This window comes from Ranitomeya variabilis, chromosome 4 (genome assembly GCF_051348905.1).
Source record: "Ranitomeya variabilis isolate aRanVar5 chromosome 4, aRanVar5.hap1, whole genome shotgun sequence".
NCBI classification, from domain to species: domain Eukaryota; kingdom Metazoa; phylum Chordata; class Amphibia; order Anura; family Dendrobatidae; genus Ranitomeya; species Ranitomeya variabilis.
In genome coordinates this window covers 455,249,403-455,321,491 of record NC_135235.1, presented here as the reverse complement: position 1 = coordinate 455,321,491, position 72,089 = coordinate 455,249,403, and the positions used below count along the sequence as shown (strand labels likewise).

Below are 72,089 nucleotides of genomic sequence, written 5' to 3'. Positions count from 1 at the left end.
GCAAAGTGTGACATGGCGTTACGATTTGCGACGCAGCCCAGCATCGTACGATGTGAAAGAAAGAGCAGAACTTTCTTTCGTCGTAAATGTCTCGCTGTGGCGGTCGAAATCGTAGTATGTGACGGCGGTCATACGAGCTCGTAATGCGACTACGTGGGTTGGGCTTCCGCATACCTGTCTCCTGATTGGGCGTGACGTTTTAGCACGCCCATGCTGGTAATACGTCACGCTCGGAGTCGTAGGACTATGGCGGTGTGAAGGGTAGCGTACGATTGCGACGCGTGACGTTCACATCGCAACTACGTCAGAAAAAGCGTTAACATCGTAGAGTGTGACCGCTGGCTACGAGCTCGTACTGCGATGTCGAATATGACGCAAATGCGTCGTAATCGTAGCAGAATCGACCAGTGTGAAGGGGCCCTTACTCTTGCAAAAATAAAAAAATTCTGGGCTAAAAAAATATTTTTGAGGAAAGGAAACACATTTTTTATTTTCACGGCTCTGCGTTATAAACTTCTGTGAAGCACTTGGGGGTTCAAAGTGCTCACTACACATCTAGATAAGTTCCCTTGGGGGTCTAGTTTCCAAAATGGAGTCAATTGTGGGGAGTTCCTACTGTTTAGTCACATCAGGGGCTCTGCAAACGCAACCTGACGCCCGCAGAGCATTCCATCAAAGTCTGCATTTCAAAACGTCACTACTTCCCTTCCGAACCCCGACGTGTGCCAAAACAGTGGTTTACCCCCACATATGGGGTATCATCGTACTCAGGAGAAACTGGAAAACAACTTTTGGGGTCCAATTTCTCCTATTACCCTTGGGAAAATAAAAAATTGTGGGCTAAAAAATCATTTTTGAGAAAAGAAAAATTATTTTTTATTTTCATGGCTCTGCGTTATAAACTTCTGTGAAGCACTTGGGGGTTCAAAGTGCTCACCACACATCTAGATTAGTTCCTTGGGAGGTCTAGTTTCCAAAATGGGGCCACTTGTGCGGGAGCTCCAATGTTTAGGCACACAGGGGCTCTCCAAACGCGACATGGTGTCCGCTAATGATTGGAGCTAATTTTCCATTCAAAAAGCCAAATGGCGTGCCTTCCCTTCCGAGCCCTGCCGTGCGCCCAAACAGTGGTTTACCCCCACATATGGGGTATCATCGTACTCAGGACAAACTGGACAACAACATTTGGGGTCCAATTTCTCCTATTACCCTTGGGAAAATAAAAAATTCTGGGCTAAAAATCATTTTTGAGGAAAGAAAAATTATTTTTTTATTTTCACGGCTCTGCGTTATAAACTTCTGTGAAGCACCTGGGGGTTATAAGTGTTTACTATGCATCTAGATAAGTTCCTTGGGGGGTCTAGTTTCCAAAATGGGGTCACTTGTAGGGGAGCTCCAATGTTTAGGCACACAGGGGCTCTCCAAACGCGACATGGTGTCCGCTAACGATGGAGATAATTTTTCATTCAAAAAGTCAAATGGCGCTCCTTCCCTTCCGAGCCTTACCATGTGCCCAAACAGTGGTTTACCCCCACATGTGAGGTATTGGTGTACTCAGGAGAAATTGCCCAACAAAATTTAGGATCCATTTTATCCTGTTGCCCATGTGAAAATGAAAAAATTGAGGCTAAAATAATTTTTTCGTGAAAAAAAAGTACTTTTTCATTTTTACGGATCAATTTGTGAAGCACCTGGGGGTTTAAAGTGCTCACTATGCTTCTAGATAAGTTCCTTGGGGGGTCTAGTTTCCAAAATGGGGTCACTTGTGGGGGAGCTCCAATGTTTAGGCACACGGGGGCTCTCCAAACGCGACATGGTGTCCGCTAAAGATTGGAGCCAATTTTTCATTGAAAAAGTCAAATGGCGCTCCTTCCCTTCCGAGCCCTGCCGTGCGCTTAAACAGTGGTTTACCCCCACATATGAGGTATCAGCGTACTCAGGACAAATTGGACAACAATGTCCGTGGTCCAGTTTCTCCTTTTACCCTTGGGAAAATAAAAAAAATTTCGCTAAAATATCATTTTTGTGACTAAAAAGTTAAATGTTCATTTTTTACTTCCATGTTGCTTCTGCTGCTGTGAAACACCTGAAGGGTTAATAAACTTCTTGAATGTGGTTTTGAGCACCTTGAGGGGTGCAGTTTTTAGAATGGTGTCACTTTTGGGTATTTTCAGCCATATAGAACCCTCAAACTGACTTCAAATGTGAGGTGATCCCTAAAAAAAATGGTTTTGTAAATTTTGTTGTAAAAATGAGAAATCACTGGTCAAATTTTAACCCTTATAACTTCCTAGCAAAAAAAAAATTTGTTTCCAAAATTGTGCTGATGTAAAGTAGACATGTGGGAAATGTTATTTATTAACTATTTTGTGTCACATAACTCTCTGGTTTAACAGAATAAAAATTCAAAATGTGAAAATTGCGAAATTTTCAAAATTTTTGCCAAATTTCCGTTTTTTTCACAAATAAACTCAGAAATTATCGACCTAAATTTACCACTATCATGAAGCCCAATATGTCACGAAAAAACAATCTCAGAATCGCTAGGATCCGTTGAAGCGTTCCTGAGCTATTACCTCATAAAGGGACACTGGTCAGAATTGCAAAAAACGGCAAGGTCATGAAGGGCTTAATAAACATGATTCAGTAAAAAAAAAAAAAAGAGTTTTCTGCCCTTTGTGTAAGTGGCACACTAACCTGTATGACAGGTGGCTCGAGCCCTTTCACAGGGTCTCTATCACGACCCAGGCCCTATATGCCACTGTGTCTTCAGGTGTTAGGGTGGGCAAGTGACCTGTAGTTTCAGTTGTCCTGCCAGTTTCTGCTGGAAGTCTTAGAGTCCCTCACAACCTCGGTTTTCCAGCCACCGGTGTCTGCGCTCTTTCAAGAGCTAAATTGCAGCTATTCTCCTCTGGTCTTTAACTTCACCTTTGCCTCTTTTCCCTTTCAGTCTCTTTATCAGTTGCTGTTCTGTCTTTCCTTCCTCACACGTCGCTCTCCTCTCACCAACTACCAACTCTTCCTAACTGCCTAGCAACTGACTCCTCCTCCTGACTAGAGAAAGCAGCTCCCCTGAAGTCGGGGATAGAGCTCTCCCTTCTGGCCTGAAGACAGAATGGTGTTGAATGTGCTGATTACCTGTTAAATGGATCCTTCCCTGCTTCCAAGCATGACATCACTCTCCCCGTGAGGAAAGCAATGCCACTGTAACAACCAGTTACCTGGGGTGTTACACCAGCCCCCAGATGTGAGCTTTAGCAAGGCTGGTTGTCAAAAATGGGGGGAACCAGACGACGGTTTTTAAAATTATTTATTTAAATAATAAAAGAAAACTGCGTGGGAACCCCTCTATTCTTGATAACCAGCCTTGCTGAAGCTGGGGGCTGCAACCCTGTGAGTTTTGCCTGGCTGGTTATAGAAAATACAGGGAAACCCACACCGTTTTTTTCATTTATTTATAGCGCAGGCGGCGGCTGATGAATACCCCCATCAGCCGCTCCTGCTGTCACTGTTATTAGCAGCAGCAGGGATAGGCTGATGGGAGTAATAGTCCCATCAGCCACCGCCTGCTCTTTTATAACTTAAAGGTAACTCATCATTCTCCCCTGTTCGTGCTGATCGCCGGCAGAGTAGGGGAGAATGGGGAGAGCAATGTTCAGCACCCGGCGCCGGAGAACAGTGCTTACTGTAACGCTTCATCCCTAGCGCCCGTCTGTGTGGTACTGATGCGGCACATGCATGCCACACATGTGCCACACGTATTACACACACGGACACTGACATCTCCTGTACTGGAAATATCAGGACATGTGAAAGAGACCTTATAGCGAGTTTTTATGTTTGGCTGCTGTCACACACTAAAAGACGCTTTTTATTGCAAAAAAATTGTTTTTGCATCGCCACATTTTGAGAGCTATAATTTTTCCATATTTTGGCCCACAGAGTTATGTGAGGTCTTGTTTTTTTGCAGGACGAGTTGAGGACGAGTTGACGTTTTTATTGGTGTCAGTTTTGGGCACATGACATTTTTTGATTGCTTTCTATTCTGATTTTTGGGAGGCAGAATGAACAAAAACCAGCAGTTCATGAATTTCTTTTGGGAGGCGGCGTTTATACCGTTCCGTGTGTGGTAAAATTGATAAGGCAGTTTTATTCTTTGGGTCAGTACGATTACAGCGATACCTCATTTATAATTTTTTTAATGTTTTTACGCTTTTATACAATAAAAACTATTATATATAATAATTATTTTTGCATCACTTTATTCTGAGAGCTATAACTTTTATTTTTCCACTGATGGAGCTGTGTGGCAGCTTGTTTTTTTGCGGGACAAATTATGTTTTCAGCGGTACCATGTTTATTTATATCCATCTTTTTGTTTGCGTGTTATTCCACTTTTTGTTCAGCGGTATGATGATAAAGCGTTGTTTTTTGCCTTTTTTTATTTTTTCTGGTATTCATTAAAGGGGTTAACTAGTGGGACAGTTTTACAGGTCGGGCCGTTGCCAACGCAGCAAAACCAAATATGTGTACTTTTATTTAGATTTTTTTCATTCAAATATTTATTTAGTGATATAATATATATTGATTTTTAATAATTATTTTTGATTTTTGTAAAAATATTTTTACAATGATTTTAATTTTTTTTTTTACATTTTTTCCCACTATGGGACAATCATTTTTGCCGGCTGATCGCTTCTATAGCACGCAGACGAAGCAGAATCTGCATGCCATAGAAGCTGTCTGCGCTGCCCTGGCATGACCAACAGGTTTCCTTGCTCTGGTAACCCGGATGTCGTCATCCGCACACCATGGCAATGATCGGGACCCCACGGCGAAGCTGCGGGGTTTCCGATCCAAAGGCAGAGGGGCTGTCAGCCCTGCGTCGGCCTCCAGAATGCTGCGATGGTGTTTGATCTCAGTATTTTGGGGGTTGAAGTGCCGGGAGTGGTCTGTGACTGCTCCTGGCACCTAGTGCCGGGTGTCAGCTGTCAAAATCAGCTGACACCCGGCGGTGATCGTCCACCCCCGTGATCGCAGCCCATCACTTAGACGTAATATTCCATCCAAGGTCAAATTGGCCCAGGTCACATGGACGGAATATTACATCTGATTTCAGAAAGGGGTTAAAGGGAACCTGTCACCCCGTTTTTTCCGTATGAGATAAAAATACCGTTAAATAGGGCCCGAGCTGTGCGTTACAATAGTGTATTTTATGGACCCTGATTCCCCACCTATGCTGCCGAAATACGTTACCAAAGTCGCCGTTTTCGCCTGTCAATCAGGCTGGTCTGGTCGGATGGGCGTGGTGACATCGCTGTTTCTTCCCCCAGATCTTGCTTATTTTTCCGTTGGTGGTGTAGTGGTTTGCGCATGCCCAAGTGCCGAATCCACTGCACAGGTGAGAAAAAAGAGCGCGATCTGCGCTATTCCCCTGGTGATCGGTGGGGGCGGCCATCTTCCTGTGGCCGCGCGTGCACAGATGGAGCGCTCTGCTGCCCGGGGCTTCAGGAAAATGGCCGTGGGATGCCACGCGTGCGCAGATGGAGATCGCGGCGGCCATTTTCCTGAAGCCGAGATGTGAACACGGCTCTATTAAAGACCAAAGGCAGGCAGAGGTGTTCGGGGAATCAGAAAGGGTTGTGAAGACAGTGTACAGACCAGCCCCAGTACTTAGAAATCCAATTAGCAGAAAACTTCAAGTGATGATTCAAAAAGAACCACAAAGGTATCAATATAATTGGTATTACTGCACCATTACAGCCATGCCTTTACTTTTCATTACAATACAAAATTGTGCTGACAGGTTCTCTTTAAATACAGCAACAATAGAAAACAATATTCAAAACCTTATTTTAGTTGCCTTGATTTTCTATTACCGAGCCTTATTTGCTACATATAAGTAATGTAAGATATGAACATTGGAAATTAGGCAATTGTTCCACATTTATTCATCTTCAGTCAAGAACAAATATTAGTACAACTCTAACTTATACAGTTTTCTACCATTCTTCATTTATCCCATGAGCGCAGATTGTAGGATATCGGTTCCGTTAGCAGCAGGTTAACTTCTGGCTTGTGCTCAAAACACAACAGCACATTATCGGCATTCTGTGTAAAGGGGGCTGGCTGTTTGTCTCATTTCAATAGGTACATCGGCATCTGTCTGTCAAGTCCTTACATAGATTTAGAAGAAAGCCAGTTTAGCTACTAAAATAGTCAGCCTCACTGACAATATGCCAGCATATTAGACAATGGACCAGTCTGGAACAAAAGAATGCATTTAAATGCAGTACCCATTACATAAGGAACGGAGCTGCGCTTTGCAGCTGCGTTCAAAATTTACATTTGGTGACCAATGGAATAAATAACAGATAATGGGGATGTCAGACCTCCACAGACCTGATATTGAGTACCTATCCTTTGGATATTTCATAAATATGTGATCATGATGCAACCCATTTAACGTCTTCTGGTCCTCGTCTGGGCGGTCCATGTTCTAGTCTGTAGTGATGATCTGAGACGTAACGCAACAACATAACAGAGCAGCTGCACAACATCATGTAGCTGCAGAGAGCCGACCCTAAGACACAGCCAGACTCCCCCTAAAAGAGGCAGAGCCTGTTTATCACAGTCTCTACCTTCCTAATTTCTGTAGACACTGTGCTCATGTGATAACTGGGTGTGGGGAGTGGCAGGAGCTGCTGGATCCTAGGGTACTCCGTAAGATCTGCTATCCACCCAAAAGGCTGAATTTCCACTGTAAATAGGGATAATATAGCAAGCTACAGTGAAAATCAATAAAAAAACAAAAAAAACACAAAACAAATTATATATAATTTACATTTTAAAAAGCAGGTGTTGAATCAACTGAAAGGGAACAAAGTTTAAACTGTATTTCAGTGGTCATTAAATAAAGCAGACTTGTGTTTACATTATAATCCCACCAATATAGAGAGCAAAAAAAACAAACATAAAAATACAATTAAGGTCCCAAATACCACAAAACGATGCAAAAATGATTATACAAACGAGGATTATTTATTTTTTTCATCTCTAAAAACTGCATGTATGAAAAATAACAAAAATGTGCCTGATCAGGAATTGGGGGGATGGCCTGCTAGTGAACTGGATAAGGATATTTAAACTGGACAACCACTGTTAGGGTACTGTCACACAGTGCCATTTTGATCGCTACGACGGTACGATTCGTGACGTTCTAGCGATATCCATACGATATCGCAGTGTCTGACACGCAGCAGCGATCAGGGACCCTGCTGAGAATCGTACGTCGTAGCAGATCGTATGGAACTTTCTTTCGTCGCTTGATCACCCGCTGACATCGCTGGATCGTTGTGTGTGACAGCGATCCAGCGATGTGTTCGCTGGTAACCAGGGTAAACATCGGGTAACTAAGCGCAGGGCCGCGCTTAGTAACCCGATGTTTACCGTGGTTACCAGCGTAAACGTAAAAAAAACAAACAGTACATATTCACATTCCGGTGTCTGTCCTCCGGCGTCTCAGCTTCTCTGCACTGTGAGCGCCGGCCAACCGGAAAGCGAGCACAGCGGTGACGCGGTGACGTCACCGCTGTGCTTTCCGGCTATGGCGCTTACACAGTGGAGAGAAGCAGAACGCCGGGGGACAGACACCGGAATGTAAGTATGTACTGTTTGGTTTTTTTTACGTTTACGCTGGTAACCACGGTAAACATCGGGTTACTAAGCGCGGCCCTGCGCTTAGTAACCCGATGTTTACCCTGGTTACCCGGGGACTTCGGCATCGCTCCAGCGCCGTGATTGCAACGTGTGACCGCAGTCTACGACGCTGGAGCCATAATCATACGATGCTACGACGTCACGAATCGTGCCGTCGTAGCGATGTAAATGGTATTGTGTGACGGTACCCTTAGGCTATGTGCACACGGTGCAGATTTGCCTGTGGAATTTTCTGTGCAGAATCTGCATCTCTTGGCAGAAAAAGCAGGTAAAAATCCGCACTTTTTTTCATGCGGATTGTGTATTTTTGTAGGCTAAATAAAGATCTATTATTTAACAAAAAAATAAATTGTGATGTAATTTCTTGTCCAACCTCTTCATTTACATACTCCATTGAAGAATAATGTTTACACACAGATGATAGATCTATAGATATAGTTAAATGAAGACACACACAAAATCTGCGTTAGGCTGGGGTCACACTCGCGAGAAACTTGAACGAGTCTCGCACTGCAGTACCCGGCACTCGGACAGAAGCGTTCAGCTACATAGAAATACATGCAGCCGCACGCTCTGGTCCCGAGTGCCGGCGATAGTGCTCGGTATTGAGGTGCGAGACTCGTGTGAGTTTCTCGCAAGTGTGACCCTGGCATTAAACGCAATATCGGTTTGATTAAAAAAATAAATAAATGGCGTGGGCTGCCGTGCAATTTTCTGGGAAAGCCAGCGACTGGTGGCTGATGTTTATAGCCTAGATAAGGGTTAATCCCAGCCTATGAATATCAGCCCTCAGCTGTATAATTAGCCTTTACTGGCTATTAAAATAGAGGGACCCCTCAAAAAAAGAACCCGACGTGGGGTCCCCCTATAATTAATAGCCAGAAAAGGCTATGCAGACAGCAGCGGGCTGATATTCATAACCTAGGAAGGGGCCATGGATATTGCCATTGGTATACGGAGTAATAGGGGTTTAATGTCACCTTTGTATTGTAAGGTGACATCAAGCCGGCTTAGTAATGGAGAGGTGTCAATAAGACACCTATCCATTACTAATCTTATAGTTGGTAAAGGGTTAAACACAACCAGAATAAAGTCTTTTAATGAAATAAAACACAACACATTTTTCCCATCTGTATTGTTCTGTCAATCCATGTGACGCCCTCGATCTCCTGTAAAAAAATAAACCAACACAAATACTCCCTGGTCCAATGTAGTCCATTCAATAACGAGTGTCCCAGGACGATCTCCCCTATAGTGCAGTCACATTGGGAGATGTGACTTATCTATAGGCCTCCAGTGACACACTGACAGTAGACAATGGCTCCTGCAGTGTTATCACTGAAGAGGTTACCTGAGTTCATGCTGTCACTTTACGGCAACACTGCGTGTGAATTTTCCGACGCAGCGTTGCCGGTGACAGTGACCTCTGATAGCAGAGTGATACACTGTGGAAGGATACCTTCAGTCATTATATCACCGGAGCCCATGGAGAGCGGTCACATATCCCGATGTGACAGCTCTCCACGGGAGATCGTCGTGGGACACTCGTTATTAAATGGATTATGGCAGGACAGGGAGAATACTGTTGGTTCATTTTATTTTTTACAACTGATCGAGGGAGTCGGGGATTAGCTGTGTGGTGAGTATATACTGTATGTTGTATTTACTGCATGTTTTTTTTTTTTTTTTAAACATTTGCCGGATGATGGGATTACTGCTGTCCCATCGTTGACTGTCACTGTAGCAGACATAGCCGGATGGGACTAGTCCCATCGGACTATGCCTGCCTACACACAAACGGCACGCGCACACACACAGCCTCGCACAGACATCTTCTCTGCAGTCTCCGCCCACACACTTTTCCTCCTCCCGATCTGCAGCGTTTCTCGCACCCAACTCCGCAGCAAAACCGCATTTCTTTTTAAACCTGCGGTTTTGACTGTATCAATGGAAGTCAATGGGTGCAGAAATGCTGCTAATCCGCACGTTTTTTCTCCCCACAACATGTGCACAACAATTCTAGATTTCCCATTGACTAACATTGCTTGTGCACCACACTGCAGATTTGATGCAATTCCGCGCGTCCAAAAACGCTGCGGAAACTAATCAAAATCCGCAACGTGTACACATAGCCTATGAAAAATATTTGTAAAAGCTGTACTTCATACATGAACGATTCTAAACCTGCAGTGATGGGGCAGTGTCTGTGTGCAGAAGGTAGGTAAGCTAAATCTACGTCATATCCTTGACCACCGGTATATTTATAGATATTGTGTAGTTCACATGTTTAGGAGGATAGCGCATCACGGATTATTCAGCTTCACGACTGATTCTTTTCCCGATACTTGTAGTCTTTAATGTGATTCTTTTACAAAGAGCCATAGCGCACCTACAAGATGTGGGGAATTCTTAGATTTTATTCACAATGCATCTCTAAGTATCCTAGATTTATTTTCTCTGAATCTTGCAACCAGTTCATCACCGAATCTGGTTACCAGCCACAGAGTTAGTATTCAAAAGCATGTGTCCAAGATAATACCTCCCAGACCTTAGTAACATCATTATAGAAATGGGGCAGTTACTGCAATTTCAGACAGTTCTCACAGTTCAGTGTCATCTCTGCTTCTCAAAACGCACTGTAGCACTGGGCATGTAGGAATTACAGACTGAGAACAGTATTATCAATCTAAATCAGACATTCATGAGAAAATGTATGTAAAAAAGTTTTAGGAAGGTGGGGCAAAAAATGCTACAAAGCAAAATTACTTTCCAAAATATAAGTGTTAATATTTTTATTTGACAAAATGGAAAGTAAATAAACAAAATAGAAATCTAAAATCACATTAATATTCGTGTGACCGCCCTTCGTATTCAAAACAGCATCAATTCCTGTAGGTACACTTGCCCACAGTTTTTGAAGGCACTCAACAGGGAGGTTTTGTTCCTAACATCTTGGATCTTACCCCTTTACCACCTATGACATATAGGAATGTCATATGTTTCCTCCCCGTTTGATGCGGGCTCCGGCGATGAGCCCGCAACCTTTCCGGCACATGTCAGCTGATTTCATCAAGCTCTGACAGCGGCATTTACCATGATCACGCGTGTCATTACCTCCGCCCATCGGCGACCATGTCACATGACCGCGGTTCACCGATGGGTTGGCATGACAGCTTGGGGTTTGCAGGAGACCCCTGTGGTTGTCATTGCCAGATAGCTATAAGCCTATTAGCTACACATACAGCTGAAGCCCTGCTATGTATAGCACAGGCGACCTGATGATTGCAGCTTCTAGTCTGTCATGGAGACTATTGAAGCCAATAAAATTAAAATGAAGCTAAAAAAAAAAAAAAGTTTAAAAAAAATATAAACAATATAAAAAGCTCAAATCATCCCCCTTTTGTCAGATTCAAAATAAAACAATTAAAAAATACATATATTTGGTATCGCCGAGTGCAGAATTGACCTTTCTATCAATATATAAAAAGTTAATCCGATCAGTAAATGGAATAATGAGGAAAAAAAAAAATCAAAACGCCAGAATTATGGTTTTTAGTCACTGCAACATTCCATTAAAATGCAATCAAAACATCTTATTTATTTTTATTTATTTTACAAATTTGGGATTTTTTTCACCACAAAAAAAAAAGAAGAAAGAAGAACCTAGACATGTTTGGCATCTACGAAATCTTAATGACCTGCAAAATCATAATGGCAAGTCAGTTTTAACATTTAGTTAACATGGTTAAAACATTTCTTTTGGGAATTGCACTTTTTTTTTTAGCAATTTCAACGCACTTTGAATTTTTTTTACCATTTTCAAGCACACTGCATACAAAAAACAAAAGGTGTCGTTCAAAAGTACAACTTGTCCCGCAAAAAACAAGCCTTCAAATGACCAGACTGACGGAAAAATAAAAAAGTTATGGTTTTAGGAAGAAGGGGAGCAATAAAAAAAAAACCTCAAAAAAGGAAAAATCCAAGGTGTTGAAGAGGTTAATGTGGGAGCCATATCACTACCAGGACTCTTGTTCTTCTTTCATGTCAGGGGTCAGACATAATGGCAAAACTGAATACAGCAAGAAGAGAAAAGGTAGTTATACTGCATCAGCAAGGTCTCTCCCAGGAAAAGATTTCAAAGCAGACTGCAGTTTCAGGATGTGCTGTTCAAGCACTAAGAAATGGGCAAGGGGTGGGGAGCGATACAATAATGAGTGTCTGCGAGCTAAACAGACGTCTCCCTGACTGAAATGCAAATATCTTCCAGTATTTCATAGCATTGAGTACACCATGAATCTGGACCAAATTCCAAACTACATTTGCTGAAATGAGCCCCCCCCCCAAACTTGCAAGGCACCTCCACTATGCTTCACCGTTGCCTGCAGATACTCTTATACCGATCCCTAGCTTTTCTGCCACGTTCTGTTAAAGCCAAATATTTTATATTTTGTCTCTAACAAGTTTCTTCAAAAAGCTGTGTACACATATACCTAGAAAACTGATGTTTTAATCGTGTTTTTTATAGACTAAGAGTGATCACACCAAATATGGATTTGATTTCTCTTTTGTTCATTCACTGCATTTTGTTAATTTCTAAAAATTATTACTTCTATTTTTCAAAACATTCTTACTTTGTAGCATTTTTTCCACACCAGTCAAACTCTCCTACTGTACTGTGCATATAATGTACGGTATATACTCGTGTATGAGCTGACCCAAGTGTAAGCCGAGGCACCCGATTTTGACATGAAAAACTGGAAACGCTTATTGACTCAGTATAAGCCAGGTTATAATCTTCAGAAAAGGAATGGCACTAGGACCACATGAATCACAGCACGCAAACTTTCAATCACATCTCTCCATGCGGGTGCAGTCGGCGTGGAACAACTGGGTTTATGGTGCTCAGCTATGTATTTAAGAATTGCAGTGCATCATTCCAAAAGTTAATTGTAAGAAAATAGCGGCACTCATCAGTTGGCTGATCCACAATGTTTAATCCATGTGCAGGTTAATACAAACACATCTTGGAAAGTGCAGAGGGTGCGGGGAGTGCAGAGGGACGACGGCCGTTTCGTGCGATTAGCGCTTCTACGGGTCCAGGACCCGTAGAAGCGCTAATCGCACAAAACGGCCGTCGTCCCTCTGCACTCCCCGCACCCTCTGCACTTTCCAAGATGTGTTTGTATTAACCTGCACATGGATTAAACATTGTGGATCAGCCAACTGGTGAGTGCCGCTATTTTCTTACAATTAACTTTTGGAATAATAAGCCAGGTTATGCATTGTCCCCTCATCCCTATCCTGGTATCCATGGTTCCTCATCTCCATCCTTGTATGCATGGTTCCTTATCCTTTTCCCTGTATGCATATTTCCTCATCCCCATCCTTGTCTGCATGGCTCCTCATCCCCATCCTTGTCTGCATGGCTCCTCATCCCCATTCTTGTATGTGTGACTCCTTATCCCTATCCCTGTATGCATGGCTCCTCATCCCCATCCTTGTATGCATGGTTCCTCATTCCCTATCCTTGTATGCATGGCTCCTTATACCCACTCTTGTATGCATGACTCCTTAACCCCACTCTTGTATGCAGGGCTCCTTATCCCCATCCTTGTATGCATGGCTCCTTATCCCCATCCTTGTATGCATGGCTCCTTATCCCCATCCTTGTATGCATGGCTCCTTATCCCCATCCTTGTATGCATGGCTCCTTATCCCCATCCTTGTATGCATGGCTCCTTATCCCCATCCTTGTATGCATGGCTCCTTATCCCCATCCTTGTATGCATGGCTCCTTATCCCCATCCTTGTATGCATGGCTCCTGATCCCCATCCTTGTATGCATGGCTCTTCATCTCTATCCTTCTATGCAGGGCTCCTCATCCCTATCGTGGTATGCAAGGCCTCCTTATCCTTGTATGCATGGCCCCCCATGAGAAAAGCATTACAAAAAAAACAAAACAAAAAAAAATCCTACTTCCCTTCCCTGCACGCCCTCGCTGCATCTTGTTACGGTGCTCACAGCTCCAGCGGCCGGGCGATCACGTGTATCATTAATGTAATGATTATTCACTCCATGCCTATGGGAGTGGAGAGAGGTGAATATTCATAACTCTTAAGTAGCTCACACCCGTGATCGCCCGGCAGCTGCTGGAAGCTGGCTGCTGCGGCTGACATTGTGCGAGTGCTATAAAAAGAAATGAATATTCACTGCCAGTGCAGTGAATTATTCATTTCTCTTTAGCAGCCGGCACAGGAGTTAGCCACAGCCGCCGGCTTCTGCCTCCTGTGACCCGCTGCTCCGCCTCCCCCGCCGTCTTCTGGGACAATGACTCGAGTATAAGCCAAGGAGAGAGGGGGGGGAAAGGCCGTTTTCAGCACACAAAAAATGTGCTGAAAAACTTAGCTTCTACTCGGGTATATATGGTATGTATATATTATAACTTGTGTATTTTCTTTGAAAGTCTTTTTTTTTTTTTTTTTTTTACAAACTTGATTTTTTTGTTTAATTTTTAAGGTAATTCACAACAAAACAGTCCCGTTCACCTTCCATTTTATTATCAACAAGGGAAGAAGTTTTCAGAAGTCCCATTTCATCTTCTTCCAATTTCATTCTTCACATTGCCCCCCCCCAAAAAAACATGCTGCCAATCCCCACGCCACCCAAAATCTTGGTTGTCTTTCAATATGTGAAAATGGCCAGGCAAAAACTTGCCAACAGCTAGTTCACAGCCTGCACGTGGCAGGAAGAGGTCAGTGTACGAAACATCTGGAATCGGTATCACAGTGGTTTCAATGAAGAGCGGCAAGGGCAGTTGAGGGGCCGTCACACAACAATCAGTGCAGAGGAAACATTCTGGGCACATAAAAAAAATAAAATAAAAATGGACTGCAATTTTTCAAAGTGTACAGATGAATTGACACTGGCATCTTAGGGTGTTTTAACTTTTTATAAACCTTGTCTCACTTCACTTTTCTGACCTGTTGAAACAAAGATGATACTTGTTACACACTACACACAGTTCCACAAAAGGACAGTCACATTATATATTACAGAAATATTCAATCACATTCCATAAAGGTGGTCATACGGAGCGAGACCATACATACCTGTTCACGTTTGTATGAGAAAAGGCTTGGTTCCAATAATTTGTTAAGTATGCTTACTATCTCCCCTCGCTGACTACATTCAATATATTACAGCAGTCTAGCAATTGAACAGTCACCCACCAGTCTGACCAAACTGGATGCAGAAGACAGAGGACAATTACAAAAAGATCAAATAGCTTTGTTTATGGGTCATGTCCGGCTGGAGCACACTTTTTTCTTTAAAGGGAGCTCATCATCAATTACATATTGCCCCAACCACAGACAGCATGAAATCTCAACCAAAAGACTTTAAAAAATAAAAAAAACAACAACTCTGAAACATTGTTACAGGTATTTTTGAAACTTGTCCAACTGGCTGGGTACACCATTCAATCAAGCCAACCAGACAGGAAAAAGCCTCGCAGCAGAATCTTCTAGTACCAGATCGTCGTCTCATATACCTGCCTTAGTACAGAGTCATTTGGTGTAAAATGGACACAATGTATTAGGAGGCACAGACCTGTTAATGAGATGCTTAAACCTAAAAAGGAGCAAATATTGTTTCAGAGCACCATTCTGGAGAAGAGTCGGTGATAAATGCTCCCATATGTTCTCTAAAAAGTAAGATGTGTCTCTCCGTAAAACAGGGGGCATTGTTGGGATTTCATGCTGCCCATGGGAAAGGCATAAAAAAAAAATATGGATGTTAAGATTCCTCTTGATTTTTTTTTTTTTTTTTTAAAGAAAACCTAATGTTAACGTACCAATGTTCTTCTGTATTAGTTTGTACATGAACATATTTTCTTCCTTAATAGGAACAATATATTAAATGGATTCACATCGATATTACACACAAGTAAAGGCTGAGCCGGAAAAGACGATGAAGCACGTTAGGACAGGATAGTGAGGTGGCTCTTTAGTGGAGCAAGATGCACACAGTCCATTCATTGCACGTGAGAGGATTAAAGCCACACACAGAGGGAGTACACCTCTTATGAGTGGAAATTCATTTCCTATGCAATGGCAACAGACACATGACAGCAAGTGGTTAGTCTTAAATGTGGACACGAGGCGCAAGTTTTATGATATGGAGTAAGGTTGGCATGCATGTTGGGCAGGTAATAAAATGATTTGGTAAGGCAGCCTTACTTCATGGGACGCCCCCAGATTACCGAAGTGTTCTATACTTTGCCAACCTACTGCTCTGTTCAGCTGCAGTCCTGAGAGAAAGGAGGAAGGAGACAGAAGCAGAGGAAGAGAAGGTAAAAGCCTGGGAGTCACAGAGATGGCTCTCAGTAAAGACAAGATTACGGCAGAGAAGGCAGATTATAAAGGAACACATTTCCTAAATCTGAAATACTCCTGGACACATACAAGAATTGGAAAGTGCTAAGTGTAAGTACATAAGGCACCTAAGAGCAGCCATTTTGTTTTGATTTCAGCAACCTGGTTCCATCTGAAAGTAAAGACGATTACAATAATTATTTTACCTTTTGACTGCTTTATGGGCGAGCATGCGGTTTCCAGCCAGGAACGTGACAATTCCCAGTAGGGCCAAATATTTCAATGTCTGGAACATGTTCAGTTGAGTCCAGTAGACATACATCAGGCCCAACATAGCTAGAAAGCATAATACAATTATGTAGGAAATGATACGCCTTCTGTATTTAGAACACATGGCAAGTAATAGCATGTGGAAACATACCGGCGTGTCCCAGATGGAAGATCAGCGTGCTTGGAGAGAAGCTGAAGTTGGAAATATTCACACCAATCTTTATCCACTGGAAAAAAAAAATCTCTTATTACATGACATCAAAGAAATTATTTGTGTGCGCCACTTGGAAGTTGAGGCATGCTACTATAAATAATCATAAATGTCAGTTTCTTTAACGTTTAGGCAGTGTGTTAGAAAAAGTAATAGACTTAGTATTGTAACTTACAAGAATAAAAAGCAGGAACAATGGTGCCAGGACCAGGGCGGTGAAAGTATTTGATACAACAGTAGGTGGCCTCTTCTCAGGCTCCCGGAATAAGTGCTGCACATACAAACATGTACATTAGACAAGTCATTCATACAGACAAAATATATCTAGCAACTCACGCTAGCAATGGAAGACTACAAAGAGCAATCGGAAAGAGGACACTGATCTGCAGTGAAGGCAAATAGGACATAATTTCCAAATCTTTTCTTGGGAACAAATTTCTTTCTCCCACGAGTAAAGGAGTATGCAAACCATAGTAAGAAGTAACACTGCGCTATTGAGTGATCGTCAGCAGCGCTGTGCAAGAGTAGAGAATGAAGAAGTTCAGCAATCAATGTTAAGGCCTATCTTAGTCTTATGTCATAAATGATCGGCTGAGAATAACCTTTTAACAGAAACATCATGTGGATCAAGTTAGTGGGGATGATTTGTAAAGTAGCCATCTGCTCGGCAAATGATAATAAACTACATTCTGTGATTCTAGCATGGGTGCCCATGAAGTGAGGAATTTTATCTGCTGTGATCAGTATGCAATTTCAAGTTCAGTTTCTCATTATTGACCAAGTTATCTTGATAAATGTATTTTCCATGAAACATCCAGAAAGTTACCAGACAAGTTTTCTCCAACAATGTAAACCCATTTGGGTATCTGCACACAATCAGTAAACACTGCAGGTTGGACGCTGCGTACTTGTGCAGCGTCCAAACCACAGCATCCAGGTGTTACAGCATAGTGGATGGGATTTCAAGAAAATCCCATGCCCACTATGCGTCCACAGACATCTGCGGATCAACTGAGGAGACGGACCTGTGACACCTATTTCCAGACCGCAGCATGTCAATTTCTCTTGTGGAGACGCAAGAGAAATTTCACCAATAGAATGTACTGAATGTGGTGAATCCGCACGGTTCAGTGAACACATTCACCTGGGTTCAATAGATGGCAGCGCTTTGAACGCAGCGAACACGCTCTGCATCCAAAGCACTGCCAGTTACGGATTGTGTGCACATACACTTTTGACTTCAATCATATGCCATTAATCCAGTTACCTGAATGTCTGGTTTGGGGGTGAATAGGTTCTTGCTTTGAACAGCGGTTGGGGCATCTTCTTCAGGGAATTTAATGACTACATCAGCCTAAAGCAGGATTTTAAAAAATAAATAAACAAATAAAAAACTATCCTTGTGCGTTTAATGCCATTTTAGCCACAAGCTTTTTGTTGCTAGACATACAAGGCTATAGCTAGTAACTATTTTATAACAGTGCCTACAGCATACCATATTCCACAGAATGGGATTCTCCAGAGTGGCATCGCCTACAATTAAGTACAGCGTGTAAGTGCCGGACGCAGAGTCAAACTCTGACTTCCTCTCAGATGGATCAAGCTCAAATCTATATGTGCCCTTATTGTCAGGCTCCGCAACAAACACCACTTCTTGGCTAGTCTTCTGGTTATGAAGGCGAACAAATGTCTGGAAATCAAGCAAAAAATAAGTTTAAGTTTACATTTACCAAAATGCAATCTGTAATTAGTTGTAAAGAATTCCAGTAGCATATGGTGGCTCGGTCTTTGATTTATAGTATTAGCAGGTTACAGAGGCTCACCTAACAGGGCTGTTTCAGAAAATAACTGCATTCACCATAAAACAGAGCTTCACTTTATAATATATTGAGATTTACTTTTACTACTACTACCCCTAGCAATGTATGAATACATTGAAAATGGTGTATGTCTGACACTACCCAATCAGTCACTGCCTCTGACTGTAGGCACCCTACTGCTAAGGAGCAGCTTCGTATCTCCGATTTGTCAATGCATTTACACACTCACAGGAGGAACAGCACATTGCTAGTCATGAGAGCCAGAGGTCCGCTTTCACAGCACTGAATACTTAAAAACTATAACCTACACTTAAGAATATCAGATTTGGGGGGCCAAGACCCTCTCCGATCAACTGCTATTAAAAGGTGTATTCCCATCTCCAAGATCGCATCCCAATATGTAGTAGGTGTAATAATATTAGCAAACACCACCAAATAGTAATGTAGTATAGTTCTGTTGATTTGCTATGTTAAGTACCTCATGCACTGCATTGCAGGACCTTAGGTATCCATGGTTACAGCCACTTATATAGTGACAATTAAACAGCTCTTTGTGGTCGGAGACATGGATACCTTAGCTACTGCAATAGCCTCCATGAGGCAAGTGACATAGCAAATCAGAAGAACTATACTACATTTCTAATTGGAGGTATTTGCTAATATTATCACACCTACTACATACTGGTATAGGATCGTGGAGAGGAGAACACCCTAAGCTGAAATCTGCAGATACATTGAATGTAACTGTGCAGAATCACCTCTTTTGCTGTGGCTGCTATATTATATAGTTTTCCCACTCTCTCTTGGTACATTATATTTTAGCAGGATCTAACCAACCATTTATGTCAAAGAGTAGATTGCCACCACCTACCTCTGTGAATTTGCAGCCATGCTCTAACTTCCACCTGTGTAACCAGGCATTGGACAACTGAAAGAGTACGGGTGCACACCAAAAACTGAGAATTCAAATAGTGTCCAAAAAGAGATAAAAGGTGGCACTCATCCTCCCAATTAAGCGAGTCCTTTATTCAGTCCATTTAAACGGTTACAGCGAGAGAGAAGTAGTAAACTTCTGTGGGCAATGGCCGTTTCGCCCTAACTGCGCTTCAGCGAGTCCTATGTTGGCAGGAAGTAACGAGGCATCCTATTATAGTGAAAGGAATGCCCCACAGGTGATTACATCAGAAATTAGTTTAGAACGATGGCTCACTCCTCCCGACAGAGCAGAAGAACAAACAAAAAATGAGCCACAAAACTAAATTAAAAATTATACAAAAACATACAGACTAATCTAAAAACAAGAATGTATACAATAGCCCTTTTACAAAAATACCGTCATGTCAGTTTTATCATTGAGTCCAGAGGGACCCTGTGCCCGTGTGCGCAGAATCCATCTGGACTCCTTTGGACAGTAACCTATGGAGAGCGCCCCCTTGTGGAGGCAAGTGAACTTGTTCCAACCCCGCAAATGTCAATAAGTCTGGATTCCCTGCGTGTCTTTCCTGCATGTGTTCAATCAGTCGCCTGGAACCTTTTCCTGTAATTATAGATCTGGACTGCTCCCGAAAACTGACAAAAAGAGGGCGGATGGTCTTACCAATATAAAAGAAACTGCAGGGACAAAAAAAGGATTACATATACCACAGAACATGATCTGCACGAGATGAAATCCTGAACTTGGTGAGTAATGTGACCAATTCTCAATATTTTATCAGTGAGATGAAAGCGGCAGAAGGAGCAATGGCCACACTTGGTTACCTTTTGGTTTGTAACTGTCAAGCCAATATTTTGTTGTGGATTTTAACAGATTCTGTACCAAACAATCTTTCCAGTTAGTACCTCTTTTATTGGCAATTGGAGGTCTTCGGGACACAGATCTGCATCTCTGTCTAGAATATGCCAGTTGTGTTTATAACTATCCATTGGTCAAACTGGAAACTGAATACAAATCTTTTTTTCTTTACCCTTGAGAAGATCACGATCTCTGTTCACATTCAGGAGATCTCTGTGGGACCGAGCTGCGGCTCTATCCATGGCTTCACCTAGGGACCTTAGTGGGTTTCCCCTTTTGGCCAGTTTCATTTTAAGGTCAGTGGCTGGCTCCAAAAACCATGTGTGATCACAGTTTATCCATCTCAGCCCCAAAAACTGGTTATAAAGGTAAAGCTTTTTTTGTGAGGTGGATGTGCACTAGAAAAGTGCAAGGAGGAATTGGAGGCAACTATGCCGATTTTTACATCTAGGAAGACTAGATCCGAGTCACCAAAGTTGGAAGTGAATTTCATGTTCATTGTATTCTCGGTGTTCAGGTAATGAACCAATTCCTGAAACTGAGCTTCCGTGGCCGCCCATACTATTAGGATGTCTTCTACATAGTTCATATATAATCTGATGTATTTCAAGAAAGGATTGTGCCCTGTGTAGACGACACCCTCCTCCAGCACAGCAAAAAACAGATTTGCACATGTGCATTCAACCTGTGTGCCCATGGCCGTACCAATGCTCTGGAGGTACCAAGTGTCTAGAAGCTTAAAAGGCATTATGTTTCAAAACGAAATTTAGAGCTCCACAGGCAATATCAATAAATTTCCTTGTGTTGTCAGTACTTGACAAAATAGAGCGTATCGCTTCCACACCCTGTTCCTGGGGGATTCTGGTGTAAAGGCGTTCCACGTCAATGGAAGTTAGTGAGAAGCCACCTTTCCAGGTATACTCCTGGATTATCCGTAGGAAGTCACCAGTCTCAAGTAAGAGGGAATATTTTTTAAGAGCGGTCGGGGCAGCCAGTCCATATACTGGGAAATAGGTTCTGCTAGGGATCCTATCACAGAAACTATGGGGCGATTTGTGGAGTTTCGGTATGAAGTTCCAGTGAGTTTTTTTGGGCAATTCAGGAAACAGCTTTTCAGCCTTTTTGTATGAAATAATACCGAAGTCTATAGAGTGTCTCAGGAAAGACTAATTCTTTACGACACTTGTCTGTGGGGTCTTAAGAAAGCATCACATAAGTGTCCGTGTCAGCAAGCTGTCTATATGCCTCATGTAGATAGTAATCCCTTGTGAGTAATACTAAATTTCCTCCTTTATCAGCTTGTCTATCATATCATCCCAACTTCTTATCATTTGTAACGCCCTTCCCCCCATTGTGAGATTAGATGGTGATTTTGGATATATGAGTGCTTCCATATCCTTAATTAGTTGATCATGGAAGATATCAATGACATTTCCCGGTGATGCGGGTGGTATATATCTAGATTGCAACCCACCAACAAAAGGTCTCGTGGGAATGTTAGAGGTCTTGCAGTCTACATTGTAATTTTCATCATAGAGACTGAACAAGAGAGCGGCATCACTCGCTACTGTGGCTGAATTCAAGGACTTATCTTCCTCAACCATAAAACCTAAAGATCCAATCTTACAGGTTATTTCTCCCAACGGGAAAGATGAGGGGTGTGATTGGGTGGAAAGAAATGACTTATGCAAATGTATTTTAAGAATTGCTTTCAATAAATCAATTTTAAAGTCCATAATATCAAACTCACTAGGAATACAGAACCACAGACCCTTGGAGAGGACCGAGATACAATGTTTGTCTCGTGTGTGTGGTCTGTGAGATTTACGACGGAATTCCTCCATTATTGCCTCCATGACACTTGTTTCCGTTTGCTGTCTTGCACCTCTGACTGCCCGTTCTGATTCTCCTCCCAAAGGGTTAACTGACGAACCTGCATCATTCTCCCATTTATCCACTAAAGAATACAAATAGCTTTGGTCTTCGGTCACACAGGAATCTCAGTCCGTTGTCCAGTAGTCCTTTTGTGGGCCTTTTTATTGTTGAAATTTCTTTTGTGCCTAGGCATCCCCATTTTTCTTTTGTTTAGGTTGGTTCTTATTCCAGTTGAAAATCTGGTTAGAATCAAAATCAGCTTAGTCTCTTATAAATTTATTTAGTTTTCTTTGTTTAATTGCAACCTGGGTCAAAACCAATTTCTTATCTATTTTTTTTTTTTTTTATTAAAGATTGACCATTGATTGTCAGTCAGTCTAGAATGCAGTTCTATTTTTGCTTTCTCCAGATCTTTGTTCGTTTCAAGATGATTTTTTTTGGTTTTGTTTCAGAACCAAACCGAGTAAATCATGGGAACATTGCAACAACATTTTATCACATTCTGTAGAAAATTCTTTATTGTCTTGTTCCAACCCTGCAATTGTCAATAAGTCTGGATTCCCTGTGTGTCTTTCTTGCAAGTGTTGCCGGGTAGAGAGAATGTGGAAAAATACATTTATGATTGTGAACACCAAGACGCCCTACACACCGTCGGCACAGAAACCTTGGAGTTTAAAGTCACTAATCTTGCTGAACGTGAAATCCATCTTTTCTGGACCAGTAATTGCCTGAAATCCTACATGGAATGTGATAGAGTACCACGAGGTCTCTGCATTTACAAAGATCTGTCCCACTTTACAGACAATAAAGAATTTTCTACTGACAGGGATAAAATGTTGTTGCAATCTTTAATAAAAAAATAGATTAGAAATTGGCACAAAAGAAATTTCAACAATAAAAAATGCCTGCAAAAGGACTACTGGCAACAGACAGATTCCAGTGCGAATGAAGATCAGAACCATTTATATTTTTTGGTGGATAAACGGGAGAATGATGCAAGTTCGTCAGTTAACCCTTTAGGAGGAGAATCAGAAGGGGTGGTGGGAAGCGCAAGACAACAACTGGACAGCAAACAAACAAGTGTCATGGAGGCAATAATGGAGGAATACCATCGTAAATCTCACAGACCACACACGAGACAAACATTGTATCTCGGTCCTCTCCAAGGGTCTGTGGTTCTGTATTCCAAGTGAGTTTGATATTATGGACTTTAACCCCTTCACCCCCAAGGGTGGTTTGCACGTTATGGATCGGGCCAATTTTTACAATTCTGACCACTGTCCCTTTAGGAGGTTATAACTCTGGAACGCTTCAACGGATCCCGGTGATTCTGACACTGTTTTCTCGTGACTTATTGTACTTCATGATAGTGGCAAAATTTCTTTGATATTACCTGCGTTTATTTGTGAAAAAAACGGAAATTTGGCGAAAATTTTGAAAATTTTGCAATTTTCCAACTTTGAATTTTTATGCAATTAAATCACAGTGATATGTCACACAAAATACTTAATAAGTAACATTTCCCACATGTCTACTTTACATCAGCATAATTTTGGAACCAACATTTTTTTTTTGTTAGGGAGTTATAAGGGTTAAAATTTGACCAGCAATTTCTCATTTTCACAACACCATTTTTTTTTTAGGGACCACATCTCATTTGAAGTCATTTTGAGGGGTCTATATGATAGAAAATACCCAAGTGTGACACCATTCTAAAAACTGCACCCCTCAAGGTGCTCAAAACCACATTCAAGAAGTTTATTAACCCTTAAGGTGTTTCACAGGAATTTTTGGAATGAAATAAAAATGAACATTTAACTTTTTTTCACACAAAATTTACTTCAGCTCCAATTTGTTTTATTTTACCAAGGGTAACAGGAGAAAATGGACCCCAAAAGATGTTGTACAATTTGTCCTGAGTACGCCGATACCCCATATGTGGGGGTAAACCACTGTTTGGGCGCATGACAGAGCTCGGAAGCGAAGGAGCGCCATTTGACTTTTCAATGCAAAATTGACTGGAATTGAGATGGGACGCCATGTTGCGTTTGGAGAGCCCCTGATGTGCCTAAACATTGAAACCCCCCATAAGTGACACCATTTTGGAAAGTAGACCCCCTAAGGAGCTTATCTAGAGGTGTGGTGAGCACTTTGACCCACCAACTGCTTCACAGAAGTTTATAATGCAGAGCCGTAAAAATAAAACAAACATTTTTTTTCCCACAAAAATGATCTTTTCGCCCCCAATTTTTTATTTTCCCAAGGGTAAGTGAAGAAATTGGACCCCAAAAGTTGTTGTCCAATTTGTCCTGAGTACGCTGATACCCCATATGTGGGGGTAAACCACTGTTTGGGCGCATGGGAGGGCTCGGAAGGGATGGAGCGCCATTTTGAATGCAGACTTAGATGGAATGGTCTGCAGGCGTCACATTGCGTTTGCAGAGCCCTAATGTACCTAAACAGTAAAAAAAAAAAACACAAGTGACACCATTTTGGAAAGTAGACCCCCTAAGCAACTCATCTAGATGTGTTGTGAGAGTTTTGAACCCTCAAGTGTTTCACTACAGTTTATAACGCATAGCCGTGAAAATAAAAAAAAAATTTTTTCCCCCTAAAACTATTTTTTAGCCCCCAGTTTTGTATTTTCCCAAGGGTAACAGGAGAAATTAGACCCCAAAAGTTGTTGTCCAATTTGTCTTGAGTACGCTGATACCCCATATGTGGAGGGGAACCACCGTTTGGGCGCATGGGAGGGCTCGGAAGGGAAGGAGCGCCATTTGGAATGCAGACTTAGATGGAATGGTCTGCAGGCGTCACATTGCGTTTGCAGAGGCCCTAATGTACCTAAACAGTAGAAACCCCCCACAAGTGACACCATTTTGGAAAGTAGACCCCCTAAGGAACTCATCTAGATGTGTTGTGAGAGCTTTGAACCCCCAATTGTTTCACTACAGTTTATAACGCAGAGCCATGCAAATAAAAAATATTTTTTTTTCCACAAAAATTATTTTTTTAGCCCCCAGTTTTGTATTTTCTCAAGGGTAACAGGAGAAATTGGACCCCAAAAGTTGTTCTCCAATGTATTCCGAGTACGCTGATACCCCATATGTTGGGGTAAACCCCTGTTTGGGCGCACGGGAGAGCTCGGAAAGGAAGGAGCACTGTTTTACTTTTTTAACGCAGAATTGGCTGAAATTGAGATGGGACGCCATGTCGCGTTTGGAGAGCCCCTGATGTGCCTAAACAGTGGAAACCCAATTATAACTGAAACCCTAATCCAAACACACCCCTAACCCTAATCCCAACGGTAACCCTAACCACACCTCTAACCCAGACACACCCCTAACACTAATCCCAACCCTATTCCCAACCGTAGATGTAATCCAAACCCTAACCCTAACTTTAGCCCCAACCCTAACTTTAGCCCCAACCCTAACTGTAGCCTTAACCCTAACCCTAGCCCCAACCCTAACCCTAGCCCCAACCCTAGCCCCAACCCTAACCCTAGCCCTAACCCTAGCCCCAACCCTAACGGTAAAATGGAAATAAATACATTTTTAAAAATTTTTTATTTTTCCCTAACTAAGGGGGTGATGAAGGGGGGTTTGATTTACTTTTATAGCGGGTTTTTTAGCGGATTTTTATGATTGGCAGCCGTCACACACTGAAAGAAGCTTTTTATTGCAAAAAATATTTTTTGCGTTACCACATTTTGAGAGCTATAATTTTTCCATATTTGAGTCCACAGAGTCATGTGAGGTCTTGTTTTTTGCGGAACGAGTTGACGTTTTTATTGGTAACATGCTCGGGCACGGGAGATTTTTTGATCGCTTTTTATTCCGATTTTTGTGAGGCAGAATGACCAAAAACCAGCTATTCATGAATTTCTTTTGGGGGAGGCGTTTATACCGTTCCGCGTTTGGTGAAATTGATAAAGCAGTTTTATTCTTCGGGTCAGTACGATTACAGCGATACCTCATTTCTATCATTTTTTTATGTTTTGGCGCTTTTATACGATAAAAACGATTTTATAGAAAAAATAATTATTTTGGCATCGCTTTATTCTGAGGACTAACTTTTTTATTTTTTCGCTGATGATGCTATATGGCGGCTCGTTTTTTGCGGGACAAGATGACGTTTGCAGCGGTACCATGGTTATTTATATCTGTCTTTTTGATCGCGTGTTATTCTACTTTTTGTTTGGCGGTATGAGAATAAAGCGTTGTTTTTTGCCTCTTTTTTTTTTTTTTACGGTGTTCACTGAAGGGGTTAACTAGTGATATAGTTTTATAGGTGGGGTCGTTACGGATGCGGCGATACTAAATATGTGTACTTTTATTGTTTGATTTTTTTTTATTTAGATAAAGGGATGTATTTATGGGAATAATATATATTTTTTTTTCTTTATTTAGGAATTTTTTTTCTTTTTACACATGTGGGAATTTTTTTTTTTACTTTTTTACTTTGTCCCAGGGGGGGACATCACAGATCGCCGATCTGATAGTGTGCACAGCACTCTGTCAGATCACCGATCTCACTTACAGCCGTGCAGGCTTACAAGCTCCTGCACGGCACCCGGAAGTAATCCCTGCAGGACCCGGATGCAGCCCCGCGGCCATTTTGGATCCGGGGTCTGCAGGGATAGGAGGTAGGAGACCCTCGCAGCAACGCGATCACATCGCGTTGCTCCGGGGGTCTCAGTGAAGCCCGCAGGGAGCCCCTTCCCTGCGTGATGCTTCCCTGTACCGCTGGCACACCGCGATCATGTTTGATCGCGGTGTGCCGGGGGTTAATGTGCCGGGGGCGGTCCGTGACCGCTCCTGGCACATAGTGCCGGATGTCAGCTGCGATAGGCAGCTGACACCCGGCCGCGATTGGCCGCGCTCCCCCCGTGAGCGCGGCCGATCGTGCTGGACGTACTATTCCGTGCTTGGGAATTAGGGCCCACCCCACATGGACGGAATTGTATGTCCAATGGCAGAAAGGGGTTAAAATTGATTTATTTAAAGAAATTCTAAAAATACATTTGCATAAGTCATTTCTTTCCTCCCAATCACACCCCTCATCTTTCCCGTCGGGAGAAATAACCTGTAAGATTGGATCTTTAGGTTTCATGGTTGAGGAAGATAAGTCCTTGAATTCAGCCACAATAGCGAGTGATGCCGCTCTCTTGTTCAGTCTCTATGATGAAAATTACAATGTAGACTGCAAGACCTCTAACATTCCCATGAGACCTTTTGTTGGTGGGTTGAAATCTAGATATATACCACCCGCATCACCGGGAAATGTCATTGATATCTTCCATGATCAACTAATTAAGGATATGGAAGCACTCATATATCCAAAATCACCATCTAACCTCACAAAGGGGGGGAAGGGCGTTACAAGTGATAAGAAGTTGGGATGATATGATAGACAAGCTGATAAAGGTGGAAATTTAGTATTACTCACAAGGGATTACTATCTACATGAGGCATATAGACAGCTTGCTGACACGGACACTTATTTGATGCTTTCTTAAGACCCCACAGACAAGTGTCGTAAAGAATTACATTCTTTCCTGAGACACTCTATAGACTTCGGTATTATTTCATACAAAAAGGCTGAAAAGCGGTTTCCTGAATTGCCCCAAAAAACTCACTGGAACTTCATACCGAAACTCCACAAATCGCCCCATAGTTTCTGTGATAGGATCCCTAGCAGAACCCATTTCCCAGTATATGGACTGGCTGCCCCGACCGCTCTTAAAAAATATTCCCTCTTACTTGAGACTGGTGACTTCCTACGGATAATCCAGGAGTTTACCTGGAAAGGTGGCTTCTCACTAACTTCCATTGACGTGGAACGCCTTTACACCAGAATCCCCCAGGAACAGGGTGTGGAAGCGATACGCTCCATTTTGTCAAGTACTGACAACACAAGGAAATTTATAGATTTTGCTTGTGGAGCTCTAAATTTCGTTTTGAAACATAATGCCCTTAAGTTTCTAGACACTTAGTACCTTCAAAGAACCGGTACGGCCATGGGCACACAGGTTGCATGCACATTTGCAAATCTGTTTTTTGCTGTGCTGGAGGAGGGTGTCGTCTACACAGGATGCAATCCTTTCTTGAAATACATCAGATTATATATGAACTATCTAGACGACATCCTAATAGTATGGGCGGCCACGGAAGCTCAGTTTCAGGAATTTGTTCATTACCTGAACACCGAGAATACAATGAACATGAAATTCACTTCCAACTTTGGTGGCTCGGATCTAGTCTTCCTAGATGTAAAAATAGGCATAGTTGATGGCAATATAAGAACAGGTTTATAAGAAACCCACTGCCTCCAATTCCTTTTTGCACTTTTCTAGTGCACATCCACCTCATACAAAAAAAGCTTTACCTTATAGCCAGTTTTTGAGGCTCAGATGGATAAACTGTGATCACACATGGTTTTTGGAGCCAGCCACTGACTTTAAAATGAAATTGGCCAAAAGGGGAAACCCACTAAGGTCCCTAGATGAAGCCATGGAGAGCTGCAGCTCAGTCACACAGAGATCTCCTGAATGTGAACAGAGATCGTGATCTTCCCAAGGGTAAAGAAGAAAAGATTTCTATTCAGTTTCCAGTTTGGACCAATGGATAGTTATAAACAAAACTGGCATATTCTAGACAGAGATGTGGTGATGAGCGAGTGTACTCATTGCTTGGGTTTTCCCGAGCACGCTCTGGTGACCTCTGAGTATTTATGACTGCTCGGAGATTTAGTTTTCCTTGCCTCAGCTGAATGATTTATGGCTATTAGCCAGGCTGAGTACATGTGGGGGTTGCCTGGTTGCTAGGGAATGTTATCAAGCAGGCTAGTAGCTGTAAATCATTCAGCTGCCACGATGAAAACTAAATCTCCGAGCAGTCAAATACTCAGAGGTCACCCGAGCAACGAGTACACTCGCTCATCACTACAGAGATGCAGATCTGACAGAGGTAGTGTCCCGAAGACCTCTAATTGCCAATAAGAGGTACTAACCTGAAAGATTGTTTGGTACAGAATCGGTTAAAATACGCACAAAAAATTGCCTTGACAGATACAAACCAAAAGGTAACTAAATGTGGCCATTGCTCCTTCTGCCGCTTTCATCTCACTGATAAAATATTGAAAATCGGTGACATTACTCACCAAGTTCAAGATTTCATCTGGTGTAGATCATGTTCTGTGGTACATGTAATCTTTTGTCCCTGCAGTTTCTTTTATTTTTGTTAGACCATCCGCCCTCTCTGTCAGTTTTATGGAGCATTCCAGATCTATATTTACAGGAAAAGGTTCCAGGCGACTGATTGAACACATGCAGGAACACAGGGGCGCATGGTTCCTCTGGACTCATTGATAAAATTGACATGATGGTATTTTTGTAAAAGGGCTATTGTATACATTCTTGTTTTTAGATTAGTCTTTATGTTTTTGTATAATTATTTTTTTTATTTAGTTTTGTGGCTCATTATCAGTTTGTTCTTCTGCTCTGTCGGGAGGCGTGACATATAGTTCTAAACTAATTTCTGTTAGAATCAAATGTGGGGCGTTCCTTTCACTATAATAGGATGCCTCGTCACTTCCTGCCAACACAGGACCCGCTGAAGCGCAGTTTGGGCGAAACGGCCATTGCCCACAGAAGTTTTCCACTTCTCTCCCACTGTAACCATTTAAATGGACTGAATAAAGGACTCGCTAAATTTGGAGGATGAGTGCCACCTTTTTTCTCTTTCTACCCAACCATTGCTTACGTGGGATCATGTAAAAGGTGAATTTGGTACTCTCTGGAATTGATGCAAAGATTATATGTTTTTATTTAATAATCTTTGCATCAATTCTGGAGTGGCAAATTCATTTTCTACTTATTGTGGAGTGGAATCCTATTTGTGCACCATTAGTAGGAGGGCTTTTTGTTATATGTGGGATCAAGACACAAACTTTATTTAATGACCTATCCCAAAAATAGGTAATAATATATGCTTGGACATCCCCTTAAAGAAGCTGTTAATGATTTCTGACTCTCTGTTTTTCCTACTTTATGTTGCGACTGCCACTGAGGCATAACATTGCATTAATCTCACAGGACTTCATTACATGACTTCATTACATCCGCCTTCAGCTTGATGTGTGATGAAATACTGTATATAGGACGTTCTGGACTGGCTATTTCCTCAGAAACACAATGTCATGTCAATGTCCTAATTGTTGGTGGCAGCATGGGACAAGTGTTATAGGAGATGTACCTGATGAGGTGTCAGACTGGCTCCTGTGTTCACATCAGTAAGCTGGAAAGACAGGGCAAAATTCTGGTGGCTGTCAGCAGTAAATGGTCCTTTGGCTTTAGAAGGGAATGCCACCCTAAAGAAAGAAGTCCTTTTAGTTTTCTCTTACGCACCTGACATACTGTGAACTGATGCTACAATTACCTGGTAGTTTTAGGAGAAATACTCTGGTCTTTATCCACAATGGAGAGATCAACGTTGCTGATTCCAACTTCTGTTGACACCTTCACCTTAATCTGTAATAGGAACAGTTTACAGTCCAGTTCATTTTTCTATAACAATGATCCGCTCACACACAGAGACACTGTGTTGTCCTCAAGCGTTTTCATGGCTAAACTTGATGAGCCACTTAAGGGTTAATACTGATTCATATTAACCATTTCTCGTCTCTGCTCCCATAGCAGATAGAATAGCTACAATTTATGAGTGAAAGACAAACTGCTGCCTTGCACTTGTTTAAAATGGAAGAATGAGGGCACAATGTCCCTCAGCCTTGTGCAATTTCATTCAAGAGTCTCTTGCTGATCTCAAGGGGTTCAGAACCTGGCAAAGTAAAGATTCAGAGCCATCATTTTCTGCTCACGCCTTTCATATGCAGACATTCCAAGTGGATAATTAGGATAATTAGACCCCAGCAATAAAAATGAAAAGGCCCTGGAAAGCTCTACATCACATTATGCAGCACATTTGCTAGATGAGTTGGCACTATTAATTATAGGTTTCCGTGTCACACAGATTTGAGGTCATACACACCTCCACCTGGCTTGCCAGGAAGCGGCTGTCACCCTCCACGCTCACAGAGAAGTCATAGTAGCCGCTGGCTGGCTTCGAATCCATAAAATTTAGTTCAAACGTGTCTCTATAAAAGGAAAAGAAGAAGGGAATTATGTTGTATGAGCATGAATACATTCAGTGGTTAGTGGCTGCTGAGCAGACAAGTGCACAGATCAGAGTGACAGCAGCAGAATAAACAGATTCCGGGTAAATTAACCTATACAGTATATTCAAGTCTCGTCCCAACAATTAAGGACAAATAGGAAATGTTGAAGAGTGCAGTAAATAATGAAGCCACTCATATTGTCAGTCCAATGTTAACTACATGACGTCTGACTACCTAAAACAGAGGTTTTCTCCAGCTCTGTGTTCAAAAGTTGGTCCAAACTTCTCCCATGCTGCAAGGAGGAGTGCAGGCTGGCAGGATCCAGCAAGGTTTAGACCAGTGCTTACAAGCTGTATATAGCAAAGAGCATGGGAGCGCTGTGTTAGGTGCCTAGAAGACTGCAGACGTGGCTGGTAACCTAGGGCAATGAGCCGTGAACTGTAAATATACAAATCTCTATTTCTAGAAAATAGAGAAGAGTTTAGTTAGAGGAAAACTGCAATTTTACCCATTTAAGAAGATGAGACAACCCTATTAACCCCTTAAGCCCCGAGGGTGGTTTGCACGTTAATGACCGGGCCAATTTTTACAATTCTGACCACTGTCCCTTTATGAGGTTATAACTCTGGAACGCTTCAATGGATCTTGGCGATTCTGACATTGTTTTCTGGTGAGATATTGTACTTCATGTTAGTGGCAAAATTTATTCGATATAACTTGTGTTTATTTGTGAAAAAAATGGAAATTTGGCAAAAATTTTGAAAATTTCACAATTTTCCAACTTTGAATTTTTATGCCCTTAAATCACAGACATATGTCACACAAAATACTTAATAAGTAAGATTTCCCACATGTCTACTTTACATCAGCACAATTTTGGAACCAAAATTTTTTTTTGTTTGGGAGTTATAAGGGTTAAAAGTTGACCAACAATTTCTCATTTTTACAACACCATTTTTTTTTTTTAGGGACCACATCTCATTTGAAGTCATTTTGAGGGGTCTATATGATAGAAAATAACCAAGTGTGACACCATTCTAAAAACTGCACCCCTCAAGGTGCTCAAAACCACATTCAAGAAGTTTATTAACCCTTCAGGTGTTTCACAGGAATTTTTGGAATGTTTAAATAAAAATGAACATTTAACTTTTTTTCACACAAAATTTACTTCAGCTCCAATTTGTTTTATTTTACCAAGGGTAACAGGAGAAAATGGACCCCAAAAGATGTTGTGCAATTTGTCCTGAGTACGCTGATACCCCATATGTGGGTGTAAACCACTGTTTGGGTGCATGGCAGAGCTCGGAAGGGAAGGAGCGCCATTTGACTTTTCAATGCAAAATTGACTGGAATTGAGATGGGACGCCATGTTGCGTTTGGAGAGCCCCTGATGTGCCTAAACATTGAAACCCCCCACAAGTGACACCATTTTGGAAAGTAGACCCCTTAAGGAACTTATCTAGATGTGTGGTGAGCACTTTGACCCAACAAGTGCTTCACAGAAGTTTATAATGCAGAGCCGTAAAAATAAAAAATCATATTTTTTCACAAAAATGATCTTTTCGCCCCCAATTTTTTATTTTCCCAAGGGTAAGAGAAGAAATTGCACCCCAAAAATTGTTGTGCAATTTGTCCTGAGTACGATGATACTCCATATGTGGGGGTAAACCACTGTTTGGGTGCATGGCAGAGCTCGGAAGGGAAGGAGCGCCATTTGACTTTTCAATGCAAAATTGACTGGAATTGAGATGGGACGCCATGTTGCATTTGGAGAGCCCCTGATGTGCCTAAACATTGAAACCCCCCACAAATGACACCATTTTGGAAAGTAGACCCCCTAAGGAACTTATCTTGATGTGTTTTGAGAGCTTTGAACCCCCAAGTGTTTCACTACAGTTTATAACGCAGAGCCGTGAAAATAAAAAAATTTTTTTTTTCAGAAAAATGATTTTTTTAGCCCCCAGTTTTATATTTTCACAAGGGTAACAGGATAAATTTGACCCCAAAAGTTGTTGTCCAATTTGTCCTGAGTACGCTGATACCCCATATGTGGGGGGGAACCACTGTTTGGGCGCATGGCAGAACTCGGAAGGGAAGGAGCGCCATTTGGAATGCAGACTTAGATGGATTGGTCTGCAGGCGTCATGTTGCATTTGCAGAGCCCCTGATGTACCCAAACAGTATAAACCCCCCATAAGTGACCCCATATTGGAAACTAGACCTCCCAAGGAACTTATCTAGATGTGTTGTGAGAACTTTGAACCCCCAAGTGTTTCACTACAGTTTACAACGCAGTGCTGTGAAAATAAAAAATCCTTTTTTTCCCACAAAAATGATTTTTAGCCCCCCAAATTTTTATTTTCCCAGAGATAACAAGAGAACTTGGACCCCAAAAGTTGTTGTCCAATTTGTCCCGAGTATGCTGATGCCCCATATGTTGGGGTAAACCCCTGTTTGGGCGCACGGGAGAGCTCGGAAGGGAAGGAGCACTGTTTTACTTTTTCAACGCAGAATTGTCTGGAATTGAGATCGGACGCCATGTCGCGTTTGGAGAGCCCCTGATGTGCCTAAACAGTGGAAACTCCCCAATTCTACCTGAAACTAATCCAAACACACCCCTAGCCCTAATCCCAACTGTAACCCTAACCACACACCTAACCCTGACACACCCCTAATTCTAATCTCAACCCTAATCCCAACCGTAAATGTAATCCAAACCCTAACCCTAACTTTAGCCCCAACCCTAACTTTATCCCCAACCCTAACTTTAGCCCCACCCTAACTTTAGCTCCAACCCTAGCCCCAACCCTAGCCCTAGCCCTAACGGGAAAATGGAAATAAATACATTTTTTTAATTTTATTATTTTTCCCTAACTAAGGGGGTGATGAAGGGGGGTTTGATATACTTTTATAGCATTTTTTATATCGGATTTTTATGATTGGCAGCTGTGTCACACTAAAAGACGCTTTTTATAGCAAAAAAGTTTTTGCGTCTCCATATTTTGAGACCTATAATTTTTCCGTATTTTGGTCCACAGAGTCATGTGAGGTCTTGTTTTTTTGCGGGACGAGTTGACGTTTTTATTGGTAACATTTTCGGACATGTGAGTTTTTGATCACTTTTTATTCCGATTTTTGTGAGGCAGAATGACCAAAAACCAGCTATTCATGAATTTCTTTTGGGGGAGGCGTTTATACCGTTCCACGTTTGGTAAAATTGATAAAGCAGTTTTATTCTTCGGGTCAGTACGATTACAGCGATATCTCATTTATATCATTTTTTTATGTTTTGGCGCTTTTATACGATAAAAACTATTTTATAGAAAAAATAATTATTTTGGCATCGCTTTATTCTGAGGACTATAACTTTTTTATTTTTTTGGTTATGATGCTATATGGCGGCTTGTTTTTTGCGGGACAAGATGACGTTTTCAGCGGTACCATGGTTATTTATATCCATCTTTTTGATCGCGTGTTATTTCACTTTTTGTTCGGCGGCATGATAATAAAGCGTTGTTTTTTGGCTCGTTTTTTTTTTTCTTTTTCTTACGGTGTTCACTGAAGGGGTTAACTAGTCGGACAGTTTTATAGGTGGGGTCGTTACGGACGCGGCGATACTAAATATGTGTACTTTTATTGTTTTGTTTTTTTTAGATAAAGAAATGTATTTATGGGAATAATATTTTTTTTTTTCTTCTTTATTTAGGAATTTTTTTTTTTTATTTTTTTTTTTACACATGTGGAAATTTTTTTTTAAACTTTTTTACTTTGTCCCAGGGGGGGACATCACAGATCGCCGATCTGATAGTGTGCACAGCACTCTATCAGATCGGCGCTCTCACTCACATCGCTGCAGGCTGCAGCTTTCATCTGCAGCCTGCTCCGGACCCGGAAGTACTCCCTGCAGGACCCGGATGCAGCCCCGCGGCCATTTTGGATCCGGGGCCTGCAGGGAGGAGACGCTCGGTACAAGGGGAGTACATTCCCTTGTACCGATCGTCTCAGGGAAGCCCGCAGGGAGCCCCCTCCCTGCGCGATGCTTCCCTGTACCTCCGGTACACCGCGATCATGTTTGATCGCGGTGTGCCGGGGGTTAATGTGCCGGGGGCCGTCCGTGACCGCTCCTGGCACATAGTGCCGGGTGTCAGCTGCGATATGGGGGAGCGCGGCCGATCGGCTATGACGTACTATCCCGTCACTGGGAATTAAGTCCCAGGTCACCTTGACGGGATAGTACGTCATATGGGATTAAGGGGTTAAGGAGCAGGTGATTTTTTTTTACTTTTAATTTTCCACCCATTTTCCCCACAGCTATAACTTTATTTTCCCGTTGAGTGTCATATGAAGGCTTGTTTTTGGCAGAACGGGTAGTAGTTTTGTCTGGTACTTACTTTACCATGTAATGCACTGAACAAAAAAAGCCCATGTGGTGGAAAATGCTGAATAAAGACCCCAATTCTGCAGTTTTTTTAGAGTTGTTTTTGCAGAGTTCAATGTCCAGTAAAAATGATGTGGCAACATGGTTCTCTGTGTCAGAATAATTATGGTGCTATCAAACTTGTATAGTTTTATTTAATTCAAGAGGCAAAAAATTGGGAAAATTTGAAAAAAGGAATATAAAAAATTGGTTTGTATTGCTAGTTCCCGAGACCCGTAACTCACACATTTCCAACAATGGACCTGTATAAGGGCTTGTTTTTTTAAATGTCCAGCTGATGGTTTTATTGATGTTATGTTAGGGTACCACAATCTCCTTTTATTGCAGTTTGTTAGTGGAATTGAGGTAATCAAAAGAATCACAAAACCAATTCTGGTGGTTTTTTTTATTCTGCATTTCAACGTTGACCATATTAGATAAATAATTTTATTTTTTATTCATTCAGGCAATTTTGTCCTAATCAATGCCAAATACGTTTTTTTTTTTTTACAATTCACTATTTATTTGGATGTAGCCCTTATTAGTTCATGAAGCTATAATGATAGGAATACGTCTTTATCTAGAAAAGAAACATATGCAGTAAATTCAAACAGGTTGCACTGTGTGCCTGACATGAAGAACCTCTCTTACCCAGACGAAGAAAATGCTGCCTGCTCCAGAGTAGTGGCTTTAGTGCTACTAGACTTTGCTTCAATCAATTTCACTTTGGCATCTGATAGTCGTTGTGAGAGAACGTTGGTAACCAGAAGCTATGTAGAAGAGGGGAAAAAAAAAAAAAGATGTATTTTGGATAAATTAGTTTAACACAATATTACAAGCAAAATCGTTAAAAACAAACTCTGTAAAATAAGAGCCCTGTCAATCAACTGGATAGGTATGGGACAAAGTCGGATCTTCAATCTATAGTTTCTCTGAAATGCTGGAGCAGTTGTGCAGCCAGCTCTGATTAATGCTCCCTGTGGTTTGGGCAGCATTAAGCATCTGATAGGTTTCCTTTAATTTGGGTCTCACAGCTTCACATCTCTTTTTTTAACAGGACAAATCTGATGGAATGAAACCACAATACCCATGTGAATAAAACTGAAGACATGCATTGATCTGGTCTACAGACTGTACCGTGTTGTAAAATGTACAGACAACTCAGCCAGGGCTTTCAATTCTGGCCAGAATACTTACTTTAAGGAGTGGTTGCTTGTGAGACACAGCAGCAGGTCCATCAGGCACCACAATGAGTGGAAGGTGATAGCGATTGTGGGACAGGGCAGAGGCAGCAAAGGCCACGCTAAAGGCTTCCGAGAGGGAATCAAAGCTCTTCCTGCTGAAGATAGCATTTACCAGCTGGACAATCTGGTCCTGGGAAACCGAAGAGATATTGTTGAGAAACATGTGTTGAAGGTAGCATGCACAAATAGCTAAACAATATTAGATAAAGTACCAACACTTCGAGCTTTTGTTACCTCTTTTAAGGCAGGCTCCACACCAACATGATCGGACAAGCTGTATGTAGCAGCCACAAACAGAGCAGTAGCTTCCAGTCCTTCTTCAAACTGCAGATACTGGCCACCCAGGTCATCCAGGCGCGCCACTAGATCCTATGAATGAAATAAATCAGTGTCAGCTAGCTTCCAAAAGGGAAAAAAGTGGCAACCATTAATTAAGAATCACCATAAATTATAGTTTTAGCTTATTCACTACACAAAAAAAGTTATCCGATGTGTATAAATGTGTTGATAATGCCCTGATAAGTAGATCGCTACGTGCAGCGCGCTGGCTGACCCATTCTGGCAGTCCGCATTACACTTTTCAGCCATTGACAATTGGTTACACCACACAGTGGCACCTGATATTGTATGTCACTGGCCATCAGAAACCAGAAGACTCAAAAGGATTGCTTCTCATAGGCTTTAGATTAAAAAAAAAAAATACACATGGCGCGACTGCAGCTTAATAAAAATGTGTATCGGCAGCTTAAGTCTGTAAAGTGCAATAACAATGAAGCTCAATAAAAGGTTGATATTATAAACAGGGGATAATGGAATTTATTGAAGCATTTATTTTTCCAAAATTATGTACTTTCCACGAGCAAAACTTCAATAAAAATGTACTAGAGCGCAGAACACTATAAAACATTTTTCCACATTCCTCTGATATTATGTTGCCGTTACCTCTATTTCCTCCACAATCCCACGTAGGTCAGCTTGTTGGGACAGCATAGAGGCAGTTAAGAGAGCTTCAATCGTTCTGCAGAAAAACAGACATGGAAATGAGAACTATTAGGAGTAGTGGGCTTCTGAACTGCACCAACTGCACACCATAACAAGTGGGTGGTGAAGTGCAGAATCCAAGCATTACAGCTGCAGGAGAAATGAAAGATTAATGCACAGCCACACTGGTTGAGATATGTACTCAGGAATGAGGGAACCAATGGATCCACCAAGAAACCCCATTTCACCATGAAAAACATGGTACTGCTTCCACAAGAAATGGCCTATACATCATATGGCGTTCACAAGACTCTCTAGCTGCTCTAGAGTAAGGCTGGCCATAACCATTAGGCTATGTTCACACATTGCGTTTTTGCTGCGTTTTTTGTTACATGTAAATTTTAAAGGTGCGCTTTAACCGCTTGCAAAAAGCAGGTTTGCTGAGTTTTTGGTGCGTTTTTATTGCTGCCTTTTGTGCATGTTGATAAAGTTTAGTGCCCCCCCCCCCCCAAAAGCCTGATTTAACTGCCTTAGGTTTTTGCACTAAAAATGAGTCAAAAACAGATACCTGTGTTTTTGCACTTACCCATTGTTTCCTATAGATGAAAAAAAAGGCTGCAAATGCGCTGAAAAAATGCTTAAAGTGACATGCTGCAGTTTTCAAAAATCTAGATTTTGTTTTTCCCAAAATCAGCCAGGAAAATAAAATCAATGTGTATGCATGAGATCTACGAAATATCAGACTTTGCTGGTACTGTATAACGCAGCTTAAAATTTACATACAAGCAGCAAAAATGCAACTTGTGAACATAGCATTAGATAACAGTCAGCTAAATCAATTTCGGCCAACACTCCTAAACACAGGAGTGCTAATGTGTTCTCTATGAGAAAGACAGCAACTGACATCGGCCGGCGGCTTATCTCAGTCTGAAATCAGCCATGTCCGATCAGTATGTCTCCCGACCATCAGTCAGCAAGTACCCCATACACATTAGACCATCGGATGGGTTTATAGGCGTCTTAAGTGCCCAGGATTACTAAAGAAAAGCAAAAACCTCTGCGACCCTGTCTGGCAGTTTAGCTCATCACTGCGCAAGCTGCCGAATAGTGGCTCGCATGCCAGTTCCTGTTAATGGTGTTAAAAGCAATGCCAACTTTGGCTGTTAAATGACTGTGATCCATATAAACATCAGATTTTCTCAACTCCAGCAGATGTAACCAGTTGTGGGGCAGAATAGAAATGCTCTGGCTGCTGCATAAGATAACAACAGTGGTCATTTAATAGCCTGTTTACACCTGCTGACCCTGCTTCAAATGCACGCTTATCAATGTGTAATAGATTGCTCAGAGTGCACAGGCTGCCATTCTTCTCAGCAGCATAAGTCCTGTTTACACAGGGTGTGCTCCAGAGAATGCTTTTTTTTGTACAGCACAAAAAGATCATCTTACCAACAAATGAGTATTTTACACGATCGTCAGCCTATTTAGACTGCAAGATTAATGTGAACCAGGCATTCCTAAGGATGATTGCTTATGATAATCTTGCAGCGTAAATGGACCTTTATCTCTGTACAGAACAAAATGATTAACCTCCAATTGTCAGGAAAGAGTAAGGAGGCCCCCATTCACATTACATGGTCTGCTTCTGCCAATATTGGCAGATTCAGATGACTTATGTAATGTGTATATGACAGGTTGCTAATCAATATTATCTGTATAGTATAGACACTGTTAAAGTTTTCATCTTCTTATATCAGTGACAATACATAGGTGTGTGCGGAAGACAATTACTTTTTTCTGTTTGCTGCAAAAGCATTTTCATGCATATGTGACTTCAACATCACAAAACATTTACTTATTAGAAGGGAAATATGCAACTGTTATGTGGGAAGGATCCCACCCAAAAGGTAAATTGTCCTGATCGATACATGACAGCCTCATTTCCATGACAAATGTACTGGGTTCCCCATGGGAAGCGTAGAGGCAGGAGGGATCAGAAACATTAGCTTGCAAAGAAGCAGAATGACAGTCTTCTCCTGATCCATATACGGAGAGGAAAGCAGCTCGGCCTGTGACAGTTCTCTCTTGTCACCAGGGACTTTTTATCACACTATGAGGTGCATTTAAAACTATCTTGTAAATTGCTTTTTCATTCTTGTTCAGAATTAAACATGTTGTTAGCATTGCCATTTATATGGAGATTTGCTATTTACATTACAGTCTTGAATCACCCTTAAACACAAAGTGACTCAATTCTAGCACTCCATTAATGGGGCGCTCTGCGTATGAGGAAGTGACTATGTAATACAGTGACAAAACCAACTAGTCAGGGCAGACGTGCAGAACTCTGCGGTGAGGTTATTAGGACATTATGTGTCCAAACTAGTAACCCAAGTGCACATTTTTACATCAAATATGACAGCACCCTAACTCCCATTATTTTACTTTGCAATATGGAGCAACATCAATCCTGATGCAAATTATAGCAGATCTACAAATGAAAGACCTGATTATCGCTCAATTTCTATACTAATGGCTTGTGAGAAAAAAAAAGGATAACCGGTCAAAAATACAAACACATTGTGCTCAACCAGACAACGAGATTTTGAACTTTAAAGGACTAATTTTTTTGTTTTATCTAAACCTCTCATTTTAGAAGTCGCCCTTTTTAATTTCAGGATGTCATACTTGTGCATTCTTGGAAAATGTGTTTTTTTTTTTTTATGTCATTTGCCCATCACCTTAAATAATGTAATTTATAGAATAGGTATGGCGATACCCAATATTTGTATATTATTTGCTCCCAATTATGCTGAATAGACAACTACATGGTCCTTCAATGCACCCTGAACTGCCTGCTCATTCATGTATATAGACTGTCCAACAGGATATCCCCATGAAAGAACCACACAGGAATCCCTAATTTCCTTTCCACCTAGTTCCAATCTTCTTTGATAGCAGTATACAAGACGTTCATCATTGTCAGAGCAGGAGCATGGCTGTGTAACAGATGAGTTGTCCTGTGAATGTAGGCACTGGCACAGTGGGCACAAATTGTGATTGGCACAGATACAATCCAAAACCTTGCACAAAACTTTCTACGGGCCACAAAAGAGTGCCCGACTTCATTTTAATATCCTTGGTTTTGAAGTGACATGGCCAGTAATCTCACACAGATGTTATGGCACGGTAACAACATACCTTTGGCAGTAACTTACTATAACTTGGCAATCATGACCAGCATAACTTGCCCTGAAGCATTAATGATTAATTTATACCCATACAGTACACGCATGGCCTGCGTACCCCATGTTAAAGATAGGGTACGCAGGACGCATGCAGACGTAGGCGGAGCTTCAGGGAGGAAGAAGGCTTTCATCCGCAGCCCTGCCGAACGCTAGTCTGAAACTAGCCTAAATACAGACATAAGAATGAGATCTGTCAATTGTATTTTTGTGATAATTTTACATGTCACTTCTGCACAGCACACACAAACCGAGCGCGGAGATTCAAGTGTAAAGGTACCGTCACACTAAACGATATCGCTAGCGATCCGTGACGTTGCAGCGTCCTGGATAGCGATATCGTTGTGTTTGACACGCAGCAGCGATCAGGATCCTGCTGTGATATCGCTGGTCGTTGATTAAAGTTCAGAACTTTATTTGGTCGTCAGATCGCTGTGTATCGTTGTGTTTGACAGCAAAAGCAACGATACCAGCGATGTTTTACAATGGTAACCAGGCTAAATATCGGGTTACTAAGCGCAGGGCTGCGCTTAGTAACCCGATGTTTACCCTGGTTACCATTGTAAAAGTAAAAAAAACAAACAGTACAAACTCACCCTCTGATGTCTGTCACACGTCCCTCGCTGTCCGCTTCCTGCACTGACTGACTGCCGCCCGTAAAGTGAAAGCACAGCACAGCGGTGACGTCACCGCTCTGCTGTTAGGGCCGGCACTCAGTCAGTGCAGGAAGCGGACGCTGGGGGATGCGAAGGTGAGTATGCAGTGTTTGTTTTTTTACATTTTACACTGGTAACCAGGGTAAACATCGGGTTACTAAGCGCGGCCCTGCGCTTAGTAACCCGATGTTTACCCTGGTTACCCAGGGACCTCGGCATCGTTGGTCGCTGGAGAGCTGTCTCTCTGACAGCTCTCCAGCGACCAAACAGCGACGCTGCAGCGATCGGCATCGTTGTCTGTATCGCTGCAGCGTCGCTTAGTGTGATGGTACCTTTATACAATGAGGCTATGTGCACACGTTGCGGAAATTGTTGCGGGTCCGCAGCAGTTTCCCATGAGTTTACAGTACAATGTAAACCTATGGGAAACCGAAAACGCTGTGCCCATGCTGCAGAAAAAAACGCGCGGAAACACAGCGGTTTACATTCCGCAGCATGTCAATTCTTTGTGCAGAATCCACAGCGCTTTTACACCTGCTCCATAATAGAAAACCGCAGATGTAAAACCGCGGTGGAATCCGCACAAAAGCCACGGTAAATCCGCTATAAATCCACAGGAAAAATGCGGTGTTTTTGCCCTGCGGATTTATCAAAACCGCTGTGGAAAAATCCGCAGAGGACCATTCTAAGTGTGCACATAGCCTGATAGGTCCTGGGCAAATAAGACCCAGACAGCGGACGTGTTGACAAACCTAGATTAGTGTACACACAGCGAAAAAGACTGAAGCAGAGAGCTGGGGAAACAGGAGCAATGTGAATTATTTTTTTCTCTTTCTTCAATTGTCAGTTACTTGTGGCATGAATGTTTAGGAGCGTCACACTGTGTGGTGGAGGATTCATAAATATAAGGAGGTGCTGTGAGAACTATCATGCCATGTGGGAGGGCATGGTGAGGACCATCATACTCCTCTTGGCAGTTGTTGTGGAGATGTGTCTGCTCCTGGAGCTCTGTGTGGCATTGACCTGGTCTCTGGTCTGGGCTGCTGTTAACTTGCGATTTCTGAGACTGGTGACTCGGATAAACACAAGATGGGCACAAGCAGGACCTCATCTTCACCTGCCTCTGCTCCCTTGGCTACTTTCACACTAGCGTTTTTTTGCATACGTCACAATGCGTCGTTTTGGGGAAAAACCGCATCCTGCAAAGTCGTCTGCAGGATGCGTTTTTTCCCCATAGACTAACATTAGCGACGCATTGCGACGTATTGACACACGTCGCAACCGTCGTGCGACGGTTGCGTCGTGTTGTGGCGGACCGCCGGCCGCAAAAAACGTTACATGTAACTTTTTTGTGCCAACGGTGTGCCATTTCCGACACCTCCCCGCACCTCACAATGGGGCAGCGGATGCGTGGAAAAACAGCATCTGCTGCCCCCGTTGTGCGGCGATTGCACAGTATGTGTCGGGCCGACGCAGCGCGACGGCCCCGTACCGACGCTAGTGTGAAAGTAGCCTACTCTCACTAACTCACCCCTCCCCCTATCTGACATTCTCTTCCCTTTCCTCTCCTAGTGTGCAACCCCCACTCCACAAACTCACTCACCCTTGCAGAAATCTCAAACATCTCAACTTGCAATCACTCTCTGAGTACCTTCTCCCTCTTACAGACATAACTTCCTTCCATGACACAGATGCTGCTGCCACTTTTTATAACACCACAATAACAGCAACACTCAATTCGGCTGCCCCGCTCATGCATAGCAAAACTCGTACAATCAACAGGCAGCCCTGGCTGACCAAAGAACTGAGACGGGCTTCCAGGATCGCTGAGCGGAGATGGAAGCGATCCCGCTCTGCCGACCACTTCACTGCATACAAGCAGTCCCTCGCCAGCTTCAAGTCCACGCTCACTGCCGCAAAACAAACTTAACTTCTCATCTCTCATATCCTCCCTGTCTCACAACCCTAAACAGCTTTTCAACACTTTCAATTCTCTACTCCATCCCCCTGCACCCCCTCCCTCCCCTCTCATTTCTGCTGAAGACTTTGCCTCTTTCTTTAAACAGAAGATCAATACGATCAGAGAAAGCTTTGGCCCACAGCACCCAATGCCCCTCTTAGCTGCTCAACCCTGCTCCTCCAAAACCAGCTTCTCCACCGTGACAGAAGATCAGCTCTCCACCCTCCTGTCAAGATCACACCTCACCACCTGCATGCTCGACCCGCTCCAATCCCACCTCATCCCTGACCTTTCCATGGTCTTCATCCCAACCCTAACGCACCTCTTCAACCTCTCACTCACAACAGGTGTCTTCCCCCTCATCCTTCAAGCATGCCAAAATCACACCCATCCTCAAAAAGCCCTCGCTCGACCCATCCTCTGTGTCTAGCTATCGCCCAATATCCCTTCAAATTACTGGAGCAACACGTCCATCTTGAACTGTCCTCCCACCTCTCCTCCTGCTCCCTCTTTGATCGGTTACAATCTGGCTTCCGACCCCATCATTCAACTAAAACTGCCCTAACTAAAGTGACCAATGACCTACTAACCGCCAAGAGAAACGACACTACTCTGTCCTCCCTCTCCTGGACCTTCTCCTAAAACTCAACATGGACAAAACAGAATTCATCATCTTTCCCCATCTCACTCTACCCCTCCACCAGACCTATCCATCAATGTCAATGGCTGCTCACTTTCCCCAGTCCCACACGCCCGGTGCCTCGGGGTGATCCTCGACTCTGCCCTCTCTTTCAAGCCACATATCCAAGCCCTTGCCTCCTCCTGCCGCCTCAAAATCAAAAATATTTCCCGGATCCGCGCATTCCTTGACCGCGACACCACAAAAACATTAGTGCATGCCCTTATCTCCCGCCTTGACTACTGCAACCTCCTACTCTCTGGACTCCCCTCTAGCACTCTGGCACCACTCCAATCCATCCTGCACTCTGCTGCCCGACTAATCTACCTGTCTCCCCGCTATTCCCCAGCCTCTCCCCTATGCCAAGCCCTTCACTGGCTTCCTATCACCCAGAGACTCCAGTTCAAAACCCTCACAATGACATACAAAGCCATCCACAACCTATCTCCTCCATACATGCTGACATGGTCTCCCGGTACCTACCTACACGCAACCTCTGATCCTCTCAAGACCTCCTTCTCTACTTCCCTCTCATCTCTTCTTCCCACTACCGAATCCAAGACTTCTCCCGTGCTTCCCCCATACTCTGGAACTCTCTACCCCAACACATCAGACTCTCGCCTACCATAGAAACCTTCAAAAGAACCTGAAGACTCACCTCTTCCGACAAGCCTAAAGCCTGCAGTGATCCTCAACCTACTGAACTGCTGCACAACCAACTCTACCCTCTCCTAGTGTACCCTCACCAATCCCCTGCAGACTGTGAGCCCTCGCGGGCAGGGTCCTCCCTCATTATGTACTTGTGTGCCTTGTTTTTTGCTCATGTTTAATGTATTTGTCTACATTGCCCCGTATTCACATGTAAAGCGCCATGGAATAAATGGCGCTATAAAAATGTATAATAATAATAATGTGTGTGGGAGAGGGGCAATGTGAAGAGAATCATACTGTGTGTGTGGGAGAGGGGCAAAGTGAAGACCATCATACCACGTGTGGAGCTATGAAGGCCCTCATACTGTGCTGTGGGGACATCATACTGTTTGTGGGAGGGGGCTGTAAGGACATCATAATTGTGTGTGTGGGGGCAGAACTGTTGAGGTACAAGGACTGAATAACGAAAGCATATGATTTGTAAAAAACAGAAAATTATATGATTTTGATTAGCTGCTACTAACAAGAATACAGGTTACAATAAGCTCTATCGCAACATTTGTAAGCCGTAGAAGCCAGTCAGACTTATTTCAGCTCAATAGTAAGTGATATAATTATAATTGTTTTCATATAATGATAATTGTTTTCATATAATTATAACTGTATGATAATATTAATATTGAGCAGAATCAATTTCAGCCTATTGCTTCTGCCCTACAGAGTCATGGTCTCATATGGATGGATGGGAAAATTAATTGCCCACCCCTGATTTTTAAGATACGTCATCCATATCAGACAAGTGGGATGGTCCGGTGATTCGTCCATGGCCAAAAACTTCCAAGAGTGCTCACATAGATAGAGTCCATATCCCTGTGAATGAGTTGGTTGCACTTTCAAGGAAATTCTGATGAAAAAGGAAGGAAGTAAGGGCAGAATTTGTTTACGTCAGATAAAAGTTTTTTTAGAGCAGACCCTCCAGATATTTCTGGTGTGCATCATTGGACCCAATAGGTCTATTGACGGGGGGATTGTAAGCGCCTTTCCAGATCAGGGAGTTGGGGTGAGCTGGGGCTAACCATAATTTTTCAATCTCCATCCATTTTCTAAAGGCAGGTTTGGAAGATCACGATGGGATCGTGCGGAGATGCCAAGCCCAATAATAATGAACAAAGTTAGATGCCGCTAGACCTCCCATCTTTTTATCAGCCAACATTATCGACTTTGGAATTCTTTGATGTCTTCCTGACCATATGAAAGTTAAAGTGACTGCTTGAAAAGCACGTAAATCTTTGAGTGGGACCAATATGGGTAAAGTCTCAAAAAGATAGAACATTTTTGGGAGGATAGTCATTTTTATTGCTGAAATGAGTCCAAATAGTGAGAGCAAAACACATAGAAAAAGACATGTTGTAATGGAGATCAACAGGACAATAATACATTTTATTAGAGAAAACTGAGCAAGTATAAACATTGAAAACAATTAAAAGGCAAAAGATGCCCACAATGACCAAGGGAAGAACTAGCCCCACGGAGTAGGATGTTTTTGGCACCTGATAAGGAAAAAAGAAAACCCTCCAAAAGCAATTAATCAAACAGCAATTCTTAACAGGTTATACAGAATTATTTTAGTAGTGGAGAGTCACCACCATAGCTTGTATGTCATATTCCTTAGAGACATAATAAATGACCTCCAACATAAGTAAAAGAGTATTGTCCAGCTGAGGTTTGTGAGAATACTAGAGAATATTTGTTACCAATGATAGTGTAATCCAAAAGCTGCAATAAGCCACATAAAAGGTCATAGTAGACACCAGTACAGATCAGGGTTATCAAAACCAAAGCATTCATAAAGGAGAAGACTCCATACTTAATTGGTTCAGTCAGGTTCAATCAAACCAATCGGTCCTGTCAGTCAAGGTGCCAGAGGTCCGTGGGGCTGTGCAGCCCAACGCGTGTCGCCACACACGGTGGCTTCGTCAGGGGCCCCTGACGAAGCCACCGTGTGTTGCGACACGCGTTGGGCTGCACAGCCCCACGGACCTCTGGCACCTTGACTAAGCCACCGTGTGTGGCGACACGCGTTGGGCTGCACAGCCCCACGGACCTCTGGCACCTTGACTAAGCCACCGTGTGTGGCGTTCAAAGCAACCCTGCATTTCTGCTACATAGAGGTGATCTGTGCTTCACCTCTATGTAGCTGAGGTGATCGAGTTGTGCATGCTTCTAGCCTCCTATGGAGGCTATTGAAGCATGCCAAAATGTAAAAAAAAAAGTGTTTAAAAATATTAAAAAAATAAAAAATAGAGAGTTCAAATCACCCTCCTTTGGCCCCAATCAAAATTAAAAAAAAAAAAAAAAAAAGAAAAAAAAATCAACCCTACACATATTTGGTATCGCTGCGTTCAAAATCTCCCGATCTATCAATAAAAACAAAGGATTAACCTGATCGCTCAATGGCGTAGCAAAAAAAAAAAAAAAAAAATCAAAATGCCAAAATTACGTTTTTTTGGTCGTCGCAACATTGCATTAAAATGCAATAACGGGCGATCAAAAGATCGTATCTGCACCAAAATGGTATCATTAAAAACGTTAGCTCAGCCCGCAAAAAATAAGCCCTCACCCGACCCCAGATCCCGAAAATTGGAGACGCTGCCGTTATCGGAATATTGCACAATTTTTTTTATTTTTTTTTAGCAAACGTTGGAATTTTTTTTTTTACCACTTAGATAAAAGAGAACCTAGACATGTTTGGTGTCTATGAACTTGTAATGACCTGGAGAATCACAATGGCAGGTCAGTTTTAGCATTTAGTGAACCTAGCAAAAAATCCAAACAAAAAACAAGTGTGGGATTGCACTTTTTTTAAATTTCATCGCACTTGGAATTTTTTTCCCGTTTTCTGTTACACGACATGGTAAAACCAATGGTGTCGTTCAAAAGTACAACTCGTCCCGCAAAAAATAAAAAAGTTATGGCTCTGGAAATAAGGGGAGCGAAAAACGAAAAAAGCTCTGGGGGTGAAGGGGTTAATGTTTATGTTTGCTCAGTTTTCTCTAATAAAATTTATACATGGTACTTTATTATTGTCCTGTTGATCTCCATTACAACATGTCTTTTTCTATGTGTTTTGGTCTGTGGTTTTTCATGTTTGGGTAGATCCGAGACGACGCTCTATAGATATATTAGTGGTGATGCCCTCCATTCTTGTATATGTCAAATAGTAAGAGAGGGAGTGATTTCCATTTTGTCAATAAGGAACGCATTTCTGTATATATTGGAGGGAAATTGTTCTTGTATAAAATATGAGGTTGTGAGATTGATTCCTAGGTATTTGAGAGAGGTGGTGCCGCCAGTGGTATTTAAAGTTATTCTGGAGGTGATCTAAATGAGAGTCACTCATTAAGTGGAAGGGCTTCAGTTTTACTTGTATTTGTTCTATACCCCGATAATTGGCCACATTTTCAAAAACAATGAATAGAGGCTAGGGAGTGATGTATGAGACTTCGTGAGTGTTAGGAAGATAGCATCGGCAAAAGGGGATAATTTAAATGCTTTGCCTTTAAACTGGACTCCTTTAATAGCAGCAGCCAAAGGATCAATGCAAAGGACGAAAAGTAGAAGGGAAAGCAGGCAACCCTGTCTGGTCCCGTTTTTAATCTTAATTGGTTTAGAGGAGGTATAAGGAAGATATTTTGTAGCTGAGGGACTAGAGTATAATCCCTCTACAGCTTTTAAAAAATGGGCATTCTATAACATATGTCCCAAGGGCCTTAAGCATAATCGACCAACTGAGGCGATCAAACGCTTTCTCAGCATCTAAACTCAGGAGAAGAGTAGGTTCCCGAGATTTTTTTAACAATTTCTATGAGATCAACTGCTCTTCTGGTGTTGTCACCACCTTGTCTAAAAGGGACAAGTCCCACTTGATATTTGTGGATCAAACCACTGATTGAGATGCAATTGCTAAAATTTTTGTGGATATCTTAACATCTGAATTGAGAAGGGCAATCGGTCTATAGTTTTTACAGTCTAGTATCCTTGCCTGGCTTGGGAATCTGTTATAAATGAGTGAGTCAGGGATCGGGGCTCCCTTTAGGAAAGAATCGAAGAGGGGAATTAATGTAGGGAGAAGTTCATCGTCGACAGTCTTATAGCATAAGTAGGACAGACCATCAGGTCCCGGGGGTCTTCCTATTTGGAAAATTATGGATTACATGCTTAATTTCCTTTTCAGCAATTGCATCATTTAATCATGCTATCACTTCTGAGGAAAGAGAACGTAATTGACAAGAGACCAAGAAAGAACCAACAAGATTACTTCTGGTTAGTGGGTTAGATGGGAGGGAAGAAAGGAGCGAGTAAAGTTGTGAGAAGTCATGAAAAATGTCCGCAATTTCTTTAGGGTTGTGTGTAATTTGATTATTTTTATTACGTGAGGCATGTATGATCTCTAAGTTGTTTAGCTAGTAACATGTGGGGCTTATTGGCTTTCTAATAATATCTTTATTGAGTACAGAGAAGAAGCTTGTCCAACCGTTTCAAAGCTAAGTTTTTTAACGTCTCTAAGTCCTTGAAGGTTTTTTCTGGAAGGGTTAGAGAGTATATTAGCTTCGAGAAGCTTTAATACCAAGTTTTGTGTTTTGTTTTAAATATACGGTATTTATGCTTTTTTGATCTTAAATTGACGTGTGTCAATCAAGATGAACTTCTTCCACCTCTTAGCTTTTCTAAAATGAAAATGGCACAATTTTTGTGTATTTATAGTACCTTTGCTCACGTTGTTGTGAGTTTTACCAGTCTGAAGAAAGGGTTCTGTAACCTTTGTAAAGCAATTTTACTTAATAGATATACAATATCTGAACTTGGTATCAAGTTCGAATTCCTTTAATGAAGAGTTTGGAATTTCCCTAATGAAGAGGAGACAATGCCAGGCAGGAAGTTGTCTTTTAGTCAGTTACTACTTTATCAATATCTGATGGGGAGGGCGGCAGACCCCAGCTCACTGACTAGCAGGCATCTGGATGCATACAGTGTGCTGCTCTGTACATTGCTTAGTGGCCAGAACTGCAGATCGGCTTGTATTCAAATTGGACTGCAGTTTTTGATCATGAAGGGGTTAAAAGCCTGTTTTAAAAAATGAAAGTATTTTTAAACAAATGTTTAACACTGATTGACCATGTTTCCTGGCCATTGATGTAGTCTACTAGCAGCAGCGGGTCTCCTATGCAAGAAGTGCTTGACTAGGTTTCCGGCCATTGCTGTATTCTACTAGCAGTAGCGGATCTCCTAGGCAAGAAGTGCAGAGATTACGAGATCTTTCCAATTGCATGGGAAAGCAGCCAGGTTGCCGCTGGTCTGAACTATCAATCCACTAGGAACACATCACAGCCCAGCAAGCTGGAACACAGGAGGCAGGGAAGCGGTGCATTACTGAAGACTGATGAGACCATCCCTTCAATAAGTCAAATGGAAAATTTGTCATGGGATTGTCATTGTTAAACTTGCACTGAAAATGCCCATCAAATTAAAGGACAAACCATGGCACATTTAAGGCCATTAGAAACATTGTATTTGTTGTGGATTTTAAGTTCCAAATTAGTTCTATGTTATGGTGGACATCTACTCAGCAAAATTTATCGGAACCCTGGTTCAATTTGTGCTAAATAACTGGTGCACATGTTTTGTGTCAGATTTATTCTGTTTTAGACACAAAAAAACAAAACAAAAACAAACAAAGAAAAAACAAACAGGGAATAAAGGACCAGAACATCAGTCCTAGCAATAAAGGTTATCCTCTACTCCTACTCACTAACTAAGGAAAGGATTGATGAGGAGAGATACATGAACATTCATAATATAGAGGAAATACAGCATGGTGTGGTGAAAAAAAAAAATAAAAAAATTATATATATATATATATATATATATATATATATATATATATATATATATATATATATATATATATATATATATATATATATATATATATATATATACACACATATATACACACACAAAAACACACGCATACACACAATATGGTGTGTATATATTAATACTCACAAGAACTCTCTCTAAAATCCTGGAATGTTTGGTCCACTCCTGGCTAATTCGTTATCTCTCTTCTTGACCCTTCCGGTTTCCGTTTTTCACACTCTACTAAAACTGCCCTCACTAAAGTCTCTAACGATCTATTAACAGCTAATTCAAAAGGCTCTTGCACATGGCTGTATTCTTGGTCTGAGTGCGATGTGACAAAACATTGGATCGTACTCAGACTAATGTTATTCGAGGAGGCCGTGGACATGCCTAATTTTTCCCTCAGACTGAGGTGGTCTGAGGAGAAATTTGCACCATGCCAGAGTTTGATGTGATATTCAGATCACTCACGGCGGTGAAAGTCAATGAGTCCGTGGAAACATCTGAGTACAGTCCGATTTCAATGGACTGACAGAATGCAGAAGATGGATTAAGTTTTTTCTTCACCTTCTCTTCTGAGAGAAATCAGATCACACTTTGCATAATGGACCAGATTCTCTCAGATAAAAGAAAATATGCTAGTGTGACCCTTGCCTAATGGTCACTACTCTGGGAAGATTCTCCTGGATCTCTCTGCTGCATTTGACACTGTGGATCACCAGCTCCTCCTCACTATGCTCCGCTCTATAGACCTCAAAGTAACTGCTCTCTCTTAATTCTCCTACCTCTCTGACTGCTCCTTCACCAGACCATCTTCCACTTATTCCTGGGGTTCTCCAAGGCTCAGTCCTAGGCCCCCTCCTCTTCTACTTATATACTGCCCCTATTGGATAAACATTAGAAAATTTGGTTTCCAGTACTATCAATATGCTGACAACACCCAATTAGATACCTTTTCACCTGACCTGACATCACCCCCCCTTAATACAAAATACTAGGGATTTTCTGTCTGCAGACTATAAGATCATGCCCGCCTTCTATCTGAGACTGAATCTCTGAACCTACCTATACCCAATATAGCAATTTCCTTAGGTGGTTCAACCATAACTCCTAAGCATCATGCTCGATGCCTTGGGGTCATATTTAACACAGAACATTTGTTTATTCCCATTATCCAATCTCTCACTTGCTCATGTCACCTGCATCTAAAAAACATCTGCGGAATCTGACTTTTTCTCAATTTTGAAACTGCAAAACTGTTATGGCCACTCTTATTCATTCTTGTCTGGACTACTTCAACTCTCTACTGATAGGTCTTCCTCTTACCAAATTCTCTCCTCTCCAATCCGTTCTGAATGCAGCAGCCAGGATAGTATTTCTGTCCAGCCGCTACACCAATGCCTCCACTCTATGCCAGCCATTGCACTAGTTACCCTTCCACTGTAGAGTACAATATAAACTCATCGCTCTTACCTACAAAGCTATCCACAGTTCTGCATCAACATACATCTCCTGCTTCACCTCTATCCCTTTACACATGCTCTCCATTCTGCAACTAATCTACAACTAGCATCCTGCATAATGCGAACCTCCCATTTCCGTCTCCAAGACTTCTCTCGTGCTGTGCCAGTTTTATGGAATGCATTATACCCTGGAAGATACTATTAATACCTAGCCCCCACATTTTTAAGCGTGCTTTAAAAAACACATCTCTTTGGAAGGCATACCACCTCCCTTCACTAATTAACTCTGCATGTTACCCATTCTAATTTTTCCTCAAATTCTGGTCCCTTATTCATCCATCTCCACATCCACCTGCACCCAATAGAACTTGGCAGCTGTACTTAGATATTGGCTGATAACCGGATCATGCAGCTTTATATCATAACTCCTATTATAATGATGGCTGGATCATACAATACAAGCACTTTATCCTTCGTGTCGCCACTATTTCCTCATAGATTGTAAGCATAGCCCTCACTCCTCCTGTAACTGTTGAACTATGTGTTACTTTAAAATGTCTTTATTGTTTGTACAAGTCCCCCATAATTGTAAAATGCTGCGGAATATGTTTTGCTATATACAAAAAAAAAAAAAAGTAGCACTGTCATGCTAAAGCCAAAAATATAGGCTTTTGACAGAGGTATCCACATTTACCAGGGAATTCAGACTTCAGCTAAGAGAGTTATTCACACTAGACACGTAGGGTCCCAGCAGCGTGTGGTTGCTGGGCATGCATGAAATGGCCAAATTATGTGCTAAGCGTCTCAAATTTTTCTTATTATCCAAAGCAGTATTGCTATTCATATTTCATACACGGTATTGCATGTCTACATGCTTTAGAATGACAGAGTGCAACTTTTTTGTATATTGCATATGGGGGTGGCTGCTCCTAGTATGCACCTGTTCACATTAGCTTGGAAGTGCCAGTCAGTCTTGTTATTTGTATGTTTGTGCTATATTAATAAAATTATGTATGTATTTTACACAGGGTAGTGCAAGTTGTGTATACATCTATATACACCCTGCTGTATACACACAGATACACGGGAGAACTGTTTCTGCATCAGCAAGCACAGGAGCAGTGTGCTCTCTGCTGAATGGAGCACCAACCACCCGAAGCAGGCCATGCCAATCTGTTTTCAGTGCCAGGAACTCAGGGAGATTTTGACATGACATTATAGGAAGTCAAGAAATTATCTGCCAGAGATCATTTGACCAGGAGAGCAGCTCAGGTTACAGAAGAAATTGAGAAATCAAGATATTTAATAAAAGTACTTATCTATGACAGTTAGTCACATGAAATAGGACTTGTAAATTAGTGGTCAATCCTTTTAACTATGCAAATATCTACAATATGGCACTACTGGAAAGTTAGCTTTGAGTTGTTTTGCAGAGATACTTACGCCAGGACATTCTCTTCTTTACCGAGACTGGTGGTCATGGCACTGACAACTTCTTGTGAGGCCAGAGGCAGGCCAAAGCCATTGAGTGCCCCTACTGCATGGTAGATTTGGGTGACGGAGGAATCCTCACTGACAGCACCAAGCAGTAGGTCTCTGGTTTCATTAGAGATAGGTACCTAGGTAAGTATAGTGGACATCAGAAGCCTGACAATAATAAAGAATGAAGCAGAGTAACCCATCCTACCTCTGATGACCTACCTCACATTGGGATAGGGCTTGACTGGATTGAGCAGCGTAAAACAGTGAATCCACATTACTGGTGTCAACGTTAGAGCGAATAAAATTACAGGCGGCCTATGAGAGGAGAAAAAAATAGATGCTGAAAAACAAATGCAGCACAACACTGCAATCACCGGATATACATGTAACCGATGGGTGTTACACATCTCAGAAGTACAGTATGATGGTGAACTATGTGAACCCCTTCCCTCATGGGGAATTTTCCATGTTTTGCGTCTTTGTTGTTTTCCTCAATATAGCCATATGAGGGCAAGTTGAAATGTATTGACTAACACCATTTATTTAACCACGCCTAGGAATGTCTATGGGGTATTTCATGGCAGATTTTTCCCCTAGACCAAGTGTTTCGCGCAAAAGCACTGAGACTTGTCAGATATTGATCAGTGTGTTGGCTCAAACAAGTCTATAGATCAGTGGAGAGGGATAAAAATGGACACCACTTGGAATGTTCTCAAGATTCTCTTATCAAGCATCCTTATCAAAAATGTACCACACCTGGATGGCATCCATCAGTTACTTTTATCATCCAACAAACACTGATGAAAAACTGATGATAAAAACTGACACGGACCAAAAACATTGATGGTGAATGACTGACTTAATAAACTGATGAAACTCTGTTCGTTCTTTCATGTACAGGAATAATCCCGGACTTGTGAAGGAGCCCTAACACAGCTAGCATCCAGTGTGTTCGCAGCCGGCTAAGCCGCTGAGGCCCCCATACAGACGTACGACGTTCATATACGGAACACACTGGGAATGGGTTAAGGCAGAGCCGACACCAGAAATAAAAAAAAAACAACTATATATGTTAAATTGATATCTGGGGAACATACTTTTATTTCCTGGTGAGAAATGGTACATTATGCACGTGGACCGATATAAAATGTAGCTTAACATACCTTTTTTGTAAGTTTTGCTTTAGGCGTATAGCTGGCTAAATGGATAGGAGAAATCATCTGCATATGTCTCAACATACTACTATAACAAGTAATCAGTTTCTGTCACACTGTGGAAAACATACTATGAAAAGCCAGCCAGGGGTTACACAGCTTGGATGACTAGTCCAAAAGGCCAGTACCCGTGCAACTTCTACCTGACAAGCTTCCCTAGACTGATAAGGTCATTCCTGAGATGCATAGCCATGGCCAGTTTTTCACAGTATGTGTTTTCTGAAAGGTCATAGTAACATAGCTAGGATCTGATTCCATGCTGCTCGTGGTTCAGGCAGCAGGCCTTTCCGGTCAGGTTCCCTTTAAGCTGCAGGGTCAGTAATGGTAGTTCCCTTTGCACAACTCCACAGGCTCTGTGCTTCCTTGCGGCAACTTTCCACCGAGTCACCAGCATATTCAGACATAAATCGTTCTAAGGCACCAGAAAGATGAGTCTTTTCCTTTATTCATCCAAAATGCATCATAAAAGCAATGTTTTGGACAGGAAGTGGCATTTTTTTCAAGCAAAAACAAAATGGCAGATGAAGATTTTTAATTGCCCAGCCTCACCTTTTCATCTGCTACACTTGCCCCAAGATGTTTAAAGCCTACAAAGTAGTAATATGCGTTCTCCATGTCAGACAGCGGGTGTTCCAAGGCATCTTTTAGTCTCTCCACATCAGCGTGGGTCAGATAGTGGCTGGGGGTCAAAGAATGTACGATGGCCAAGAGAGTGAGTACTAACAGGAACGCTGACTGTGTAACTGTAAGGAAAGAATCACATTCATTGTTAGAATGCAACAATAGAAAAAGAAGGCACTCACCGTCCTCTGTTCATTTCTGTACTTTATTGTGGCATAAAACGTAGTAGTGGAAGCAGGTCTTACAGGAGAATGCAGGTGTCGAGACGACGGCCCGTTTCGCGCAAGTGCGCTTCTACAGGTCTACCAGACCGTAGACCTGTAGAAGCGCACTTGCGCGAAACGGGCCGTCGTCTCGACACCTGCATTCTCCTGTAAGACCTGCTTCCACTACTACGTTTTATGCCACAATAAAGTACAGAAATGAACAGAGGACGGTGAGTGCCTTCTTTTTCTATTGTTGCATTCTGATATATACGGACTTTACTTTTCTCAGAAGTGCACCCCGTCCCTCAGCTCTGAGGAACTGGTTTACATGCAGCAGAAAAACTCGTTCTTACACAGCTGTTAGTGCGGATTATTTTCCTTTTTTTTCCTCTTTTTTTGCACATTCATTGTTAGCATGAGCTACAATATTAAAATCACAAAACTTCATATTTCACCACTGTGCTGAAGAAAAAGCAAAAGGATCTGCATTTTTGAAAAATAACCACTATTAAATATGTACTTAAAGAGGTACTCCCATCTCCAAGATGCTATCCTAAAATGTAGTAGGTGTAATAATAATATTAATATTAGCGAATACCTCCAATTAGAAATGTAGTATAGTTCTTCTGATTCGCTATGTCACTTACCCAATATGCAGACCATTGCAGTAGGTTAGATAACCATGGTTACGATCCGTAACATCTGTCACTATATCAGTGGTGCAATGCCCTGCACTTGGGGTAAGCAACATAGCTTATCGGAAGAACAATTCTACATTTCTAATTGGAGGCATTTCCCAGTATTATTACACATACTGGAATAGAATCTTGGAGATGAGAATACCCCTTCAAGCTGTTCTTATCAGCCAGGCTGTTAAAATGCTATGGGGCTCACAGGGATTTCATTCACCTTTCATGGCCCCCTGTACATGATTTGTGTGTAGTGATGAAATTACATAGCTACTTTTTCAACAGACCAAGTTATGGAGTAATAAGCCATGTGGGACTCAAGTACTTATATTTATAATAATATGTCCTATGTAAAAATAATTGATTACAAGAAATGTACACTAACAGGACAAAGAAAGCTAACTTCCATCTACAGTAATAGCTAAACAACAACAAAAGAGAAAAAACTTTGCAGTAGAGCGCAAGAGTAGAGATGGGCGAACCCGAACAGTAAAGTTCGGCGTCCGTACCAAACACCTATTGTTCGGGCATGGACTCCGACCACAGACTTCACCAGGAAGTCCGTGTTAGGGTATGTGTCCACGGGGCGTATTGGCAGCACTTTGGACGCAGCGGATATCCCTTTTGTAAGAGCGGTGATTCCACGTGTTCATTGAACACATGCGGAATCACCGCATCCTATACATAGACTATGTTATTTATCTTGCGGAGACTGAGCGTCTCCGCAAGATAAATAGACATGATGCGGCCTATAAAAACGCGCCACATGTCCAGATATGCAGGTTTGCTGCCTGCGTGTTTGTACGAATAGTGTAGATGGGATTTCATAAAATCCCCTCCACTATGCTGTAACATCTGGACGCTGCGGATTGGACGCTGCGGCTGTACGCAGCATCCAATCCGCAGCAAAAACTCAAGAAATACGCCCCGTGGAAACATACCCTTACTGTTCAGGTTCTGCTCCTCAAACATCAGGTTTTCTCGTGCTGTCATATGAATGACAGCGCGGCAAACACTGCCTCCAATTGGTGGTAAAATCATTACTGTCAGCCAGACAACCACGATTCACACGCTGTCCGCAGCTGTGATCGGAGGTAAAAAGTTTACCTCTGGTCACTGGCATCAGCTGATGGGACTACTGCTTCCATCAGCCTATGCTTGCTGCCACAAATAACAGCGAGAGCAGGAACAAATGAAGGGAGTATTCATCAGCTGCTGCCTGTGCTCTTAAAAAAAAAAAAAAAAAAAAAAAAAAGCGTGGGTTCTCCTGTATCTTTGATAACCAGCCAGCAAAACTGCAACCCTCAGCTGAGAGCTTTAGCAAAGTTGGTTATCAAGCATAGAGGGGTCCCCACGCTGTTTTTTTTTTTTTTTTTTTAATTATTTAAAAAAACAGAGTGGGGTCCCCCCATTTTTGACAAAAAGCCAGTCTAAAGCAGACAACCGAGAGCTGACATTCTCAGGCTGGTAAGGGCCAATGGGTATTTGCCCCAGCCTAAAAATAGCAGTCCACAGCTGTCCAGAAAAGGCACATCTATTAGGTTTGCCCATTCTGGAGCTTTGCCCAGGCTCTTCCCACTTGCCCTGTAGCGGTAGCAAGTGGGTTTTTTTTTGTGGGGTTGATGTCACCTTTGTATTGTCCGGTGACATCAAACCCATTACTAATACTATAGTTAAATTGTAAATAAAGACACAGCAACAATAAATTATTTTATTTGAAATAAAAACAAAACACACTTTTTGCTTTTTCTTTAAAAATAAACCTTGTGTCCTGTAATAAATAGAAGACAGCCATATCCCTCACCTGTCCATCGTTCTGTACCATGCCGTAATCCATGTCTGGGGATAAACAGTTTTCAACCAGGACGGTGCCAAGATTAGACCCTTCAGGCTGAGAATCACTGAGGAATAAGCTTCTGCGAGTGCAGCATCAGTGACCAGCGGTAACGTCATAGAGGTTACCGCCGGTCACTGCGGTTGAGTTCCCATCCGGGCCCCTGCACTGTGGGTACCTCGATGAGATCACCTCTAGCACAGTGAGAAAGTCTCACGGTAGAGGTGAGTTCACCAGGAGAAATTTATCATTTCCCCTGATGACCTCTCCAAGCTCAGTGCTGCACCATAAGGGTATGTCTCCACGTTCAGGATTGCATCAGTCTTTGGTCAGGATTTTATGCAAGTAAAATCCTGACCAAAACTGCACCTGAGGTCACTGGCAGGTCACCTGTGGTGTACCTGCGTGTTTTGCTCATAGTAGCAACATGCAGCATTTTGAAAAAACGCACAACGCATGCGTTTTCGCGGCAAAAACGCATGCGTTTTTAAACGCATAGTGGAGTCTGGATTTCATAAAATCCCATCCACTATGCTGTAACATCTGGACGCTGCGTTTTTGACGCAGCAGAAAAACGCAGCGTCAAAAACGCAGCGTTTCCTGAACGTGGAAACATACCCTAAGACTTTTTCTCACTATGCTAGCAATGACCTCACCGGAGGTCACAGCAGTTCAGGGGCCCAAGCTGGGAACGCAGCATTAGTGACCGGCGGTAACCTCGATAACGTCACTGAGGCTGAGCTCGCAATGTAATGGGCATTAAGTTAATATAACGGTTTGTTATTTTTAAATAATAAAGGAAAAGTGTTTTTTTTATTATTTCAAATAAAAGACTATTCTTGCTGTGTGTTTATTTACAATATAACTATAGGACTAGTAATGGAGACGCGTCCTATAGAGCCGGGTAAAGCTCCAGAATTGGTACATCTAGGAGATGCACCTCTTCTGGGCAGCTGTGGACTGCTATTTTTAGGCTGGGGAGGCAATAGCCATGGTCCCTTACCAACCTAAGAATATCATCCCAGTTGTCTGCCTTAGATTGGCTGGTTGTCAAGAAATGGAGGGGGACCCCATGCTGTTTTTGTTAATTATTAATTTAAAAAAAAAAAAAAAAAAAGTGTGGGGACCCCTCTACTCTTGATAGCCAACCTTGCTAAAGCCGACAGCTGAGGGTTGCAGCCTATAGCTGTCAGTATTGCCTAATTGTCAAAAATACAGAGGAGCCCACGTCGGGATTTTATTCTTTATTTAGAGCGCAGGCACCGGCTGATGAATATTCACATCAGCTGCACCTGTTCTCGCTGTTATTAGTGGGAGGAGGCCTAGTCTCATCTGCCGATGCCAGTGACCGAAGCTCATTTGACAGCGTGGGAACCGCGGTTGTCTGACTGGCAGTAATGATTTTACCGCCAATCAGAGGCAGTGTTGCCACGCTGTCATGCACATGAGAGCGTGGCAAACACTGGGTGTTCGCACCTACCATTCAAGTGAATGGGGTCAGGGTTTGGGTCCTGTTCTGGTACCCAAACTTTTTTTTTTTTTTTTTAAACTGTTCAGCCAAAACCCGCCGGACCCAAACATCCAGGGGTCCACCCATCTCTACTCAAGAGCAAAACACTGCAGAAGAATGGGCGAGCTGCTGTACTGTAGAGGAAATAAGGAAGTGGAAAACAGGTCTAATAAATTGCAATGGCCATGACTTCTGCACAGGTCTGTACAGAACATTGTCACCTGGCTCATGTTGTGTCAGGAAGTAGTAAGACGTCCATTGATCTCAAGCTATAAAATCAATTTTGTACAAAAAAAAAAAAAAATCATCAACAATTACACGTGTGCAGCCTGCACCATCCTAGCTATGTGTTTTACATCGATCCAAGCCTGCTCCCTCACTTATTATGAGCTTACTCTCTGCATAAATAGCCTATAGATTGCTATACGAAACTTTACTACAGATCCCTGCTAAATGAGGTCTAATATGCAGCTGTGTGCATGAGGCTAAAGCTGTGTATTTGTAGCAAAAATGCCTTAGCAATCACCTTTTTCATTTCACATCTTTTTTTTCAGTCCACACTCTTGCATGGAGCTGTCATCCACTCTAGCAGACAGAGCCGTACCTTAGTAGTGATACTCACTAATAGCAATAGCCATTTGTCTATATTCACACATAGCTATTTTTTATGCAGTTTTACAGTACCAGCAAAAGCTGTGATATTTCAGAAATCTCATGCACACGCTTGTTTTTTTCCCCTTATTGAATTGATAACTGCAGCCAGAACGAGGCTCTCAGACTTGTATTGATAAGTGACCTCCACGTAGATCCATATTTAATGGAGCAGCCAGTAGGTAACTTTTCCCTGGAGACCGAACGGGAGCTAAGCTGGAAAACGATGAAGGTGGTGTCAGGTTGAGTATCAGACAGGGGGCAGGGGAATTACATTTAAAGCAATACTCCAGCAGTGCAAAAAAAAAAAAAGCTGGTGGTGCATTAAGGCCGGGTTCACATTGCGTCAACGGCATCCGTTACACAGCGGCACTAACTAACAAAGGGATGCATTAGCGCACCCATTGACTGCCACTATGTAGCGCATTGCTAACGCATGTCATAATCGGCATGCGTTAGCGATATCCAGTCTTTCTGTGACGGACCCTCGGACGCGGGCTGCAGCGTTTCTGGGTCCATCACCGATAGTGTAGGTGGAGCATCTGCGCTATTGCGATCACAACAAGGCACTAGTGTTGGTGCAGTCCATTTAACGCATGCGTTGAAAGGACTGCACCAACGCAATGTGAACACTGCCTAACCATTTAGATGCCATTGTCACTACTGATCTGCCAACATCACTTGTGGCTGATGGGGCAGGATTTCCACTACACTGTACAGCTGCTGTTTTTTCACTGGGTAGTAGGTACCATTATCTTATGTCTCAGGTCAGCTAAATGTCGTATTAATAGTCATTAAGGTGTTAACTAAAACCGCTTTATTTTTTAGACTTCCTGGTATTTGGCTTTGACAAAACTTTATTGATAGTCATGTGAGGATTACATCAAATGCAATTCTATGGTGAAAATCTGCACATAAAACTCCGCGTACGCGCAAGAGGAATTAGCATTGAAGCTTTCATACATGCGTCAGTTTACACAGCATTAAAAAGAAACAGTGAGCATAAGACTTTGTTAGAACTGTAAGACGCTGCGTTTTTTTTGTTCAGTGGAAATACGCAACGTCAAAAACTCATCGTCGAAACTTAACCTAAGGCCGGGGTCATACTTGCGAGTGCAATGCGAGAAACTCGCTCGAGTCTCTCGCATCAATACCTGGCACTGCCGCCGGCACTCAGGACTGGAGCGTGCGGCTGCATGTATTTCTATGGAGCCGCACGCTCCAAATCCAGGTATTGAGGCGTGAGCTTCTAGCATTGCACTCGCAAGTGTGACCCCGGCCTAAGAGTCTTTCAAGCATCTTTAACCCCTTACTGATATCAAACGGAATAGTACGTCCGAGGGCAGAACCCCCACTTTGATGCGGGCTCCGGCCGCGCCTATTAACTAGTTAAATGTTGCTGTCAAACTGACAGCGGCATTTAACAAGCGCTTCTGGCCATCCGGACGGAAATGCGCGCATTGGTGACCCCCGTCACATGATCATGGCTCATCGGCATAACAACCAGAGGTCTCCAGCAGACCTCTATGGTTGTTGATACCGGATTGCTGAGTGTCACCCTGTGGTTGGCGCTCATGGCAATGCAGTAATTCTGCTACATAGAGGCGATCTGAGCATCGCTCCTATGTAGCAGAGCCAATCAAGTTGTAACAGCTTCTAGCCTCCCATGGAGGCTATTGAAGAATGCCAACAGTTTAAAAGAAAAGTTTTTAAAAATATATATAAGTTTAAATCACCCCCCTTTCGCACCATTCAAAATAAAACAAATAAAAAAAATTTAAAAAAATCAAACCTACACGTATTTGGTATTGTTGCATTTAGAATCGCCCGATCAAAAAAAAAAAAAAAAAAAAAGGATTAACCTGATCGTTAAATAGCATAGCGATAAAAGTCAAAATGCCAGAATTACGTTTTTTGGTAGCAGCAACATTGCAGTAATATGCAATAATGGGCGATGAAAAAGAAAGTATCATTAGAAACGTCAGCTCGGTAAGCAAAAAATAAGCCCCCATGGAACCCCAGATGACGAAAAACGGGGATACTATGGGTCTCGGAAAATGGCGCAATTTTCTTTATTTTCTAAGAAAACTTTGGAATTTTTTTCACCACTTAGATAAAAAAAAGAATCTAGACATGTTTGGTGTCTATGAACTCGTAATGACCTGGAGAATCATAATATCAGGTCAGTTTTAGCATTTAGTGAACCTAGCAAAAAAGCCAAACAAAACACCAGTGAGATTGCACTTTTTTTTTGCAATTTCACCGCACTTGGAATGTTTTTTCCTGTTTTCGAGTACACGACATGCTAAAACCAATGATGTTGTTCTAAAGTACAACTCATCCCACAAAAAATAAGCCCTCACAGGGCCATATTGACGGAAAAATAAAAAAAAGTTATGGCTCTGGGAAAAAGGAGAGCGAAAAACGAAAATGCAAAACCGAAAAAAAGCTGGGGTCATTAAGGGGTTAACTTGGTACAGCAGACCACACAAGCAGTGACACAAGGCTGTAGGTGGACAGACATTCATTACTGAAATCAGTGAAGAACAAAGCCAAGAGGGAAACATGAGACAAGAAGCCATGAAAGCTCAGGATGACTATCTGTAAGTCTTCATCATTAGTTTTCGCCTTCTACCATGTTTAAATGAATCAACACAAGAAGAAACTGTGAAACTGGGGAGCATAGCCAAAAATGTATCATCCCTATACTACAGGATGTGTAGAAAAACTGGGCTCACAGGTGTATTTGCACCAAAATTGTCAGCCCTTTTCCATGTCTGCACAGGCCCCTTCACATCCAAAGCAAAATAAGTAGGGATTGGTGAAAAGGGCCTTTGGATCAAAACCAAAGTAAGAATGATGAAAATTCTCCCCTGGCGTTTGAGCACATTTTCATGAAGTATCCAACACTGACCAGTCTTGGCAGATTCCGTGGCATATATTCATCAGAGTGACCAGTGAAAAGTGCCCCTCTATATAGGAATTAGCAGCCCCTTACTATTTCCGCTACAGTTTGCCAAATGGTAGGGAGCCACACGAGACATACTTTTAGCCTCCGTCTAGTGAATGAGAACCCATAAAACCCATAGTGTATACATTATTTTTTTTGTCCCATATACTTTCAGCTAAGTGCGCAAATACTAAAAGAAATTAAAACTAAAAGTGCCATAATGTTGTCGCATTTTGCACTAAAAACCTGTCAATGACTTGCACCATATTTGTGCGTTTTAGCCACAGACATGTCTGACATGGGGGCATTATCTCATATCCATCACCCTGCTACAATAAAAAGCGTCAAAATTTGGGCCCACATTTCTGCCACAAAGCCAAGAAAAGGTGTAAACTTAAACTAGGCAGTGGCAATGGTAGAAAAAACGCCAAAGCACTCACCGATCTTGCAGTTGCAGAAATGCTTTATTCCTTCATACAAAAATCATCTTCACGGCATACGGGAGGACGGGCAAAGTGCAGGAGTGCAGCGAACGAGACAACGGCCGTTTCGCGCCAACTAACGGCGCTTCAACGGGTCTAAGTCAGGAGGGAAGTGACGCGGTATACATAGGTGAGTATGCTGTGCTGCTCTAACTCTCCCTCTTCTTTTTTTAAACTAGGCAGTCTAAAGAGCCACTGTGATAAAACTGCCGCATTTTACGGCTGTACTATGTAGAATGATGCTGCACTGAGATGAGTGGACAATCAGTAAATGTGTACGAATGATCATTCCTGTGTAGTAAACGATAAAATCCTTACATGAAGCAAATGTGATCAGATCATTTAGATCCGCAAAAATTCCTTATAGGTTAACAGAACGCCCAGTTTAAACTGGGGATGTGCTGCAGACACCATGACTGTGATTATTCCGTTCACATCATTACCCGTCATGTAAAACAGGCGACGACCACCCTCTGCTCCATTCATTGTCTATGAGACTGACGAAAGTAGCACAATACTGTGCTCTGCAGCCCCATAGACCCTAAATGCAGTGGAGCCTGGGTATGTGCATTTCCTCTCCATTCATTGTCTATGGGACTGATGGAAACAGCTGAGAGCTGTCACTGCAGCCCCATAGACCCTAAATGCAGCATAGGCCGAGTATGTGCATCTCCTCTCCATTCACAGACCCTGAATGCAGCGGAGGCCGAGTATGTGCATCTCCTCTCTACTCATTGTCTATGGGACTGATGGAAATAGCCACAAGCAGTACTCTGCAGCTCCACAGATCCTGAATACAGCAGAGGATGAGTATGTGCATCTCCTCTCCATTCACAGACCCTGAATGTCGCAGAGGCCAAGTATGTGCATCTCCTCTGCATTCATTGTCTATGGGACTGATGGAAATAGCCACGAGCTGTACTCTGCAGCTCCACAGACCCTGTATGCAGCAGAGGCCGAGTATGTGCATCTCCTCTCCATTCATTGTCTATGGGACTGATGGAAATAGCCACGAGCTGTACTCTGCAGCTCCACAGACCCTGTATGCAGCAGAGGATGAGTATGTGCACCTCCTCTCCATTCATTGTCTATGGGACTGATGGAAATAGCCACGAGCTGTACTCTGCAGCTCCACAGACCCTGTATGCAGCAGAGGCTGAGTATGTGCATCTCCTCTCCATTCATGGTCTATGGGACTGATGGAAAAGCTACGAGTTGTACTCTGCAGCTCCACAGATCCTGAATACAGCAGAGGACGAGTATGTGCATCTCCTCTCCATTCACAGACCCTGAATGTAGCAGAGGCTGAGTATGTGCATCTCCTCTGCATTCATTGTCTATGGGACTGATGGAAATAGCCATGAGCTGTACTCTGCAGCTCCACAGACCCTGAATGCAGCAGAGGCCGAGTATGTGCATCTCCTCTCCATTCATGGTCTATGGGACTGATGGAAATAGCCACGAGCTGTACTCTGCAGCTCCACAGACCCTGAATGCAGCAGAGGCTGAGTATGTGCATCTCCTCACCATTCATGGTCTATGGGACTGATGGAAATAGCCACGAGCTGTACTCTGCAGCTCCACAGACCCTGAATGCAGCAGAGGCCGAGTATGTGCATCTCCTTTCCATTCATAAACTATGGGACTGATGGAAATAGCCACGAGCTGTACTCTGCAGCTCCACAGACCCTTAATGCAGCAGAGGCTGAGTATGTGCACCTCCTCTCCATTCATTGTCTATAGGACTGATGGAAATAGCCACGAGCTGTACTCTGCAGCTCCACAGATCCTGAATACAGCAGAGGATGAGTATGTGCATCTCCTCTCCATTCACAGACCCTGAATGTCGCAGAGGCCAAGTATGTGCATCTCCTCTGCATTCATTGTCTATGGGACTGATGGAAATAGCCATGAGCTGTACTCTGCAGCTCCACAGACCCTGTATGCAGCAGAGGCCGAGTATGTGCATCTCCTCTCCATTCATTGTCTATGGGACTGATGGAAATAGCCACGAGCTGTACTCTGCAGCTCCACAGATCCTGAATACAGCAGAGGATGAGTATGTGCATCTCCTCTCCATTCACAGACCCTGAATGTCGCAGAGGCCAAGTATGTGCATCTCCTCTGCATTCATTGTCTATGGGACTGATGGAAATAGCCATGAGCTGTACTCTGCAGCTCCACAGACCCTGAATGCAGCAGAGGCCGAGTATGTGCATCTCCTTTCCATTCATAAACTATGGGACTGATGGAAATAGCCACGAGCTGTACTCTGCAGCTCCACAGACCCTTAATGCAGCAGAGGCTGAGTATGTGCACCTCCTCTCCATTCATTGTCTATAGGACTGATGGAAATAGCCACGAGCTGTACTCTGCAGCTCCACAGATCCTGAATACAGCAGAGGATGAGTATGTGCATCTCCTCTCCATTCACAGACCCTGAATGTCGCAGAGGCCAAGTATGTGCATCTCCTCTGCATTCATTGTCTATGGGACTGATGGAAATAGCCATGAGCTGTACTCTGCAGCTCCACAGACCCTGTATGCAGCAGAGGCCGAGTATGTGCATCTCCTCTCCATTCATTGTCTATGGGACTGATGGAAATAGCCACGAGCTGTACTCTGCAGCTCCACAGACCCTGTATGCAGCAGAGGATGAGTATGTGCACCTCCTCTCCATTCATTGTCTATGGGACTGATGGAAATAGCCACGAGCTGTACTCTGCAGCTCCACAGACCCTGTATGCAGCAGAGGATGAGTATGTGCACCTCCTCTCCATTCATTGTCTATGGGACTGATGGAAAAGCTACGAGCTGTACTCTGCAGCTCCACAGATCCTGAATACAGCAGAGGACGAGTATGTGCATCTCCTCTCCATTCACAGACCCTGAATGTAGCAGAGGCTGAGTATGTGCATCTCCTCTGCATTCATTGTCTATGGGACTGATGGAAATAGCCACGAGCTGTACTCTGCAGCTCCACAGACCCTGAATGCAGCAGAGGCTGAGTATGTGCATCTCCTCACCATTCATGGTCTATGGGACTGATGGAAATAGCCACGAGCTGTACTCTGCAGCTCCACAGACCCTGAATGCAGCAGAGGCCGAGTATGTGCATCTCCTTTCCATTCATAAACTATGGGACTGATGGAAATAGCCACGAGCTGTACTCTGCAGCTCCACAGACCCTTAATGCAGCAGAGGCTGAGTATGTGCATCTCCTCTCCATTCATTGTCTATGGGACTGATGGAAATAGCCATGAGCTGTACTCTGCAGCCCCACAGACCATGAATGCAGCAGAGGCCGAGTATGTGCTTCTCCTCTCCATTCATGGTCTATGGGACTGATGGAAATAGCTACGAGCTGTACTCTGCAGCTCCACAGATCCTGAATACAGCAGAGTACGAGTATGTGCATCTCCTCTCCATTCACAGACCCTGAATGTAGCAGAGGACGAGTATGTGCATCTCCTCTCCATTCATTGTCTATGGGACTGATGGAAATAGCCATGAGCTGTACTCTGCAGCCCCACAGACCATGAATGGAGGCCGAGCATGCGCATCTGTGCTCGGTCAGGATGTTCTCGGGATGCTACAGGTTATCCCCATCCACCCGTGTTTTGCGGAATAACATAAGTAGCTGGAAATGACCTCCTGACTCCGAGCTCCTCAGTATCACTGGACCAAGGTTTCATTTCCGCGCAAACACAAAGAATGAGAGGAGGACTGCACACTGCATTCTGAGGGCTTCTGACCATCTATCGCGATAACGCACAGCGAAAGGCGTTTCTATGTAGTCACGATAGAAGACTAGGGCAGAGCCATCAAGTGCCAGCACAGTCGGCGGCCCTGTCACACGGGGGCAGCGCCCACACAGGACGCAGCGCCGCACACACAGGCCCCGGCCCCGCACACCTCTCCACACCCCGGTGCACGCAATTCATTCAGTGTAGCCGGACTGCACTACTCACTCGCTGCCATGTTGCTCGCTCCCGCCCCTCACAGCGTCACTCGCACCGACCAGTCACTATTTCCGGCGCTTCTTAGACGGACACGTAGCCGGGCGAAATAGGGGAGCAACTCATTTCTATGAGAAAACCGCGCAGAATATACCACCGTCCTCTGGGCGAGCTCTGAAATACCGACCACCGTACAACTACAACATAGTAGTCTATCTATTACCACCAGAACGAACGACTATGTCTCCGGCATACGAAAGACCTGGACAATGGTAACCCCTTTCCGGGCTGTAAATGGTCTCTTCCAAATAAGGCGGGGAAGCGACGCGCATGTGTCTGTGCTTCATTGGCTACTTCTTCTGCCAATATTGCTAGTGGGCGGGACCTCGTTGTAGAACACATTTACACTCGTTCCGTGCGGCTGCGCAGCTGTGATTGACAGCCGATGTGACCAATGATGTGAGGAAAGTGACAAGACTGACAATCCTCTCTACTGACGGGTATTACGGTCACGTGGCGCCTGGGATCTGACAGCAACTAGTATGTGTTCATAGGGAACTGTGAGGATAGGTGCACAGGTCAGGAAACGCTGCGTCCAGATGGTACAGCATAGTGGAGGGGATTTTATGAAATCCCATCTCCACTATATGTTCAGAGAAGCAGGCGACAGACCTGTGTAACCGGACATGTGGTGCGCCTTTCCAGACTGCAGCATGTCTATTTACAATGCTCATTCTCCACAGTGTAAATTTCCCATTGACTATCATTAGATGTGGTAAAACCGCATCTAATTATTAGTCACATGCATAATAACTGTGGAAACGCAGCTTACTACGCATGTCTACTAATTTAAATAATGTCTTACCTTGTGCGCGCTGGAAGTCCGCGTCCACTGCAGTTCTCTCGATGAGATCAGCTGACCGTGAGAACTGCCGAGCATGTGACCGCTGGGGTTACCTCCGGTCACTAGCCTGGTTCTCACGATCAGGTGACCGCAGGAGAGTTATCTCCAGCGATCATCTACCTGCTCTGCTGTATCTGGATGTCAGGCACTCGGTAATTGGACTACGTCGGAACAGGGAGTATTTGTGTTGGTTTATTATTTTAGTTTTTTGCAGGAGATTGAGGGCGTCGGGGAATTAGGAGTAACAATAAAATGGGAAAACTAGTGTTTTATTTCAATAAAAGACTTTATTCTGGCTGTGTTTATTTAACATTGTAAATAGACATGCTGCGGTCTGGAAATGCAACATCTGGACGCTGCAGATGTACACAGCGCCCAACCCGCAGCATTTACTCACTGTGTGCACATACCCTATCTGCAAACAGGAAATCACTTTTTTTTCTTCCCAGAAGTCAACTTTCAATAAGATTTATTTTAAGTGACAAAAAAATGCATATATGCAAATTGCCTCTTCTGAGAAAAAGAGGACATAACTCTATAGCGCCACCTGTTGGTAGTAGCGATCCTACAAGTCACAATCAACCCTTTAACGAGTCGTGCAATATGACTTAGGATAAAAGCCAAATCAGTATCTCAATTCGCAGACACGGTGTTTCGGGCTGTTGGCCCTCGTCAGTGCGAAGCATGAGAACTGATTTGGCTAGGTGAGAGGGTCTGGACTGGGGTCTAAGGGGTAACGTTTCTCCTTATGAAGAGTGACATACCAGCTGGCTTGTCAAGGTAAGGAGGCTTATTCGCCGTGCAATGCTCCTCTGGGAATTTAAATATACAAATTGCCTCTTCTGAGAAAAAGAGGACTTAACTCTATAGCGCCACCTGTTGGTAGTAGAAAAAAATGCATGTAATGAAAAAACGCATAAAAAATGCAGGTGACCTGCAAGTGACCTCAAATGCAGATTTCACCTGCATCAAATCCTAAGCAAATACTGAGCCAATCCTGACCATGGAAACATACCCTGAGGGTAGGGGCACACTGGGGGTTGGAAGCTGCATACATCCGTAGCATCAAGATGTTACAGCATAATGGTGAACAGACGCCAGCGGCTCACCTGAGGAGATGGACATGTGACGCGTCTTTCCAGACTGCAGCATATCTATTTATCTTTGGGACATACTAAAGAGAATGAAGAAAATGAATAAATAAAAAGAATGAACATAATAACTTATAGGTCCAAAGAGATGGAGAGATATTACACATTTCTTTTGCATCTTGGATATGAAATGAACATGATTTATATGTACACAATTAGGAAATAAACACACATCCTATATAAACAGGTGCATATTATATTCCCTGTGCTTTATAGGTGGGGAATGAACATGAAATGTATGTAGATAATAGTGGAATGAACACATATCCCATATAAACAGGTGTATATTATATTCCCTGAGCTTTATAGGTGGGGAATAAACATGAAATATATGTAGATAATAGGGGAATGAACACATCCCATATAAACAGGTGTATATTATATTCCCTGTGCTTTATAGGAGAGGAATGAACATGAAATATATGTAGATAATAGGGGAATGAACACATATCCCATATAAACAGGTGTATATTATATTCCCTGAGCTTTATAGGTGGGGAATAAACATGAAATATATGTAGATAATAGGGGAATGAACACATATCCCATATAAACAGGTGTATATTATATTCCTTGAGCTTTATAGGTGGGGAATAAACATGAAATATATGTAGATAATAGGGGAATGAACACATCCCATATAAACAGGTGTATATTATATTCCCTGTGCTTTATAGGAGAGGAATGAACATGAAATATATGTAGATAATAGGGGAATGAACACATATCCTATATAAACAGGTGTATATTATATTCCCTGAGCTTTATAGGTGGGGAATAAACATGAAATATATGTAGATAATAGGGGAATGAACACATATCCCATATAAACAGGTGTATATTATATTCCTTGAGCTTTATAGGTGGGGAATAAACATGAAATATATGTAGATAATAGGGGAATGAACACATATCCCATATAAACAGGTGTATATTATATTCCTTGAGCTTTATAGGTGGGGAATAAACATGAAATATATGTAGATAATAGGGGAATGAACACATATCCCATATAAACAGGTGTATATTATATTCCTTGAGCTTTATAGGTGGGGAATAAACATGAAATATATGTAGATAATAGGGGAATGAACACATATCCCATATAAACAGGTGTATATTATATTCCTTGAGCTTTATAGGTGGGGAATAAACATGAAATATATGTAGATAATAGGGGAATGAACACATATCCCATATAAACAGGTGTATATTATATTCCTTGAGCTTTATAGGTGGGGAATAAACATGAAATATATGTAGATAATAGGGGAATGAACACATATCCCATATAAACAGGTGTATATTATATTCCTTGAGCTTTATAGGTGGGGAATAAACATGAAATATATGTAGATAATAGGGGAATGAACACATATCCCATATAAACAGGTGTATATTATATTCCTTGAGCTTTATAGGTGGGGAATAAACATGAAATATATGTAGATAATAGGGGAATGAACACATATCCCATATAAACAGGTATATATTATATTCCCTGAGTTTAAGGCTATGTGCACACGCTGCGGATCCGCAGCAGTTTTCCATGAGGTGTACAGTACCATGTAAACCTATGAAAAACAAAATCCGCAGTGCACATGCTGCTGAAACAACCGCACGGAAACGCAGCGGTTTATTTTCCACAGCTTGGTGGGGATTCCGCAGCGGTTTACACCTGCTCCACAATAGAAATCTGCAGGTGTAAAACCGCAGGTGGAATCTGCACAAAACCCGCGGTAATTCCGCGGTAAATCCGCAGTGCGGTTTACCAGTGGATTTACCAAAAACAGTGCGGAAAAATCCACACACCATTCCGCACTGTGTGCACATAGCCTTATAGGTGGGGAATAAACACGAAATACATGTAGATAATAGGGGAATTAACACATATCCCATATAAATATGTGTATATTATATTCCCTGTGCTTTGTAGGTGAGGAATGAACATGAAATATATGTAGATTATATGGGATATGTG

General features: G+C 42.5%; 1 protein-coding gene across 2 annotated transcripts; it reads right to left on the bottom strand.

Moving 5' to 3' along the window:
* Window positions 1-14,255: 14,255 nt before the first annotated feature.
* On the bottom strand, window positions 14,256-68,393 carry RPN2 (ribophorin II). Of its 2 annotated transcripts, XM_077251596.1 has the most exons (18): window positions 68,066-68,327; window positions 55,701-55,894; window positions 54,157-54,252; window positions 53,899-54,074; window positions 37,841-37,916; window positions 37,133-37,267; window positions 36,852-37,028; window positions 36,306-36,424; window positions 31,111-31,216; window positions 30,502-30,593; window positions 30,319-30,433; window positions 18,069-18,263; window positions 17,841-17,927; window positions 16,749-16,844; window positions 16,514-16,589; window positions 16,299-16,428; window positions 15,958-16,028; window positions 14,256-14,700 (listed from the first exon to the last, which is right to left on the bottom strand). In XM_077251596.1, exons 1-17 carry the CDS (start codon window positions 68,073-68,075, stop codon window positions 15,977-15,979), a joined length of 1,932 nt encoding a protein of 643 aa, XP_077107711.1. In that variant the 5' UTR covers window positions 68,076-68,327; the 3' UTR covers window positions 14,256-14,700; window positions 15,958-15,976. The 2 variants fall into 2 exon arrangements, with proteins under 2 accessions (XP_077107711.1, XP_077107712.1); XM_077251597.1 differs by lacking the exon at window positions 15,958-16,028 and having other exon boundaries at window positions 68,066-68,393.
* Window positions 68,394-72,089: the final 3,696 nt, after the last annotated feature.

What these genes read in the sequence shown, in the direction of transcription:
- RPN2 (XM_077251596.1), bottom strand. An exon ending in CAAGTGTAGCAGATGAAAAG is followed by an intron (nt 54,253 to 55,700) that starts GTGAGGCTGGGC and finishes CTCCTCTCATAG; the next exon opens with GCCGCCTGTAATTTTATTCG. An exon ending in AAGCCCTATCCCAATGTGAG is followed by an intron (nt 54,075 to 54,156) that starts GTAGGTCATCAG and finishes ATACTTACCTAG; the next exon opens with GTACCTATCTCTAATGAAAC.